Source organism: Aythya marila (assembly GCF_965140915.1).
Source record: "Aythya marila genome assembly, chromosome: 3".
Classification (NCBI taxonomy): domain Eukaryota; kingdom Metazoa; phylum Chordata; class Aves; order Anseriformes; family Anatidae; genus Aythya; species Aythya marila.
Window position 1 is genome coordinate 109,880,049 of NC_139044.1, and position 71,842 is coordinate 109,951,890.

At 45.8% G+C, this 71,842-nt stretch overlaps 2 protein-coding genes across 2 annotated transcripts; one reads left to right on the forward strand and one right to left on the reverse strand.

The window, feature by feature from the left end:
- Positions 1 to 1,773: 1,773 nt before the first annotated feature.
- On the reverse strand, positions 1,774 to 52,385 carry HS1BP3 (HCLS1 binding protein 3). The gene is made up of 7 exons (XM_082756710.1): positions 52,287 to 52,385; positions 47,827 to 47,992; positions 39,010 to 39,217; positions 36,527 to 36,749; positions 15,149 to 15,300; positions 14,538 to 14,673; positions 1,774 to 3,522 (listed from the first exon to the last, which is right to left on the reverse strand). Exons 1-7 carry the CDS (start codon positions 52,325 to 52,327, stop codon positions 3,288 to 3,290), a joined length of 1,161 nt encoding a protein of 386 aa, XP_082612836.1. The 5' UTR covers positions 52,328 to 52,385; the 3' UTR covers positions 1,774 to 3,287.
- A 15,157-nt stretch (positions 52,386 to 67,542) lies between these two features.
- Positions 67,543 to 71,051, forward strand: GDF7 (growth differentiation factor 7; the record flags this gene model as incomplete). Its single annotated transcript, XM_082757781.1, has 2 exons — positions 67,543 to 67,897; positions 70,126 to 71,051. The coding sequence occupies 2 exons, from the start codon at positions 67,543 to 67,545 to the stop codon at positions 71,049 to 71,051; spliced, it is 1,281 nt and encodes a 426-aa protein (XP_082613907.1).
- Positions 71,052 to 71,842: the final 791 nt, after the last annotated feature.

The following is a 71,842-nucleotide window of genomic DNA, read 5'->3' on the forward strand; positions in this document are numbered from 1 at the left end:
TTTATTCAAGGACTGTAACTCACCTCTAAGTGCCTATAAATATTACTGGAGCTAGACATTTGCATTGTAAAACAAATGTGTAACAGTGGGATTTATGAAGGATCCTTTTACGTTAGTGCCTTGACAGAAAAGATAGATTTTTCTGAAATAAAACAGACCTTTAAATAATCTTAAAAATCTACCACAGGAAACAATTAAGAGCTCTTCCTTCCCCGTGTTGTCTAGGTATTTTGAAAGTTTTGGGGGAAGGCTGAGGGCAAAGTATTCCTTGGCTGTTTTAAAGGGATTGAGCTACAGTGCTGTTACATCAGTATTACTGGGAATGTTCCCATGGTTTAATGGTAATATATAACATCCACTCTCCCACTGCCTGAGCAGTTTCTGAGCAGAGCTCTTAGAGGTGGTGGAAGGCAGACAGATGCCATTGCTGTGAGGAAAGGTTAAGGGGAAACATAGTCCCAGCTGGAACAAAGGCTACACGGTGTTGCCACACCAAGTGGTGTTAATAAAAGGTTGTGGGACGCTGACATCCTTTATTCATTCTGGTAAATTGGTATGTGAATATGTAGCAGTTCTAAAAAGGGGAGAAATCCAATGTGAGATAACAGCATTCAGCTGGGACACACGAAGTCGTGAGAAGCTGGTGTCGTAGTGATGTCCTGACCTGTCTTGCTGCCTCCCTCAGAGGGCAGAGTTCAGTCTAGAAATGAGGCTGAAAAGCGTATATTTTGTTCTCTTTCTGTGCTGAAGAGAGTTAGAAGTTACGAGATTAAGTAGGAGTTAGGAACAGTTGTCAGACAGTAAGAAAACCTTTCACTCCCATGGTGTGACATCTCTAGCACTGCTGTCCAGACAAACTCTTAAAGGCAGGTTAGAAAAATGCCTATGAGAGATAACATCTGAGCATAATTACTGCCACCAAGAGAATAATATGGTGCCCAATAATATGGTATCTCTCCATCCTGTGTTCAGCCACCACATCCTGCTCTGGCATCTGCCAGCTCTTGCACCAAGAACACCTTGTCTTGGACAGCAAGAAAAGCCAGCAGCAGGACACAGGCCAGATGCTCCTGCTTAGGGCAAGGAGGTGGACAAACTTGTCTTCACAGCCCCTGCCAGCTCTGTGCCTCTATTGTTTTGCTAATTTACTTCAAGAAATCTTAAGAGTTTTCCAGTGTTGTGTGCTAAGGGTAAAGATCTTCACTCAGTCTGCTGGTTGTTAAATCCATGACCCTTAATGTGGTAGTTTTAGTGGTGTCCAGGCCATGTGCCAGGCTGTAAGCCAAAACCACAGACATACAAGCAGCTGTCTGAGCAGTGCTGCATGCAGTAGAGATCAGCATTCCACAGCCCTCAGTTAAATATACAACATATAGTTCATGAATGTAAGTTCATGACATCAGGTAGTGCAGCAGGAAGGCTCAACAGTTCAGCCTCATCTGCTGTTCTCTGCAAGGCCTCTGGGAAGTCATTTATTTTTTCCTCAGTGCCTTCTGCAGGATGGGATAAACAAGCTTCCTAATTGCGCCAGGACACTGTGAGAACAGACAGAATCAGGTACTTCCTTTGCCCATATATAGTTTTACCTTTAGCTGCTCTCAAAGGAAATCTCTCAAAGGAGCAGCTAACATTCATGGTTTCTTACTCATTAACGTGGGGCTTTAGCTGAGCTTGCACTTTAACAACATGGACTCCATCCTTTAACTCCCATCTGCTGCTATTGTACAACCTAGAGAACAATAATAACAATAACACCTGCAGGTTAGCAAACATTTTTATTGTTCTGAAACATATTTTACATAGAGTGCCAATGATTTTATTTTATTCGTCCCACCAAACCAAAATACCATTATCATATTTTCCATTGGCTTAAAAAGAAATACTAATAGAGATAATTTCATTAATAAAATATATACATATAAGGCTTTCTATTCATATTGTTCTATATTAGAAAGGCAAATTTGAGGGTAGCGATATGGCTTAAATATATTAATATTTTCCCTCTAGGGAGCTTGTCTTCACATTTGGATATAACACACACGTATATATATGACCAGAGGAATCTCTTTCCACATGACAGCAGATATCAACCTGCATTAGATGTAAATTCAGCGTGTTTAACCACAGTGCCTGAGTCGGGAAGAAGGGAAGGTAGTCTGGGATTCCTGTTCATTGTTCTTATTTTTCTGTGTATTACATTTTCTCTAGTAAATTTTCTTCCTATGTTTTTCCTTTGGATAATCCCAAATTTGTCCTCCCTTGTTATATGGCTTACTATAGACCATTGTTTATGTAAAAGCTCATTTTAATGTAGTGGGATTAATCGCCATGGATCCTTCTTTAATTTATGGAAGAAGGGAAGGAAATGAGAGAGACTGACTCCAGAGAGCGATTAAGAGTTCATCCATTAGGACACCTGCACTGACTCAATTTCTGCAGAAATCTTTTTCTCTCCACTAACTGCAGCAGAAGTCTAGGAAGACTTGCCTGGAAAAAAATAGCCCTTTTGTATCTTGTGTATGTTCACAAGAGTCCTACAGCATCCAAACCTCCTACACACTGAAACTTCTGTGTGTGTCTGGAGCTGTGTATCCTGAGCCATCTTCAGTCATTTGCTATCTCCCCCAGGGGCCAGAGACACACAGCGTCTAGTGTTTGCAGGCCTACAAGTTCTCCTACAAGTCAGCATTTGTGCAACAAGGCCAGCAAAACAGTGAGGCTTAGCTGTGATTTCAGTATTTCTCTGAACTACAGAAGAACTGTTACCTATACTTAACAGTCACTGTTTATAAATTACTGCAATAACAGACAGGGAGGAAAAAGCTGCTATAAAAGTTCACAGAACAAAATGAAAATCACCCTTCCAGTAAGCTGAAATGCATTGTTTAAAATGACAGGAAAAGCATCTTGTCCTGCTTCAGACCATTTGTTGGACGCTATTCATACCTGCCATGTGTGCAACACGCTTGTCATTTACAGTCAGATCAAAACTGGCCAAAACTTTACTATTCTGATACTAAAATAGTAGTAGACATAATCTGTAGTGCTATGTCTTTGTCCATATTCCTGTAAGGCCCTGAAAAGATAAGGCAACTATATACCATAACTACACTGTTTTAAAAACATCATATTGCGCCTGCGCTAGTCAAACATGCTGCCCTCTGTATCATGGCATACAAACGAGCACCATGACAGTAAAGAGATCTGGCCAATTCTTGCTATCGTCACTTGAGCTCACAGGGAGTTTGGGCCAAGAAGGTGTGATCGCATTTTAAAAATGCCTATGTTCAGAAAAGACTTGTGTCTTGGTTGCTGAGAGATTCATTTTCCTGGATATACTGGAGAATGTCCACTTCATTCATTGTTTGAATTCTGTCTTCCTTTGGCTTTGCCAGCGGAGATGTGTTAGTGTTAGTGTTCCTGGGGAGAACTGCTGGTTTCTTAGGCAACGGTGGTTTTGATGGCACCTTAGGTTTCGGTTTGGAGGTTACTTTCAAGAGTTTTTCTAAATCATCTTCAACCCTGGAATGAAAAGAAAATATCATAAACTCCTCAGTGATACAGCTTGGGAATTTCTGAACTGCTTTTTGTTTTCTAAGAAAATGCAGTTTTGCAAAATAAAACTTTCTGGAAGGAAATTCTCTTTTAGGAAGAGTTTTTCAAAAAATTTAAGTGTTACCAAAAAACAAACTGTCTCTTTATGATTTTTCAATTCACCATATAAGCTATTTCATTTTACAGCTTTCAACTGCCTAAATTAAAAACAATTTTCAGTTTTGAAAAAAAAATCGTGATTTTAGTTTAGGGAAAAAAAAATTGCTTTTAATTTGCAACTGGATGGTTTCCTTCTCCAACAGCTCAGACATTTTCACGGGATGGTAAATCTTTTCTCATTCAGCTCTGTTTCTCCCTTAACTTCATTCCCCAAGGCAGACATGCTCTGTCATGACAAACTGGAAAATCTAATGACTTTAAAAACATTATATTCACATTTGCTTCCAAGAAACCGAGAGAGTTTTGCAATCTATGAATCTATAAAACAATTTTTTTTTTTTGGTGACCATTTTTCACAATTTCCTAGTGAAATAAGCAAAATGGTTGGAACAGTTAAGAATGTTTTCTACCTGGACTGTTTGACCTTACTAAAAGACACAACGTGCTGTGCATGCCCAGTTCTGCTCCTGTTGGAGCTAGAAAGATTTTGAGAGAACCTTTGTAACAGATAGTCTTATGACTCCAAGAGGTCGCTGCCTTTGGAAAGTGGATATGTAAAGGAAAAAGAAAGTTGTGACCTATCACATTGCTAAAAGACATAGTAGAAATGGCAGAGTAAAAATTAATGTAGCTGGAGAAGTCTTTATAGGCCATAGTATTTTTTCCTTTGAATTAAAACAGCTTCTTGTCTTCATTCTCTGAGCACGGTGGTCAAAAAATACCATAAGGAATAAACACAGTTGTTAATTTCCCAAGGCTTCATTGATCAACCATCATTAAGTATTCGAAACCCAACCAGCAATGCATGCAGCTCATCAGCTCTGTAATGACCAGCTACAAAAGTGTCCCCCTGATAAAATGCTAACTTCACATACGCTTACAAAATATAAGACTTGCAAAAGGCTCCACCCTTAATTGCAGCACACAAAAAATCATGGAAGGTTGATCGCAAGACGTGCAAGCAAAAGCTTTTACATGGAGGACCAGGAGCCAAAGATCAAGGTTCATAATTTGTGACTATCTCCTTGCCAGACCCCAGCTCTAGTGGGATACGCTTGCTCTGTGACCATGGTGTCTGAAGCAGTGAACAGATTTTACTGTTTAACTGGTTACAAGCTCTGATATAAGAACTGTTTTTAACAAACTTCAGTATCACAGAATCAGCCCATTAAAATGCTGTAACACTGCCAGCAATAAAACTCCCTCTGCCTCAGCTGAAGGGTAGCCTGCCAGGGAAGCTACACATGAACTATGAGATAAAATTAAGGTGCAGGAATTATTGCACAGGGACTGGAATTTTCTTCCGTGCTCAAGTCCCCTTCAAGCAGTTTTACTTAGAGGACTTGTGAGGATGAGAAAGTTTGGTCAAGCAAATCTGAAACAAGAAGGGAGATGGCTGCACATGTGCAGCAGGAATGGCCTCACGTTGCTTCAGAGAAGGTTTAAGTAGGAAATGAGGAGACATTTCTTCTCAGAAAGAGCAATCAGGCATTAGAACGGGTTGCCCAGGGAGGTGGTGGAGTCATCGTCCCTGGGGGTGTTCAAGGAAAGGCTGGGCATGGTGCTTGGGGACATGGTTTAGTGGGTGACATTGGTGGTAGGGGGATGGTTGGACCAGATGATCTTAGAGGTCTTTTCCAACCTTAAGGATTCCATGATTCTATGATTCTCCTCTCCCTGTGTCTCTGCTAGAGCACTGCCTCAGGAGGTGGCACAGCCCTTCCAGCTAGGCGAATGGGTTGGATGTTCGCGTTTAGTCACAGCACCCATAACCACCTGGTGGCAAACGGCAAGCAGTAAATGGAGAAGTGACCTTACAATGGAGAACGGCTCTTTGTCTCTGGGAGGATTCTCTGAAGGCCCTCTCATCTGAGACCCTGGTGACTGGAAGGGATTTGTTGGAGCAGTTCTCCTGCAGGTCCGCTCACTGGAACAGGATGCCATGCAGGGAGTATAAGGAAGGTGCCTTTAGAGTCTGTTTCTGGAGCATGAAGGAGCCTCATCTCATTTCAAGTCAGGCATTTTTTGGTCCTTCTACTCATTTATCTTTCGTAATTCACATCTTCCTCACTGTCAGAAAGTAAGGATGTCTTGGAGCCAGGACCATGGGGGACATGATCAACAGCAGAAGAATAAATATATCCAATCCACTTTATTACTCCAGCCCTAGAAAATACTATTTGAATGCTAAAAGCACAGATACTTAAAGAGCTCCAGAATTCTCAGCAAAAGGTTCTGCTGTTATTAAGAAAAACTGCAAGACCTCAAAGGTTTATTTTTTTATGTTTGACCTTATTAAAAGCCGTGAAGAACTTAATGACTGCCTGGGCTGAGACGCACTGCACTCACTGTGAATTGGCCATAATGTGAACAAGGAGAAGCCTGAATTTCTTGTCATATGGTCAGAATCCTTTAAGGCAATGCCAGCCAGATCTTTTTGTAACTCTCAGAGGAAACCAAAAGAGGGTCAGTTTAAATCAAGGCCAATCTTGTAAGATTAGCTGCTTGAACACTAATGAGTCCATCTATGATGGACAGAGCAGGTACACTGTCTCAGAGCTCTGCACCTTGAGCTCTACGTGATGGACTCTGTATTCCAGCACACAGCTCCTGCTGTTATCTCAAATTTCATCCCCCGGGTAATTCTGGAGATTATATTTTCTTTTAATTTGATAATAAGATTTATGATGTCTCTTGGTTTCCGTGATTCCCTGTGGGTGTCATATCCCACCTAACTTACAAAACACCTTGTCAGCGTATTGATTCCTTCTGAATTCCTCATCTACAGAGAAGAAATTAATTTCATTTAAGCCCAGGCATTTCTGTTTGCTGCAAACTGTGATATCCAAGAGATATCACACCTGTGATTACATTGCCAAGACATGTTCATGTTCTCTTTGCTGTGTAATAAACAAAGCATGTTAGGGCTGGTATTTCTGAAGCTGATCTGATGCCTTCCTACTTGGCATAAACAAACACTGAATGAATCAGTGTCCATGTCATAAAGATTTGGTCATAAATAACAGAAACCGTAATATCTAGACGAACAATGCGTATGTATACATACAGATCATACGGAGCGAGCATGATTTTGAACTAGTTGCAGTGCTTGAGAAGGGTCGCTGATCTGCCAAGCAGGGCCAGAAGTAAACACAGCTCATTAACCTCATCAGACGTCACAGCTTCCTGAATTATCTACTCCTTTGTGGCTCTACATTCATTTCTCTGCTAACCACAGCAACAAAACCACAGTCGTAAAATAACTCTAAAAGATGCAGTGCAGTAGTTGTTTTTATGTTGTTTTTGATGTTGTTGTTGGCAATGTGCTTTTAGACCAACAGTTCTGACCAGTAAAGCTCCCTTTTTGTCCTGGATTTTTCAAAGACCTTGGTCAGAGAGAAGTCTTTTACAGAAGACACAGCAGATAATGTGGTCTTTGTCTCAAAACCTGCTTTTCGTGCTGCAGTGTTTGATCCACTGCTGTTTGATCATGTGAGACACAATTGGCTTTGGAAAACTAAAGAGGTAAAATGCACAATGCCTCAGGCCGAGCTAGGAACAAGGACTTCTATTTCTTGAGAAGCAAATGAATTGTTACAGTGCGTAACTAGCAACCATATTTAACTCCAGGAGAGGAGGTGGAAGAAGAAAAAAAAATCAAGTAACTAGTCTGTTGTTCCTAACAAGGAGATTAAAGGAAGAACCTTCCCACCCCCATCGCCCTTCTTGTTAAAGACAATCAGGCACAGAATCCGTGTAATTAATCTTTCTCTAATTAGTCTTTTTTTTTTTTTTTTAATGGAAAAGCAGCACCACATTGTTTAAAATTCCTGCCATACTGTTGTGCTGATTCACGAACATTCAGTATCGGTGGAAAATCGCCTTGTTTTCAGAGAGAATGCAATCAGAGCCCTTATTACAGAAAGGCTGTCACAAAGCCCTGTGATATGACAGCTAACATGTAGACTTCCAAAGGGTGAAAGATTTCTGACAGAGGCAAAGACATGTCTGCCATCAGAACATCAGCATTTTAGATGTCACTTCTCTGACTTTCATCCCATCTATCTGGACAGAACTGGGGGGATGAGAATGAGAATGTGTATGTATAGCACCTAGCATGATGGGAACAGTAACCTCCTCTGCGTGGGAGTGCTCTAATGAGGAGAATCAGTAACGAAAGCAAGAGACAAAGGTTGCCCTAATTTGCTAAGTATCCAAAAGTATCATACTTGAAGCCAGGTTATGCAAGACACAGCAGTTCTTGCAGAACAGACTTTTGTCTTTCTGTACCTTGTTATCATTCTTTATTTTGGCTGGTATTAATTCGAAGTACAACAGATATCTCAGTGAAGTGTTGGGTAGAGGTGTAATACCACATATATGACTTGGGAAAAGCCTTTGCTTCCCAGCACTTGTGGTATGGTCAACAGAGAGAGTGTGACGTCTAACGGAGCTGATGGAAGTTACAGAGATGGTCTAGGAGGTATCTCCCCGTCTGCTCCTGCTTTTCCCCTGCAGTCCACTCCAGGTAAATTCATGCTGGTTTAAACAGTGCCAGGAAACATGCCAAGACACTGGAACATGAGATTCTGCACAGTTTTGGTCTGTGTTTGTGTTAGATTACCCCTCATCCAAAAAGCTCTGAGGCACAACTCAGGATCTGGCATAGGACAGGGACCATTCCCAGCAGCAGCCGCACACAGTTCCAGAGCCAGTGAGCCTAATAACATGATGTAGCCTGATGGTGCTGCTTGGCCTAAGACCAGAAAATTGGCTCATTAGTCCTTGTAAATCCTACACCTGTACGCCCACAAGAAGCCCTCTGAGGTAACAGCCTACTGGTTTGGTCACTCACCCAGGAAAGGAGACAAATCAGTTTTCACAATTTGAACCAGAGAGCTGGTTCCATTTTTTCCCATCCTAAAGAAGTTCGAACTTCTCTGTTGCTTCTCTAGAAAGCTCCCTTATCAATGGGAATTATGGCAATGACATAATTTAGGCAGGGGAGAACAGGCAGTTTTTGTCCCCCTGGCTGAAGATGGCTGTCGAAAAAACAAGTGCCCTGGGGCAAGATGTTTGAAATCTGGTGATTCTCAAGGCTAGCAAAAGGATTTAGAATAAGAGAGACTACAAAACTAGGTCATCCTTTATTCCATACAACCCATGCATGTAACCAAGAGTGGAGCAAGAATTAATGTTTCCCACCTGGTAAAAACTTTTTTGTTGTGTTGGCCACATTTATTTTGTAGCTCTTCCACTATTTGTAAGTAGCATCACAGGAAAAATGAAATAAACAGAATAAATGTTTGAAAACCATTGTGGAAAATGCTCTTGGGCAGCAAAGAAAACCCATCACAAATTAAAAAAGAAAAAAAAAAAGTTATTTATTTGTTTACTGAAAGCTACTGCAGCCATATCATGTTTCTTTCCCCACCGTCAGGTCACAACAAGCCATGGAAACTGCCCTGGAGTGGTCAGAAATTTCTGACTCACTTGTTGCAAAATCCTCTACCACCTGTCCACCACCTAAACAACCCGCTGTCCAAAAGATCTAGATGTAAACCCTCTAGAGCCTCTCAAAGCTCTTCTCATACCCTGCTCTCATATCCTTTGGACAGGGAAAAAGTATTTCTCATCATACGGTGCTGGAGGTGGTGTCCCATCTGACTTCTGGCTAGCCTTAAGGTCTAAGTGTTGCTCTTTGAATTCAGCTGCCACCAGTGGCCTGCTGAATGAAGAGCGCACACACTTTTTCCACTTCAAGGTTGGCAGCAGTTTCTTGGCAAACCTGAAGCTGAAAAACCTGCTCAGGAAGCTATGCAGACTGAGTGGTGGTTAGAAATGGCCATTGTTAGGATGCGGTTTCATAAACAGCTTCATTCTCTAACAACGTCGTGCTCCTGTAAGGGTCATCACTTGTATCCCTGACGGCACAGCTCGTAGCTGTAAATACAGAACAGCCTGTAAATACAGACAAAAATCATCTTTAATGGGCAAGGAAAGGATGAGGATGCTGTAGCACAAAAGTAAGAGCTGGACTGCTCCTTTCAACACCTGCAGCACAGGTCAGTGTAATCCTAAGTAAGAAAATGCCAGGTCTACCACCACACTGCAGCAGAACTGGGATCCTGCTGCTGACACTCTTCTCAGCACTGGAAAAAAAGACAAATCTTATGCTGACAGCTGCTTCCTTCTATCTTGACTCCCTATTCATTATCAAAGGTGAGGCTAATTAAATCTGTCCTAAAAGGCTGCTCAGACAACTGTGATAATTATTTCAGGCTGGGATGTGTGGTAATTTATGTAATTCTGGCCACAGAGCTGCTGCAACATTCACAGGATCAATTCTAGCATTGGTTTTCCACAAAAACCTGCCTGATCCATCACACCAGGCAGGCGTGATTTAGATTAATGAGGCAGAAGAGGTTGACTGCAGTGCTGCTGCATGAAAACTTAATTTGCACATCTGTGGCCACTGGGTAGACAGAGATGGGAAAATAAGATGGCATGAGAATCCATGATGTGAGAGTTTGCAGGATACTGATTTCGGCAGCAGTTGACTTCTGTCACTAGATTAAATGGAAATCAGACCTGAGGAAGAGCTTTGAGAATGTTGGTAAAAGGCTGAATGCATCCAGAAGGAATCATTATGGTGTGACACGGCCAAGGAAATTGAGAGGAGAAAACAGAAGCCTAGACCTAAATCCTTTTCCAAGGGCAATCTAAGAAAGGGTTGGTAAGTTATTGTTGGATTTCACTGTTGTGGGCCACCTTGTGGAAGAGCTGAAAGCAATCAGACCTGACTTCTTGGAGGTGCCTGGGTTTCTTTGTATCCCTGTATGGAAGAGATGAGCCAAAAAGACTTGGTTACCTCTTGTCTCTTTCACAAAGCACATTTTTTGAAGGAGGAGTGTGACATGCTCTTTTTTTTTTCCTGAAGGCAATACACTGAGACTTGACCTTGCTGTTCTCTACCACAGAAATTTATCTTTTTTCCACACGTTCTGGAGGGACATGTAAGTGCATGTACCTCACTAAAGTAGTATGGCAGACCCAGGGGTAGGAAAGAGAGACTGCTTCTACAGTGAGTGAGGTAGCTCACCTAATTTCTCTATCATCATCACTTGATATTTGTTGGTAGGTCAAGAAGGAACTGCTAGAGGCTGGTCAATGGACAGGAAGAGGGAAGATATTTGAATGGAAGTGGGCATTTTTGCCATAAAAAGAAACCTTTCATTACATGTATGATGCATTTGGTCTTTCTTAAGGTTCAACACTTGTTAAAATGCGTGTTTCTACTTAAAATACTAATTCCCATTTTACTTGAGCAGGTATCCAGAGAGACCATAGTCTTCCATTTGCAATGAGCACATTTGTCATACTTTTTTCTTCCTTATGTTATGACGTGCAGAACCCACGCACGTTTTGCAGACTCATTTTGTCTCCTCGGGAGTTACAAGTCACTGCTGGGATTCACTGCTGGGCTGACAGTGCTACCACACAGGTCACAAAGGACGTGATTGCTCCTGTGTTCTGATTAAAAAGGACTAGTTTGCTCCCATGTTCTGCTCTGAACATCATCGTTTTCTCATCTCTGCTTTGCAAGGAGAAGGTTCTGCCCTTTTCTGCTTCATGCAGTGCTCTCCTATCTCTACCTGTGGTTCACTGGAAAGTGCATTTTCCAGTATCATAGAATCCTTAAGGTTGGAAAACACCTCCAAGACCATTTGGTCCAACCATCCCCCCACCACCAATGTCACCCACTAAACCATGTCCCTAAGCACCACGTCCAACCTTTCCTTGAACACCCCCAGGGACGGTGGCTCCACCACCTCCCTGGGCAACCTGTCCCAGTGCCTGATAGCTCTTTCTGAGCAGAAATGTCTCCTCATTTCCAATCCGAACCTCCCCAGCACAACTTGAGGCCGCTCCCTCTAGTCCTATCACTAGTTACCAGTGAGAAGAAGCCAACCCCCAGCTCCCCACACCTTCCTTTCAGGTAGCTGCAGAGAGCAATAAGGTCTACCCTGAGCCTCCTCTTCCCCAGACTAAACAATCCCAGTTCCTTCAGCCGCTCCTCACAGTACTTGTGTTCCAGACCCTTCACCAGCTTTGTAGACCTTCTCTGGACACATTCCAGGGCTACGATGTCCTTCTTGTACTGAGGGGCCCAAAACTGAACACAGTACTCGAGGTGCAGCCTCACCAGAGCAGAGTACAGGGGGACAATCACCTCTCTGGTCCTGCTGGCTACACTATTCCTGTTATAAACCAGGATGGTGTTGGCCTTCTTGGCCACCTGGGCACACTGCCGGCTCATGTTCAGCTGAGTGTTGACCAGTAAGGCAAACACTTCTCAGATCTACCACATCCACATGATTAGACCATGTGGTACATACAGATGTACTCTACATAAATCAAGAGCTACCACATCTGCATTATTCAGCTAATTCATCTTTTCACAGCGAACATGTTTAATGTTTCTTGACCTACCACAGACTTGCCAGTGCATAATAGCTCAGGCTGGTCTTAAGTCTGGACAAAATGTCTCCAGACAAATTTTCTGTGTGGTATATATAACTGATTATGTTCAGGAAACCAAGACCTTTGCTAATTTTCCCTGAACAGCTTACCTGGCTGTAGCCCACTAAAGGAGTGGGTTGTCACAGCTCCCACTTTGATCTGAGAGTTGGGGAGATTTCTTTAGTCCCCTTTAAGATAGGAGAGGGATTGTGACATCTGCAGGGCACAGGCAAAATTTACTCTTAGGCCTAAAGATCTGCTGAAGCATCCATAGTAGTGAGAGTGCAGGGTTCTGCTCACTTTGAGCATATCATCTCACCACAGAGGGTCACTGCCTGCAAAAGACTGTGGCACTGCCCTGCGGGAACATTTAACACCAGTGTGGAGGGAAGGTAGTAGATGATTCAAACATTGCCTTTACATTTATGAGACCTGATAGTTCTGCTAAGGCTATCAGCTGAACAGAAGACAAACTGCATTGTGTATAACTACTTGGGAAAGTTCAGCTGCAGTTACTTGAGGTGGCTGTCACGAATACAGGTAACGTGAAGTGTTCTACTAGGTTAAAACATCACTCTCTCTCCTGTTCCTCCCCTTCAGCCTTTCCTTTACATCCAATCGTGTTGCTATTCAGTCCACCAGCTCTCTATGATGTGCAGATAACTCTGTGAGCTAGGCTTATCAGAGGGATTTCAGAGGGCGTTAGGCACCTAAAGAGACCAACAGATCCTGACCTATTTGACTGTGCCTCTGGCACAGCCAGGATTTGCCTCTGGATTTCTGTAGTAACTTTCCCATGAGATCGCTGGCACAATTTTCTGCTTCGGTACGTGCATTGATTTCCAACTGGATCTTGACTTGCCAACTACTGAAAGCATTGGGACAATTCAAGAATAAATTAAAACTAGTTGAATTTAAAAGAAATGGAATCTTTTCCCACTATGTCCATTATCATCTGGGTGTGCTGCTAACGATGATGACTCCAAACTGATCTAAAACTATAGTCTATTGGTCTCAGAGCAGACTTCAGAGACCTTTCTCCACCACAGATGAAGAGAAAACGTGTAATTCAAAGGACATTAACAAGACAGTTGGAGAAACACCCTCCACTAGTGAATAATAATACAAGGACTGCATTAAAACAGGCACTTCCAGCCATATGAATGATCTGAATCAAACAGTGCATTCTGAGATGGCTAGCAAAGGAGAAAGCAAACATGAAAATACTGCAAGCACATACATGTTTGCTCCCAGTGTACTGCAGCACTAAATCAGGTCATGTTCTGCCCCATCAGCTTTTATAAACATCAGGTGGGCTGTCAGGATGTAATGTGAGATGGCACCAGCCCAATTTAACCTCTGTTTAAATTAAGCCAGTTATTACTGCTGAGATAGGCAGCACTTTTACATGGGGAAAAAGTAATAGCTGCAAAACTATCTGCTTCAGGAGAGGATGCCACCCTCTGATTCTCTCCCTTGGGTTTAGTACCTGCTGTTGAAATCATACATTCTAACAGGAGTTAGCTGGCAAGCACTGGTGCTTGAAATAGGTTGGCTTCGTCATTCAGATGCCAGTATGAGATCCAGAAGGTGTAAATTTGACTCTTTATTGTAGTAAAGATTCCCTGGTGATGCTGGTCTTCCTGAGCATTAGTGCCCTGCTTGATGTCTTGAGGGTTTGCCTACACTAATGTGCAGGCAAACTAGCTTTGTGAGAGTAATGTCAGGAATAAAACATGAGGTAATATGTTTCACCACTACACTAGCAAGGGGTGTAAGAGCAAGTACATTATTCCTTCCTGTAACTATGAGCTACAGCCCCCTGGTCCACTAGATTAAAAATTAAATACTGTGTGACAGAGATTTTAAGAGTCCTTTGCAGCTGTTGTGTTGTGCACAGGATTCCTCCTAGAAGTGGGCATGGAGGTCTGTAAGCCACCAGCAGTAAATCATTCCTCTTGGGGCAAGAGAGGAGTCACTGATTTCAGATCACTAAAGCTGAGTTCCTCCTTGTTTCTGGGTGTCCCTGCCCTGGTTTCTCATTTTTCATACTGGAGGTCAGTTTTTACCCTCTATGAAAAGCAGAAATGTTAGAGAATGGAAACTAGATGGCATGCCTTGGGCCTTCAAGACCCTTCCTTTGGAGTCACATAATAATATCTTGCACCCTACTTTTTTAAAAGGGTCTTCCTGATTTCCTTTATAATGTCTTCAGTTTTCAAGATTTGACCTCTTCTGAGGTCTAATTAACTCCCCCCTCAGGTGGCTTTCATATTGCAGGACAGATTTGAGATGAGTACCTCAGCAGTTCCTCGGTGTCCTCCTCAGGACTTATGTTCAGCGCATGTTCCTTATTCTCACAGGCAGCTGGCAGCAGTAGTGAGTCGCCCAATCTTACCACTCCACCAAGGTCTGGATCTTCAAATAATTTCAGATCTAGAAAGGGAACACAGTAAAAGCTGTAGTTAAATCGTACGACACAAAACAATACCTAGGGAATCTGTATATGAGGCTCAAAAAAAGATCAGGTAGACAATTCCTTTTATACAAGGATTTCCAATTCACCAAGTACCAGGAAACACATCAGTAATATGCTGTGCTCTCAGGACTTGGAATATCTGCTTTTCTTCTTGCAACCCCAAAACAGGTCACATTACTTTTGCCAGTGCCATGAGTGTGTGTGGGATAGTCAGCTCCCAATGACCCACATACCCAAACCCAAAATGTCAATTGTCAACAGCTAGGGCAACTACAGGTCATATTTATTGTCTAAATGATTCTGCCGCAGCTGAAGATGTGCCTTAACATTCCCATCTAACCTGTACACTCCATATCACTATATTTTAAAAGCTCAATGTTTACATATGCTTTAGATAAAACAAACTGTGTATATACAAATATAGATAATTACTCTCTTTCATCTTCTTCCTGGGACCAATTGATGAGAAATCTTTTTCTGGTCCAAACAGTCCTTCATCTGGATCTACTTCTTCTTCAAAAATGGTTAATTTGTGCTTCTCTTCCTTGGCTGGAGGAGCAGATGCCTTCTTTGTTTTTTTAGTTCTAAAAACATAAGAGACAAGAAAATCAGCTGCAATTCTTCATTTAACAAGAAAGATTTATGTCTAAGAAAGTTCCATATGCTGAAAATAGATGGAGGCTGGGAAAGTATTAGAGAAAGGTACATACTCATCCGTTAGTCACTGGCAGAAACGGGATATTGACCTGGATGGATTACTGGCCTGACATACTCTAACTGAGTTTGTAAGTTCGTAAGTACTATCAAGAAAAACAACTGAAACACGAAGATCAGGGCTAACAATGATATACTGTGAAAACTGCCACCCAATCACATTTGTCTGAAGCAATTTTACCACACAAAAAGCATAAAACAAGCAAGACCAGCAGCTCCAGCAATGCTGTTAAAGTCAGACAGAATGGGGAGGGCTTGAGAAACAAAGTGCAGGTTGGACACTGCACTGATCCCTTTGGACAGGTTTTTAAAAGTCACTTTGGCTCCATTACTTAGCCAGTGATCACTGCTGTTTTCGATTGCTGCATGCTCCTTTCATAGCAGTGTTAGTTACTTTATCAGAACACCCTCATCCTCCTCAGAGAAGAGATGACAGAGACTGCACCTTACCTTTAAGCTGAAGCAAGCAGGGTTTGGAGGACACTTTTTTTGGACAGACTGCTATTTGCAGAATTTACAAACATCACTATCTTCTCAAAGCAAGGGTAGCATTAACTTCCTCTAAATTTAGTCTTCTGTAAGTTTGTCAGTGAGACAAAGTTAACTTTTAATCTTCTTCTCTACTCAATGGGAAGAGACATCTCCATAGGACAAGAGTGAAAAGCATGTGCCTTATGCTCTTATCAAGGAGTTATATTCCACTAGCTGAAGCTACAAGGCAGCTTTCACAGTAGGGCAGCATGAATTATAAGGCAACAAGACTACATAAAAAAGAAAATTTTGAGAACAGGACAAAGCCTTTAGATGAAAAGTCCAATTCAAACTATGCTGAAATATAATGCCTTAGGACAGCATGAATTCCCAAGAATTTGCCATATTTCAGGGATCTTTACTCCTAGCAGACATGGCCCTAACATTTCTAAGGTATCCCCTTTGAGTGCCTCTTACAATAAAAGATCCGATCTTCTCCTTTGCTGAGAACAGGTCAGGTTTCAGCCTAGAGCAAACCCAATTATCAGCACTTAACATGCCATAGTCATCAAACTACGAACTAGGGTCAAAAGATTACATGTACATTCCAGCTCTGTTAAAGAACCTTGCAAAATCCTCTTCTGAATACAGTTGCATGCAAAGAGTGGAGTCCAGTTACTTCCACAAGCTTATTATCAAGAAAAGAGAACCTACAGATGACATTTATTACCTTGCTACCACCACTTCGTCTCTTGGCAACGGGGAAGGCCGCACTTCAGAGGCCTAGGAGTGAGCCTCACGTAGAACTTAGGTACAGCCTTAACACAGCCTATTCAATATGCTAAAGATATCTGTAGTTGTCAGTGACAGCTTGCTGACTTATTTTTAACACAAAAAGCATTTTTTTTTTGCGTTTATATTCATTATGGATATGCCTTGAGTGACTTCGGAGCCTGAGCTACTTTTGAAAGGTTGGCTCCAAGGCCCCGTTTCCAACGAAAACAGTTGTAAAAGAGCTTTCTTCCAAAAAACTTACAAAATCTATAGTAATAACACCTACAAGCCAGATAGCTTTCACTGGGGATTTCTCCACAAACTTAAAATTATTGCTTTATTAACTGTGGTAAGAAATCTATCACTCAAACGAGCCTTGGCATCAAAAGAAAAGGTAAAAAATGAGAGTGATTTTATAGAACAATAGAAGCAGAAGAACAGTGAGACCGAGTTGTATAGAGTTGGCAAATTGATCAAAAATAGAATTAGTAGATTAAAAGAATCCAATCTACTAGGGGAGGAAGAACCTTTATTTGCAGAATCCATGCCTTGTAATGTAGTCTTTGAAATCAATGACAATATCGATAAGGATTTGCAGAGTGCCAAAATGATGATTTGCTAACCTGCAAAGTGCCAAAAAGTCTTTGATAAGGTCCCTTGTCCATACAGAGAGCTACAACAGCTCTCCTGATGCATGACAGCCTCTTATGCCAGAGGTACTTACTTACACATGAGCCAGTGCATTTCCAAACAGCTCTCTATCCCAGTGAAGTTACCAAGAAGTTTACTAATCGTGAGCTCAACTATTTGCAGGAAAGAGTATCAGAATGGTGGGAAACATCATGGGAAGGGTAGAGAACCATAAAACAGCATCATAAAGAATAACACATGACCCAAAATGCAGTGAACTGCAAGGCCTTAGTAACAACCCTCTGTTTAGTCTAGCCATCAAACCAGCCCATTTACACTGTCTTGCTTTCTGTTTTGCCAGGGGACTCCATTGGCACTTACAGGGCGCAGGGCCAAACCCACAGGGCTCTACTACCAGTAGGAACATGAAGAAGTTGTTTTTCTGCCTTCAAGTCACTTCCCCTCAGTGCCCTTCTAAGGAAGCTAGGGCTGGAGAGCCAAGCCATTCCGTACATATCCGTGCTGGGACTCTGCTGAGGTCAGTCTCCAGCCGGGGAACAGGATTCCCACGGTTCTGTATTTAGCTGTGCCAGCCCAGGCTGTGCGCTGCCGAGCAGAGGTTAACAGATGAGAAAGGGTGTGTGAGAAGTTTCGGTGTCTGTCTGAGGTTCTGGTTTCACAATCAGCTTCAGCTGGCCAGACCGTGTGTTGACAGAGGTAGCTCTGCCTGTCCGCTCAACCCCAATCTTTCTATTCCTGCCACATCCCCACAAGCAGGGGACCAGGGACCTGAGCAGACAGTGAAACTACCTGCTGGTAGGCATGCAAGGATAGTTAATTCGATGATCATGATGTGCTAGGGTGCAGGAGACCAGTGCAGAGATGCAGAGGTCTTTGGGAGGACAGAAATGCAGGAACATTTACTCTCCTGAAGTATTACTGTACTCAAGCCCTGCTCTTCATTAGCCCCTTCCTCATCCATCATACTCGCAACCTTGGCATCTGACATTTTGAAACTACCTGCATCCAGCTGGCATAAAATGACCCTTGCCACTGCTATTTCTCCGTTGCTGAAACAAGTGAACCTTGGAAACATTGCTCCAGTAAATTTTAAAAAAATCACTAATGAAAACTAAACCAGCCCTAAAGCTGATGTGTCCTTCGTTCAGCTGACGAGATTTCTGGAGCCATCCCTCCTTACTCAACTGAACTCCCTGCCTTCCTGCAAAGCACTGCAAGAGTGGTTCCAGAAACACCACAGTCTTCTGCTCTGAGACCAAAAGGAGCCAAGCTGTCTCATAAATAAATGTAAATAAAGACTAGCCTCTGAACTGACATGGACCAAAACTAGACGACCTAAAATTAGGGAGTATGAATCTGCTGGTTGCTAGTCAGGTTACTGGGGCACTTGAAGGCTGAGGTTCCTGGCTCCCAAATGGTTCTCAGGTCACTCATGAAAGTGCCAACAAAACCCTGCACGCGGGAGACACCCACGTCCAAACCTACCCCATTTTGTGAGCGTGGTTCTCCTGTTATTGTTTACAGACACAATGTAGGTCACTCGTTTGGCAGCCTCCCTGTCTCACTGGCACATCAATAATGCAGAAGAGCTTTCTGGTCAGCTGCAGAAACAGCAACTGGGATGACTAAGACGCTCCGTGTGTGATCGCTGAGCTTTGAAATGCTGGACCTTCACACCTACCACTTGGTGACACACAGCATAAATCAAAGAGCTCTGGAGCACTGCGTGTCTGCTGTACAGGCAGGAGTCCCCAACCCATACTCACTACGGGGTTAAAACAGTTGTAATAAATACTTACACTAACTACCCTGTATACTTCTTCTGTACAGAGTAATCTCAGTACGCAGACAAAAATTTGTTAAACTCTTTATTCTGAAAATCTGACCATTTATTTTTACAGGAATAAGATTATGCTCCAGGAGAGGAATGTTACAGTAACATAAAAAAAGACTTACGCAGAATATACGTGCTCACGTCTTAGGAATCCATGAAATTTTACAAGGAAAGAGCTCAGCAATAGGAACAGGCACCGCAGCTCCCACACATCTACGTTCAGGCTCGAACAAAAGAACGACTGCTAAAATAGCAGCAATATTAGCACATCTTCTTGCAAACCGTTTCTGAAAAACAAAGATCCTATACACTAGTTCCTGCAGAAAACAAAATGTCATCTGCCGCTTTCTTTTCATTCAACAGTGCTCATTCTCCAAAGCTGCCTGATAACACCAGACAGGACAAAAGGGGTCATTCTCATCTGCTCTGGGCAAGGGATGCAGAATAGAAACTCTCAGCAAGTCGGCTCAGCACAGCCTGGCTGCTGAGCATTAAGCAACCGTGACAAGTGCTGGCCGCAGGGATATTTTACCTCACACAGTCATCTCTTTTTCCAGAGGCATCACAGTAACTTACAGTGTTTTAACTGGCCCTGGCATATCCCAAAATAAGATAATGTATAATAGATGGAGTAAATGTCCTAGCAGAAATCATTTGCAAGAAGAGCATTAAATTGCAGACGAAGTTTCTTCTGCTCCATCCCCTGGATTAGGTTAGCCTTGGACTATTGTTCCAACAGAGCAACAGATGGAAAGAAAGCCTGAAGGACTACATTTTTAAGACTTCAGCTCCCATCTAGGGACCCACTTTTGTGGAGAGATCTTTCCAAGGGCACAGCACTCGGGAGTACCTATTCTTCAAAAAGGAAGCCAAGCATTTTTTAAAATCTGTCCTTAAACTTTCTGATGATATCCTTTTTCAATATAATTCAAAAACAGACAACAAGAGCACTGACTGACAACTTCTGTTCAGTGTATACCTTTTTAGTGTGTAGTTTTGTTATCATTTTAATTTGATCTTGTAGACTAAACCAGAATGTGCGACTTGTTGAAACAAGTTAAGGACAACTAAAAAACAAGTTTCAAAATATAACCATGCACAAATGAAACCACAGCAAGGACACTGGTTCAGAACAAGACAGCAATAATAAAGTGGCTGTCAACAGAGCCAATTATGCTGCAAAAAATCCAGAACTACTCACTAGTATTTGGGGCTTTATCTGCAAAGAAGCAGAATGGTACCTTCAGGGTTTCTGATGACAGGGAAGTATCTCTTTTTCTAATACCCATGTTAATGATGCATGTTTTCAAATATGCAACACCAGATAACATGCACTAACATGTTTTGGAAAAGTTAGCCAAACATCTTTCCGCACCCTCGATGTAACTACTCAACACGTTTTAGAACTTCAGGGAGGTTACAGAGGGCTAAAAATAAAGCCAGTGTTAGGAAACTGCACCACAAAGAAACACAGGGCTGATGAGCATCTCCCTGATGCTGGGTAAAGGCAAAGAAAGGCATATAATCAGATGTAGCCAGTGAGTAATTAAAAGAGCATTCAGCTGCTGGAGACTTGCCAGAATCATGCTGTTGTTTTTTTTTATGACACTACAGGACTGGTTATTAATGGTACCTTACCCAGGTATCGAGGTCCTGAGGCTTCCCACCTTTTTCTTCCAAAACAGGCCCAGGACAACGAAATCACTATCACCCATCTTCTGCGGACAGGGAGCTCACTGTAGCATTGCAGGTATCTGTTTCTCTGCAGAGAGTGAGCCTGAGATATCTCTATGTCTAACTGAGGCACTCAGATGCATCGAGCTAGGAGGGATGAAACCAGAAGGCTTTCTTTTTGGTTATCTCTTCACTGCTGTCGTGGGATGAGGGTGAGAGAATCTCATGTCTTGCTGTGCGGTCTATGGACTTTGCCTGGTCACTCTTGTGACCAGGCAAGAATCAGCATTGGGGCTTGGCATATACCACTTTTTTTTATGTCTCTAACTCTTTTTCTCTATTTGTGTTCATGGTAGGACTCGATTTCAAATTGATAAGAGAAGAAAAGCATTGATTATTGCTCTGCTTCCCTCTCCTGAAGCACCTTCTCTTTTCCCTGTGCCAAGTCCTTGTAATTTCTGCCCAGGATCACCCTGTCTCCTTTTCATCCGTCCTCAACCCATTTCTCCAAATTTTGGGCCAGTATCAGGAACTTTCTTGCTCCATCTCCAGGATCTGCAGCGTTGCACTATCCTCCAGGCCTCCTGGTCATCTTCAGCCCTCTTCTTCCCTCATCTGCATCATGTACCCTCCATTCCTCTACATGTATGCTGGTCTCTTCTTTTTCTGTTTTAATTCTAAAGTTTACTATTGTTGGTCAAATTATGCTTTTGAAAAAGACCACAGGCTGCAAGTGATGGGGAAAACAGGAAGCTGCAATGGAAAAGTAGGAAAACAGAAGGGAGGGGAAAGAGAAAAGAAGACGAAATTAAGCATAAAAAACAATAGGCAAGTTAGCAAAGGAAGAGAAAAGGAAGAGTTTGAAGCTGATCGAAAATGATAACCAGCTATAATTGCTGACCACCAAAAATAAACAAGCGTGTTTACAAGTTAGTTTTCTATAAAGACAAAATACATGTTAAATGTTAAATAAATATAAAATCTTTCTGGAGACAGGAAGCTTTATAAGGAAAAAATTAGGAAGAACAGTTTGGACTTAACCTAGTCTACCAAATGTTAATCCTTGGTCTATTTCCTTTAAGGTCACTGTCCAAGCGAATGGAGTTACTTCCAGGAACTGGCCCTAGATCTATATTTTGACCCTAAAAAACATACACCGCAACAACAAAAAAATTCATTCTGTTCCACTATTTAATAATTGCTACAGGTCTGTATGTCCTAAGGCAGGAACTCTGTGGGCAAGTTCTCTGCTGCACACCTCTGAAGGGGTCTATCTACCCACCATACAACTCAGCAACAACATGTGCCACATAACAGGAATGTAAATAGGACAACTGTAATGAAATCGACTGGTCAGCACTGTCCCTTTATGAGACATTTTTCACAAAATGTCCTGAGCAGCTTTACAATCAAAGTCAACCAAGCTGAAACGAAGAGGGTGTGAAAAAAAACTGGCTAGTGAGCATGTGTCTGTCACATGCTCAACAGATTCAGGAGCAAATACAAATAAAAGGGCACCAGAAATAGGGACTTTATGGTAATGAAAGCATACACAGTTTGGGTGATAACCAGTGGTCATACTGGAAACCTCTACACTCAGCCCCTTTCTTTTACATTTGAATTTCCACAGGATGTCACATCTCTGGAATAAGATTGCTGGGACACTTAATGGTCTCTGAATTTAGAACAACAATTACCTTAAACGTTGTGATGAGAATTCTTAACAGGAGCAAGTACAAGTGACAAATGCAAACAACAATTGCTTTGGAGAAGTGAGTGGTTTCTTCAACACTGAAATGCTGAAAAAAGCCAACTCACACACAAGTATACCCCTGGAGCTTCTTGTTGGACATATTTTAATCATTTCTGAAAAGCACTGAACAGGTGAGTAGTTGATGCTGCACTTCCAGAAGTGTTGGTCACTCACAACTCCAATCAGCAGGACCCGCAAGACCTTGGGGCCTCCTCCCAAGGACAAGCAGCCTGTGGCTATTCTCTTTGGCTATTCTCTGTGGCTATTCTCTTTTTATTCTGCTTTGCAAAGGTTTAGTTTCATGTTACCTGATCTTCATTTCCTGGCAAACAGAATGCTGGCATCTCCTGCCACCTCTGCCTGACAGCCTCTCAGCCTCGTATCGTGTTCCTCAGCAGGAGACAACCTCCCTTGTGCTGCTGCCTCAAGAGAATTCCCTCCTCACCACATCCAAAAGCAGAAGTGGTACAAGAACACAAGACTGCAGGCACAAATCTCATTTTAATCTGCCTGTGGACAGAGAAGCCCAAATAGATAACATGACAAAAGAGGATGTTTGTTCACTTCTAAAATCTCTGGCCTCTTTAGTCCCAGAGGTTCCATGGATAACTGTGTGAAGGGCATCCTCCTTTTTTTTTGCCTGGTACATGCAGACTCCAACCCTCAACCTACGAAACCCTCTAACGAACCTCAAATGATGTTCGAGACACAAAAAAAAAGTGTCAGGCCCAGAAAATTGTGACACACCTGTCACACTACATTTACAGGGCTCAGGAAAAGCCAGAGGACTGGTGACCCAGGCAGTGAGCAGGCTCCGGCAGCAGCCAAGCAGGATTTGTGCTCAAAGGCAGACCGCTGTGAAGGAGCAGCATCTCCACTGGCTGATGACAGAGCCCGAGGAAGGAAGATGGGGCTGAGCCTGCTTTTCCATTGTCTTCCCCCTCAGGCAGCCCCCCTGCCATCCTGCTGTTCACTGAGGTCACTTCTTTCTCCGTGCTGCTCTGCCTTCTGCACCACGGGAGAAACAAACCTGTCGCCACAATGTGGAGCTGGCACCACGGGGAGTGAAATAGAGAAGGGCACAGCGAGGCATTGTCAGAGCTAAATGACACTGCTGTTGGGGATGCAGCCCTGTGCTCCGGCTGCTGCCTCTCCAGCTCATCACGAGACCAAAATGCCTGCCATAAAAATGAAACGTGACTTTCTTGCCTAAAGGTGTTTTGTTTTGTTTTAAACAGAGGTAAGATAAAATTGCCCTGGGTGAAACGTTCCCCAGGCCACAGATACACCTACTGCACGAAGCAAATTTTACTTGTGCTGTTGCAGACGCTGCTGGAGGTCAGACTGCAGGAGCAGGCACACCGGGGAGCGGGCAGACACAAACCTCTCTCTCCTCAGCAAGGCACCTGAGGCTCTGCAGAGGCAGCTGCCAAGGGGCTTCTTTCTGCTGCAAGCAGAAAAATAGCTGACGTAGTCCTCTGTTATTTTTTTAATTAGATTCCTGTTTACGTTTTTATCGGTAACTGGCCTGACTTCTCAGCACACAGGCTTTTGCAGCATCAGTGATTTCAGGGGCTGAGCGCCCAGCTCGGTGCTCACGGCAGCTGCCTGCCAGGTGGGGTGGATGGGTTGGCCTGGGAAGCACAGCGAGGTCAGCCTGGATGGCAGAAACCTGACAGATGCAAGCAGCCCACGAACACCCAGCTGAAAGCAAAAGAAAGCAGGAGCCTTTCCGTGAGATGCAGGAGATCCAGCTCAGCGCTGCTGTTACTTAACAGCCACGGCAGCGCTCTAAAAGCGTAACCCAAATCATTCTGCTCCTACTGACAAAAATCCCTGGGCTCTGCTCACCCGGAGCGCTGCTTGCTACTCCCCCGGCACTTTTCAGAGACTGCAGCTGGATGATCTCAGCGCGGCCTCCAACTATCATCTCATCCCCATGGGAATTATTACTCTGCACCAGTGATGTGAGCCTGCGGCTCCACCCCACTGATTCATTACCGGCGCTGCTCCTCGCTCCCATTAGCTACCTGATGATGTGCTACCACCAGCTGCCTCCCTCGGGGCCGGTGGTGTTTGAAATGCTGAAGATCCAGGCACAGTGAGGGATGCCATAGAGAAAATGGAAGAGGGAACAGAGCTTTGGGTAGAAACGCTGGTAAATGTCTCGTGTTTTCAAATCCCAGGCTACACGAGACCTCATGGAGAGCTCTTCTCAAGATTAGCTACTGTTGGTTCACGGTGTGAGCCTGGGCAAGTAACTTCATCTTTTGGGCCAGTTTGCTGTCTCACAAATCCTGACTGGACTCAAATTATATTAGTATATATTTACATCTGGGGAGCACCTGGTACAATTAAACCATCCATTAAGTTGTCAAGATGTGGGAAATGAACTGGAGTTGGGCAAGGGGAATCTTTCATTGAATACACAGGGGAAGCAGAATTTATATCAGTGATCTGTGTCATGAGGAGGGAACTAGTGGGAAAGTGATAAAACAATGCTGGTGACAGCAGGGGAGCGGCAATTACAAATAACTGCACCATGTTTTACACTCCCACTCCCCGCTGTTACAATGGCTGTGGCAATGCTGGGGGAAAGAATGATGATTTCATACGGAAAACACATCCCCAGGCCATTTCAGGACCTGGGTTCATAAGCAGAAATGCTACAGCTGACCTTTCACATGCCACATGGCTAGGAGAGAGAACCAAGGCCATGAGACCAGTGTGGCCGCAGCCATATGATACAGCAAACGCTGCCACGATGCCTGGTGCTGACTGCTGGGGCTGCCTTGTGCCCCTCACTGAGCCACTCTGCACGGCCCACCCGTCTCCTTTCTGCCCCCAAGGACTGCTACCTGCCTGGGATCTCCCCGAGGAAGGGAAAGAGCTCATGGCTGGCAGAAACCCACAGCAGAGATGCCATGAACACAGGCGGCAGTACGTACACGTACAAGGCTGGAGCAGCACTGTATCCTCTTGGCATTGCATCTTCCCCTTCTCTCTGCAGCACCCCTGTAATTGTTATTCTGTGTCTGATTTTCAGATGGTTTCGAGGTGCCTGAAATAATAGGAGGGTTCTGCTAGAGCCCTGCGAAGCGATAGCCTGAGATGGAGGGTGCTTATCACATGCCTTGAGCATAGAAAGAAGGCACGTGGTGGTGTTCAAAGGTGCAAAGCATGGATCAGATATTGCCAGAGGACTGTGGACAGAGATAAACCTGATGCAGTCTTCTCCACGTTGCCTTTTGGAAATACCCTGGGAAGGGGTCCTGTGTGACAGCCCCTCCCAAAACTGGTAAGCAGAGAGCAGAGGGATCCTGTCCTTCATCGTGCTGTTTGTCCATGGGGTTCAAGAATCCCTTGGCATCTTACGTACCACCCATCAGTAACATCTCTTTACAGTGCACAGCAGCAGCACGGAGCCTCCCCTCCCTCGAGCAATGGCACTGTGCTGCCAACAGCTGGCAGGCGCCCTGCAAACACAGCCAGTTCCTTCACGAGGGAGGAAGAGTGAAGGATCCGACATCTCCTTACATCTCCCACCACCTCCCAGGGGCTCGTTGCCAGCAGGCTGCAATGTTTCAGGACAGCCCCCAAACGCCTTGCAGCCTTTCAGAGCTTACTCTCACTGCACCTCTCTGCAGCAGCGAACGCCGACGCTCTTTTGTTCACAGATTGGGAACAAAATGAGGTTCCAAAAAACAGAAGTGAGCAGCCTACAGCCTAAACAGGATGTCTTTGAAACAGAGAATTGAAACTAATTCCCCCGAGACCTTGGCCAGCAGCTCTGGACCGCATGCTTCTCCTTCCCGTCTGAGCATCCTGCCTTGTGTGGCACTGCCCTTGTCTCTTGGCAGCAGGGCTGAGCAAATAAAAACAACTCCGATTAGTTAGGGGGTTGCTGGAAGAGCCCCTGAGGGAGGAAGGGAGGGTTAGCCCTCAGGAGCCTTTTTTGCTTATGCTTGCTTTTTTTTTTTAAATGTATTACAGAAACACTGTTGCCATGCCTCTGTCACTCATAACCAAGCCGAGGAAGATGGATGACGGAGAAACAAGTTTCCAGGACAAGATTGTCATACACAGGAACAGCCAATGCTGGCATATCACCCATCATGCTGATGAAAAATGAGACATCTTTAGCAAATGGGTCTAGATAATGTTGTAAGGTGGTTTTGAGGGCAAGACATTGTGTTTTGTGCTTAATGATGCCTTCAAAAATGCCTCAGATGCGATTATAGACAAAAAGCAATAAAGCAAGGCAGAGAAGAGGCTTGGAAATCTTCCACTCGAGCCACTCTGACCAGCTTGTGTGCCATGCCAAGGCAGTAGCAGTTATTACAGAAAATCATGGTTCAGAGAGCAGACCTCGGGAAATTGCCTGTACTAGCAAAAACCCAAGCCAAGCCCTTTTCCAAGCCAGCTGAGACACCAGGGCCGGCCCCAGGGGCTGACCCCAGGAGCCAGGCTGCAAACTTGCTGCAAAAACGCCTTGGCACATGATGTCTGTCCTGCAAGTTTTGAGAATTATTGCTCTCACAGATAATGGCCGGACATAGTTTAAGGATCACTACAGGCTCAGGGCTCTTTCTGGTTTGGATGTAGCCAGCTTGCTCTGCGTGTGGACTGGAGGTGGCCAGCTTACTTTGGGGAGCAAGTAAGTAAAGGTTTTGGGTCTTACCCAAAAATTATTTAATGCAATAGAAATCCTTACTATCACATTGATGATAATTCCTATTAACAGCAATCTGAATGTCACGTTTCTGTGCAGAGGTGAACTTTTCCCCAGGCAGAGATATGAAATCAGTTCTGTTCCTTCTACCAAAGGGATAACGGAGAGAGTAAACTTTCAAGTAACGTAACCAAGATGTGACCTGAGAAACTCAAGAGCAGAATAAAGAGCTGCGGAGTCCCAGATGTGTGTCTGTCCTTAAGGACGTTCCTCCTTTTGCTGGCACTTCACATGACTCCAGATCTGGACAAATGCTGCAAGGGGTAGGAGCAAGAGGCTGTGATCCCCCAGGTGTGTTAATTAGTACCAGCCTGTAGCTACAATGGATAATTCATGCATTTTTGGCAAAGTTTTACAGACTGCTTCCAGAAATGGTTTTCCTAAAGCTAGTTCTTTGATCCTTTGAAACCAAGACAGAAATTTCTGCAGCAGGTCCGTGGGGAAAAGGGAACAATGGTTCTATTAAGTCTGCTGATTTAGGGATCTGACAGCATCAGATGAAAAGACAAGCAAGTCTCCCATCTCGATTTAAACTGAGCACACAGTCACCCCTCAGACAGCTTCTTCCAGAGCAAACCATTCTGTTATAGGAGGTGAACAAAAAAACAACAGAGCACCTCTGAATCCATCCCTCATTAGCAGTCTGTCTCATCTACATGCAGTTCCCCAGGCCTGCTGATTAAAGATTTCCCGTGCCTCGGTGAAAGGCGCAGGCTAATAGATGAGGTAATGCTTTTTTATTCTAATTAAGGACTTGAGTCATCCTATTATTGTAAAGTCCATGGAACAAAACATGTTTAAATCTGCCCAATTACATCATGCTCAATCCTCTTCCAAAGCCGAAATAATAAATAAATAAGAAAGCACACCACACTTTTGATTCTGTGTAGTGGTAAATTTATCCTGTACCCCTTCTGAAGGATCTCCTGCCTCCTATGAATCTGTCTCGGCTAACGAAGGAGTTGCTTAATGTGCCTGCAGAACAGCTCGTGGCAGCTTCCGCACGCCTGCATTGCTGTTCGGTTCCGCACTGCTACAGATGACCGCACACTGCTGTTAAAACAGGATGGGAAAACCAAAAGCTGAGAGTTCGCTTACAGGACTGTGGGCATTATCTGAAAGCTGGTGCCAGCTAGTGGCAATGTTATTTGGTGCCAGCTCCCCATCATTACTTGGCTCGAAAATTATTTCATATGCAGAAAAGTGCATGGCAGGTTCACATGCGCTGTGCTTTAACGCATCAAAAACAGTAAACCAGGTCCATTAAAAATCCCATGCCATCTTCCTTAAAAGCAGCAGGATCTAATCCAGTGAGCTGGTTGAATTCCAAGCTGGGTGTTTGCATTCATACCAGCACCATTCCCCGTGCATTACCTGCTCTCTGCTCAGTGCTGATGCTGCCGCGAGCTGCTGCACTGAGCCCTCGCTGCGTTTTACCCCAGGTGGAGCTCCACTCGCCTTCTGCACGAAAACGGATGGCACGTTCCGGATGGCACGCACAGATGCAAGGCTGTGCAGCCTATAGAGCTATTTGCAGTCCTCTGGGTTTAGGTTGATGGTATAAACACAAAATTACTATTTATAAAAGCCATTTAAATATATGCAGTGTTCTAATCAGAAAGAAAATGAAGCACATTAAAATAATTACTCCAGCTCCCTCCCAGAGGAGCCTCACATTCCAGCTGTGGATGTGCTGGAATCATTCGAGCCAGCCACGACAGAAACTCACCACTGAAGTTTAACTGAGGCAATTGCTTCAACATGTGAAGCAAAACCTGGGGAAACAATGACTGCATAATTTTATAGGGCCCTAAATCCAAGGCTCGACCAGGAAATACGAATGCAGATAAGGACAATGCTGGCATGGGGGAGGACTCTTAGAGGTTTTCCTTGGGTCAGGAAAGTGACTATTTGTAGAATAAAACACCGAGCAGCCAACTTCAGATCTCTGATCTGTGCATCCTCTCCTCTCCAGCAGTCCGAGTGCCTTAGCTCTGTTCCCAAGGTACGGTTTCTTCTGCTTACCAGAGGTGGATACACAGGAGGTTTTATACATTCACCCAGCAAATCTGTTCTCCTGAAGGATGTAACCCACAACTGCAAAACCAGTAGTTCCAGAAAATCTCAGTTCTCCTGAATGCACTTACATTAAGCTAGTGACTACCACAGAAGAGCCATGAGAAGAAGGCTGAGTCCCTCACTCATCAGCCTCAGTTCCCCCGGTTGGGAAGTACGGCTACAAAAACTTCTCAGTTCCACCCCACGGAGCCATGCAGACCCTGACAGAGCTCTCCCAAAGAAAACATCTTCCCACACCCCAGAGCAATCACTCAAGGGAGAAAACACTGAACTAATATGGATGTTTATGTGAGATTCAATAGCTAAACATATGTTCATTTTCCACTGTTTTCTTTCGATCACCCTCAACCTCCCATCTGGGGGGAGACAGCAAGTTTTGCAGAAGAGAAACACGTGGGAAGCTGAGCTGAGGAGACGGGATTAGAGACAGAAAGAAAAGGAAAGCTCATTCCATGATCTGTATATGGGAAAAGAACATTTATATTTATAGATGCCTTGCGAGTGAACTTCAGGACAGGCAAACGGGAGAGACAGAACTGCTGCAAGGAGAGAGCATCCCTGCCATCCTGCGTTACTCCGTCTCCACTCAATTAAGCCATCTCCAAGGAAAGGCTATGAGTTTGCCCCTAAGAAGTGTTGAGAACAGACAATTCTGTGAAAAGGACATAAGGCTCATCCTTTATTTGGATGGGCAGGTAATTCACACATTTTTGCTGTCTTTTCTTTTTTCCTTTCTTTGATGGGGAAGATTACTACATCAAACCATGTCCTTGGTTTTTCGGAAAAAAATCAACTGCCAGAAATGTTTCAGTGGCAGGCCGACGGGGTTGTTTACTAGGATTTTGCACGTTGCCAATCCGACAGCAGCTGGATTGGACTTCAGACAAATACTTGTGTCACTTGGCAAAGTGCTGGCTGGGCATGCCTCGCAACCTCAACTTGTGACTCAACGAGTCGCAGAATATAAAGATCTGCCTGTTCAAATATCTGAAGGCTTCACAGCTGCGAGCACGGATGCACACACTGCTAGGAAAACAAGGCTCTTTTTGTTTTTTGTTCATTGTTTTAACTATCTGAATTTCATTAAAGAAAACATAACCTGGATCTTCCCTCTTCTTTGATGTTCTGACACCTACACCTTCTCTCATGGTCGGGACAGACAGGTGAGTGTTTCTGCTGCTGTGCATGAATCCTGCTGGGTTCAGAGAGGAAGCCATGCACTCACCTGGCCAGACCAAAACACAGTTGTGAATTTACGAGTCGCTGAAGAGCAGGAGGATGCTGAGGAGTAGAAGTAGCAGCACAGGGTTACAATCCTGCCGACCAAGGAGCAGAAGACACAGCAGCTGAACACACATTTTGACAAGTTTGCTCTAGACCATCTGTCCGGCACCCAGCAGCTGAGCCACGGCACTGCTGCAGCCTGCAGATATTCTCGCCGTCCTTTGAGGCACAAACCCACCAGCAAGCACCCTGCCCTCACCGATTACAGCTCCGGGCATGCCATCAATAAAACCGCTTGGAAAGATGCAAAACGCAGGACTCCCCCGAAGCTGACTTCTGCCTCTGGGTGAGCCATTCGCAGCAGTCCAGCGTTTCTGGCAGAGGAAGCAAGATGAAATTTTGCCCCCAAAGACAAAAAGGCTGAGGCCAGCCTAAGGCACAACAGGGAAGAAAAGGAAGGGCAAGGCAACACTGGGATGATAGCTCAGGAGTCAAACCCTAGTGGGGCTGCCATTGGGATGCAACCCAGCAATAACTGCTGGCTCGTGCACCAGCAGCCCTCCTGGCTCTGCAGGGCTCTGGCACAGCCAGGGCTTGCTGCCCGGCTGCTTCCTCCCCACCAAGCTGTTGCTAAAAGCCATTGTCCACTCCGTCTGCAGCCAGAAAAGGTCCCGAGTCCTTTAATAATCCCCTTGCTAACCAAACCCAGCGATGACAAACCTCTGGCACCAGCGGTGGTTGAGCTTGACCGCAACAACAATGAGCTACAAGGCTTTTAAAAACTTTTGGCAGTAGGATCCTGAAGGGTCAGCCCTCTCCGGCCCCATCCCTTCTGACCTGGTGTCAGGAGTTAGCTCCATCTATGTTTATACCCAACAGATGCAAAGCTCCAATCCGCCCCTGTGCCTTTATTCCTCTGGGAAGAGACAAAATGGGATGAGGAGAAGCCACGAGGGGAAATCCGCTGAAACAATAGGAAAGGGAGAGAGTGGAGACAGAAGCTCTCACGGACCCACGAGGAGACAGAAGAGCCCTTGCCTGGGGAATACCCACCTCATGGCCCTGTGCAGTCTGCCAGGAAAAATTGTGGGCTGGAGGATGTGCTGTCACTGCAAGGTTTAGGGAGGCAAAGGAAAAAGGACGGAAGGGAGGGAACATGGAAGAGAGGCTCTGGTGAGGGGTGCTAAGAGCTGATGGAGGCAGGGAAGCACAGGAAAAGGTGGGTTCTCCAAGCTGGAGAACAAATATTACCTCACAATTTAATTGTGGCCAAAGAAATGCATGCACAGGGCTGCTGCATGCTTTAACCCATGAAGTCCTCCTGTTCTTTCTGCAAAATCATTGCTGCTTGCTGCTGTGTTCAGAAAAGCTGGTTCTGAGTCATTTTAATCAGCTGCTGTCTCAAGTTTATCGGGATAAACTGAATACAAGTAAAAGTCAGTTTTAAAGTGAGGGGAGAGATGTTAAAGCCCTTGACTTCAACCTACACGCAGTAAAACCGCACAGTTCATCCACAGAGGGAGAAGACAAAAAAACAGCTTGCTTACTGTGATGTGATTTTAAAGTTGTTTTGAGATACAGAGTTAGAAATACCTACATGGTCCTTCTTGGACCCAGTAGAAGAATCCACAACTGGTTTCCTGGATTCCCTACAGAAAGCGAAACCCTTGAGGCAAATGGAGAAATGGAGAGCAAACAGGGCAGCAGGCAGAAAGCTAACCTTTGTGGACAGAGCAGCTCAGGGCTACTTATTTTATTTATTTATTTATTTTGTAATTTCTTCACACCCTGGGCCCAAGCACAGGTCCCTGGTGCTCTCCTGTCATGGGACAACCTGTCTTCTAACCCATTCTAACCACAGTCCAGGAGACAGCACAGGCCAGCAGCTATTTCCAGGAGCATTCTGAGCACAGCGCACCTTACGTGGAGGGCAGGGGAACCTAACAGCATAGACGCAGCCAGATAATGCCCAGACAGCCTCAGCCAGCAGGGCCTGGCACTGCTGAGTTTACTAGCATTGATACCATCCAAGAACGTTGCTTCACATTTCTCTTTGCTCCATGCAAATCTTTTCTTATACCATTGCACATTACACCTTTTTCCACTGCAGAATTTTCAGCAGTATCATCAAAAACATCCTGCCTGTGGATTAATAGCTCTTGCTATTCTCGTGGCTGTCTTTCACGCCTTCTCCTTCAGAGGATTAGCCAATTTTGGGTCCAGTGTTCTTGCTCTTTTCTTTCTTGAAGGCATTCCAGATGGAAAAACCCTTGCAATTGTGACTAGCCACACAGTAATATTTTGTAATTTATCAAAAATCCCTTTAAGATTCAGCACTGCTGAAAGATACTGTACCTCTAAAAAACAACACATATTGTTGAAAATGTTTTTTAAAGTCTATTGAGTACTTAAAAATAGATATCTGCAAATATTAAGACAGGTGGATTTAGAAAAGAGTGATAAACAGTAGTATTACTTTCATTTTAAGGACAACAGAGAAAAAAAGATGAGTGATTAACCTAATATTTTCCCTATGATGTAGAGTAAAATACCTATCTGATTTCCCACTCAAAAGGAATTAAAACATTTTAATAAAGGATTATGGCTTACCAGAAAAAAATAATAGATGCTAGTTTTAAAAGAGACACTTTGGCCAAGAAAGCCCTATGACAAGTAACTGCACACTTAGACCACAAAATAAAAGGAAACAGCTAGAAATGTGCTGCTGCTACCAACGTGAGTACAATACATTCATTCCCCACTGCACAGCTGATGTTAAAGGAGTATCTTAGTCAGTATGAGGAGTGCTTGTTCTTACACAACCTGTATATTCTGCCCAAAGCTGAGAAGGTCTCTGCAAACGTCCACAAGAACTTGCAGAGTAACTGGTGACAACACACTGGAATAAAAATACTCCAATCTCTCAAGAAAGGGAGAAGAGGAAAAAGTACACCTGCTGAAATCACATTTCAGCTTAATTTCAGCACTACACCCCAGAAATGTAACCTCATTTTGAGTACCTCTCATTCTAGGAAGAAAAATTCCTGGAAAAAATAAGGGTGGAGGGGGAGAGTTAAAAGCTGCAAACTTAATCAGAAGCATTATGGTTTTCGAAATGTTCCTGATTTGGACAAGAAAGCAATGCTTTCTGTTGTTAGGGATCCCAGACATGGTGCAAGAACACTCTGCAAACACGGAAAGTAAGCTTTTGAGCATGAGAATCATATGGCAAAGAAGCACCAGGTAGGTTTGCAGGCCACACTTTACACCCACAGAAGCTGAAGAACATGGAATTGGCACGTGAGTCACCCACCAGACACGAAAGAGCAGCTCGGTCCCAGCCCTGAATATGAGGAAGAGACTAGCACAACTGGGACATCTCCTCCGGGGAAAAGGAGCCTGCCATTACCAGCTTATACCTGGATGATCATCAGCAATATAAAAACAGAAAAAAAAGGCCCTAGTTTAGCATATTACTCCTAAGGCCAGTACATTTAGCTGGATATCTGGTGGTTGAGCAGCACAGCAGCAGTGCTGGGCCCAATCCAAGTCGCAGCCTTCTGGCCCAGGAGGAGAAGTTGTTACCAAATGAAGCATGCTGACAACATATGGAGGCCTCTGCTACTGGAGCAGTTTCATCCTCATCCAGAAAGAAAGAAAAAAATGGTAAGATTATGCCAAACACACGATTCAGTTTAGGTCAGAGCTCTGCTACTCAAAAGAACCTTGGCTACCGCTACTGCTTGCAATGGACGCCAGTCCATTGTCTCAGTGCTGACTTTACATTTTTTCATTTTTTATTTTCTTTTAAAACGGAGGTAAGGATTGTGGATTTTTTTAACCTGAATTACGCATGTGTTAAGGAATTGTGTAGTACTAAACACATTTATCCAGTCTGTATCACCTAATTTTTTACTCATCCCCATCCCAACCTAACTTCAAGCATGCCTGAAGCTGTGAGTCCTCAAGTTCCCTCTTTAAAGCACGTAATCACCTATGATTTTGAGGGCATGGAAGATACACTACGTTGGTCATTCCAGAAGTGGCCATTCACTGCCAATTAAGCTCCTGTCCTTGTCTTATCTTGACACCTGCTATTACTAGATGGCATAAAGCTGGGATACAATGCTTACATTCAATCTGCTACCACTGATCTGAATGAAAAATATCTTCTGTGGAAGCTGGGTGAGTTAGAGGAGAATAGAAACAATATTAAATCAGATTCAGGATTCTTATTTCCATGTTTATATTTCTGCTGTGACACTGTACATGTGAGATTTAAAAGCATAATAATAAATACATTCTGAGAGGCTTTTTATAGATAGCTAACCACTGACTTAGAGTGAAAAACATCTGACTGCATGACATGTCATGCTGCAGCACTGTACCACTTAATACCATATTTCTTCTTCTACAAACAAAATTATTCTGATTCACTAATAATTCTGTTCTCAAAAGGAATGGAAGCAATAAACTAAATGAGGATTAAATACCAGATCTTTTCATCCTCCAATGCATTAAAAGAACAAAATAATCAGACTTTCAAATGCTATGTCAAACTGTGAGAGGCAGGAAAAAAAAAACTCTTGCTTGTTTTGGCACAGCACATTCTTTACAGCTTATACTTGTTGTAAGTCTGAAAATACAACATCGCATTTGCTAACCCAATAGATCATTTTCCTATCCAAAAAAGGACAGCTTCTTTTATAAACTCTACCAACTAAGGACCATTTTGCGGGAAGTACTGCTTTATCAAGCTTTTCATTGTAAATAGCTGCTTAACTTTTTAAAACTCCTCTTCAACAAAGGAATGATTTTGATGCTGAGTAATTAAGCACATGCTTCGTCAAAAGAATAATATTTAAAGTTTCCTGGTGACATTTAAAGGAAGAAAAATCTTAAGTAAAAAGGACACTGTCTGGATGCCAGCAATTAAATGTGGTTTTATTACCAGAAGCATAGTCCAAATGGTGCTCCCAGAATTAATCATTTGTGGTTGACCTGACTTCAGTGTGAGAGACCCAGGCTTAGAACCTGGACTGAATGGCCACTCCACAAATGATTCAAGGTAACTGGGAAACACCAACAGAGAGTTCTGGCTTGTTACTATCAGTGCTTTTGGGGCCACTCTACTTGGGCATCTAAAGCCTGAGAAGCACTAAAAAAAAGTAGTCAATACTCATGATCCCAGCCACAGGGAAACTAAATTTGCTTTCAGGCTTTAGTAGTAAATTTGCTTCTCATGATTTTGGGAATTAAGTGAGAAATTCCATCTTGGAGTGGTGATAGCCTTCTGAAAATTATTGAGCAGGTAAGCAAGCCCAGATACGAACTTCAGCAAGCTTTGATTCAATTATTCTGTTTCTCAGGCTGTTATTGCTTACGCCTTAGAGGCATTTAGCACATGACATCTTCAGAAAAGGGCAGGAGGAAAGAAAGCCTATATGCGAACATCCTGATTGATGCATTGGCTCTTTTGGTCTTCACACTGCTGTAACGTCACATTGTTCTGGATACCAGCCAACTCAGAAGCAGTTCCAGACACTGTTAACACCAGTGCACTCCAGAGAGGCACATCCAATGTAGCCCAGGGGCTTTATGTTTCGTGGTGGCACCCTGCAGTGTCCACTAAAGTGCCTACTGCAGCTGAGACTGTAATCAAGGCATTCTCAATATCTCTCTCTCACCTGGATTCCCTGAGGCATGCACTAAAAAGGCACTACAAAGTCTCTTCCCTCTACAGAGGCACTTCTTCCTGAACTGGATAGAAACATAATAGTCTCTTCTCCTCTGTGAAATATTTTACAGAAAGGTTGGGACTCATCCAGGACAGTGACATGGAACAGCCTCATTTGCTTAGAAAATTGAGCTAAAAATTAAATAACAAAGGTATTGAGTCCATACCTGATTATACCAAGAGGGTCTAAATCTTCTTCCTCTTCTTCCTCCTCTTCCTCTTCTTTCTTCTCACATTTTTTGGCACCCTTCACTGATACAAGCTCTGAAATTAAATCAGGTGTCTTTTCCTCTTTGAAAAAATCCAATGCCTCATTTTCTTCATCTTCTTTCTCTTTGTCATCAGGAATGTTTTTACCCTTGAAGTCAATGACACTAGTAGATTTTGTCCCTGCAAAATACAATTAAGGATGCAAAACTGAATACACGGGACTACAGTCATGTTTTATTTCATGCCTTGCACCTGTTTCTCATGATTTTGTTTGAGAAATGGTGTATATGATCAGCTTTTGTGAAACTCTTCCATTATTCCCAATTCTCCCTTCTATCCACTGATGTATTGTCATATTTCTGGTCTGTTTACTGATCTAAAGAAGTCAAGTAGAGAAAGACAAAGGAAATGAACTTTATCTAAAACACATGCTTTTTTTTTTTTTTTTTGAAGGAACATATTTATGTTCCTTCAATGAAAACAATAGAATTTTCAGCTAGTGACTCGTTGCATCCAAAGACAGTTGTCTGAGAACAAGTATCCCTCTGAAGTGCCTGTTTCTCTCCGATGGCTACAGAGGGGCTTAAATACTCTGCTCAGATGTAGATAGCTAAAGAACACTTTTTGTTACTAATTTAATTCATCTGGGCTAAAAGTACAGCACTAGATAGCATGAGAAATAGTTTCCAATGTAGCTCTTTGATTTACACTCAAAAAAGAAGCCTGAAGTTCTAACTTCCTTCAGTATGCAAGATGCAAACTGAAATATGCACTTTGACCAAGTCTTCTCACCATACTTGATATATGCAAAGCCCAGAAGAATGAGGAGAACATAACTGTTCCGTGCTGTGGAATCTCTGGATGTTCGGGAAACTAATCTAAAGTAATGAGACTAGCTAAAAATAGGCTAGCATAAAAACAAAACAAAACAAAAACACTATTGATAAATAAAATTCATGGCTTCATCCTTTTGACTGTTAAACTGACATGGCATGTGAGACACATCTAATCCAGCTTTTCATGCTTGCATGTACCTAATCACCTCGGGTAGAATTTATAACCAAATGTGTGTGCCTACACTGAACAATTGGTCTTTTCCTCCCTTTATAGGCAAAGGAGTGCTGGTCAGGGTAGGCAGTGGAGGTTAGGATGCTGCATGTAGACATCTATGTTTTACCATGTTAGTTCTACCTAAATACCTCAGAATATATTGACTGTATCTCCAATGTCTGTCAGGAAGGTACACTAGCTTGAGGATCTGCAGTGTATATACTGAATTCCACCTGGATTGGTAGGGTGAGACATATTATTCTAAGGCAGTCTTTGATGAGCAGGTCATATTACTTGCACACAATCTGTCCATAGAATATAAAGACAGTCCAGACTAATTCAGATGTAGACATCTGTACCACATACAGCGAAGACTCATGCAACATGAATTCTAAATTCTCTGTGCAAGGGGTCTGCTTTCAAGAGAGCACTGATAAGGATGGGGGAGAACTCTCAAACCTTATTTGGCACAATCCTTTTCCTAAAATGATGTAATTTTGTCCCCCTTTACTTTAGGAAGCTGATTTCAATTGTGAACTTCATGCTTGATAGAGATTTAGTTACAGTGATGTGCTCTTGTCAGAACTTCTAACCTGGCCATGCTTCACACCTTTCCAAAAGTGGCAGTTCACACACGATGACTTGTTAGTACCTTGCAACTTCATCTCCTTAAAACTAACACTACACTGAGAATTCTGCACAGCACCAGGAGTATTCCCTGCTCAGCAACTCTCAGCTGAATTAAGAGCAGAGAGCCCATCTGTTCCATTTATTCACTGACTCCCTTCTCTGCCCAAGGAACATAAGAAAGGACTTGTTTGGATTATTGGAATGGGCAACAAGAACTGGACAAGAGGCTAAGGAAAATTATATATAAAAAAAGGGCAGAGAATAGGTTTAACTAAAAAAGCATCACACTTTTACTCAAATATTTTCAAGGGTCAATAGTACACACTTCAGCAATTCCCAGTAGTTTTATTAGGAATGAAAAACAGGCAAAACATGGAGCAGTTGTTCACTAAAGGAGCCCTGCACTGTCTTTTCAAGGTCCATTCCTACACTGGCAGTAAATGATTATTTAGCCTTCTAAACTCACACGTTCTGTAGTACAGCTTTGGTATAGGCCTAAGGGAAATGAGAGAGGGTGCAATGGATATCTTAAAAGCAAGTACTGTGGCATCAGTGCTTCTGAGTAAGGTGTGTGTTGACTGGAAAGAAGGGAAAATAACAGCAAACATGACTATGCAGCACTATAGATGCACAGGAGAATATTTTCAGTCACAGCCTTTACTCTGGCATTCTCTAGTTCTTGACTACCTCAGTCAAGTACTTAATGCAGCTTCTATTAATCACATTCATGGGAAAAGGGACACTCACATCTTTTAGTTACCTAAAAATTCCAGTAACTCAGGACATATTGCTAGATCCTCGTCTTTTGAGATGAATTTCATGATGTCATTGAACATTGCTCTTCGTTCCCAAATGTCGGATTCCCCCACGAAGAGAACTTTTCTAGGCAAGGGTGGAAGAGAAACCTGTGGATACCGGGCTGCCAGTCTGTGGTAGAGCTCTTCTATCTCACTGTACTTCTTGGAGACCTGCAACAAAACATGTTGTCTGGGTAAGTTTCTTTACAGGCAAGAGGGAGACATGGGCAGCAAGCAACAGGTTAAGCACTGTGAAACATTAAACCTGGAAACTGAAGTAGAAAACATGTATTACCGAGGAGATTTACATAAAGCCTGGTAAGAGCCTGTTATCTCCACAGTGAATCCCCAAACACTGTTGCTGGTCTTCTAATTCTGTTATTAAAATCTGCTCCCTAATGAAATAGAAGCTCATTGCCAGGTACCCAGCATCCATTTGCCTGACTCATCAGTTAATTAAATACTGGGAAGATCACTGCTCCAAATACTTTTCTCTGACAGCAAAAATTCTTGTCCACTAAAAATGAGCTACTTGGTGACCAGCTCCAAAAGTCAGGAGGCAAAGCCAGGTACATGCCTGATGGAGAAAGCAGAGTGAATCTTTTCACCCCTATGCCAGAAGGCAGATTTCTCAGCCCTGGTGGGTTTTGGTGTGCTTCTGGCTGTTGAGGCCTAAGCAGCTGGCACATTTGCTGCCCTGCACAGCACCTAATACAGAAACCCAAGGGCACAGACCTCAGCTGATCCCTGACTCCTTAGTTTATCCATGAGAAAATGAAAACGACTTGGTCATGGCCTACAGATTCTTATACAAAGAGAAATTGCCCACAACAGTCATTCCTTCTACAAAAAACAGGAGAAATAAGGCTCATGATACAAGGAAAGCAATAACCATGGGAATGCTGGTTAGAAATAGGGTGGCTTCCACGCCGCAGTCGGTTTTGAATTCAGGACTGCAAAACAACATGCGAAAAAAAAATAATAATCTAATCATGCAAACAAAACACTCTCTAACTGACATTAGAGGCATAATGGAGAGTGACTGTCATGCTATGTGACTGTGGTATTATACAGCCTATATATTCATCTTGACGCTCCACAGCCCCCAAACCTATTAGTGTGTCTCAATGAACACAGAGCTATTTAAAGAACAAAACAAAACAACAGCTCCAAAACTAGTGCTAGCAGAGAGCGTATGGGACAGATCCTCTGCTAGGGTGCAACACTTACCCTCCTGGAACATGTTCTGGTGAACTCAAGTGGACTGAATCTCAATTAATACTGTGCTTGAAAAGATGGCGAGACTCAAGCACCACATCTTGGGATGGAAGAAAGCAGAATGCTTCCACCAACACGGTGATAACAGAAAGTCAACCCAATAAAAAGCACAGAAGCAACTGGGAAACAAGTTTAGATTAACCCAGAATCTATCCACCACACCTCTACCAGCAAACTGAACAGTATCGGGGCATATTCCCAGTAAGTGGAACTTGATAGTGGAACTTGTCTACTGGAACCTGATAGCGCCTGGCTCAGCTTTGACTCTGGGCAGGCAGCACGCCCTCAGCTAATTTTTTCCACCCAAGGCTTAGCCTGGTGCACAGAGCACTCAGTAGCCAGTTTGGGCACTGCCAGCCATTGCGGTTGTTAAGAAAGTCCGGTACTGTGGATGCAGGCAGACTGTGCTGCCCTCCAGGCCAGAGAGCAGGCCCTGACATTAGCAGACACACCTAGACTACCTCACTTAACTAGACATTGCCACAAAGAACAGTAACCAGCCTAGCTTTCATGCTTCCCTGCCTTTCGGAGTAATTATCAACCACGCTAGGTGATTTGAAAAATGTTTGCATTTTGGTTGTACAATGATCACTCCAGGTTCAGTGTCCACTAATAAAAGGCAAGCAGCCCTATCACAAAGATCTGAAACATGAAAACAAACCTGAGTTGACAGGGGAATAAGAAACAAAGATTTTAGACTTGGCTCCTGTATTCAGCACAGGCAAATGCAAGCGACATTGTCCTCTCCAAGCAGATCTGCAATGCAATTCAGCAGCCAAGAACTAAAGTGAAGGCAATAAAGAGGTGTTCCCAGGATAACACGATCCTCCCTTTGAAAGATACCCCAAAAACAGAGGGGAAAGCAAATCTGGAATTTGTGAATGGCTGTACATTTTCAGTCTGCTGGGTCCCAGTAGCACTCAGAACAGGGTATGGTACCAGAGTGCCTTCCGAACACACTGTGTAACCATGAGTGTAAGGGCAGTGAGGAAATCACCAGTACTTCTGAAAACTAAACAATATTATGCTTTGCCCAGAAAAAAAAAATCAAGCCTGATTTGTGAAAAATGCTTATCATCTAATTAATTGCAATAATAAATAACATTAATGCCTGAAAGCATGAGAAGACAGGAGACAATCACCAAGACCACGCCAAAACAGCTATAAAATACTCCAAAAGGAACAGTAAACTGAGACATAACAACTTGTTTCTCTCCCCTCTCAATTTTCGTTCCTCCTCTATCAAAATCCATAAGTTATTAATAAATCTCAACTTATGTCTACTTACACCACTGAACCGAAGGTAAACGCACACCCTCCCTCACATCCCATTGCTAACTGAGCCGCTGTGAGTCTGCGTGGGCGCTGAAGCCCACCACCAACCATAGCAGGAGACACAGCGTGCACAGTGTAATAACGCTATATGCAAAGCATGCTGACATACTGCCCAAAAGCCTGCAACACACCCTGCAGACCAACATCCAACAGTGTGGGGATGCCCTCTGCTGGGATAACCTACCATCCACACAGGCTGTGAAACCTCCATCCCCCGCCAGCTCTCTGCCTCCTGTGCCTCAAACCCTGTCTGCTGCTGGCTCTTCATCTTCCTTCAATTCTGTTGTCATCTCTGCTGCATTTCCAGCACCAAAACCAAGGTAGGAAGACTGGCAGACGGTACCAACCTCAGTCCTGGTGCATGTGGCTCTCCCTGTTCCAAAGCAGCAGCACAGCAGGGGCCTTGCACAGCACTGTCTAGGTCTCACAGGGTTCTCAAGTCGAGAACGCACAGCATTTGCACAACTTTCCAGTCAAGAAGATGGCCCTATCACGGCCATTATTGACCCTTGCACTTTGATGTCCTCTGACAATCTTCCAAGAGAAAGGCACATCAGCACATGGCAAAATTAAATCTTTCTTTTCCTGGTTACCATTCACAACCCTTTGAAATGAGGCGGTGGTTTCTATGGTCCAAAACATCAGGTTAAAAAACAAAATGTTGGTCTAAAGCCTATGTCATCAATCCTAATCAGGTAACCAAATCCCATTTGATTAATACTAAAATATTTGTCTTATGTTACCTATAATTCCTCTAGGTCTTGATCCTGCAATCATCTTCTCCCCTCCAAGCCCCTCTCTGAACTCACACGAATGCGGCTGAGCCAAAGCCCCACCTGCTGAAGTCAGCCCGAGTGCACTGGCTTCAAGGGGGTTCTCTCAAGTCACAATATCAAAGGCTCGATCTACTTAACTTCAAAAGAGTTAATCATGCAAATACAGCAAAGGATGTGCATATTTGCCGGGTCAGGACCCTATTTGCCTGTAACAATTAACTTTCAAGGCAGAACCGAAAGAGAGACAGGGATGGGCTGAGTGCTTTTTTGCACCAGAAACAGATAAGTAAGATGAGTATGATCAAATATAGCTAGAAGGTTAAGAAAACCACCGGGAAGTTCAAAGTGAAAGCCTGAAGTTTAGTGCTAATCCCTCAAATCTCATGCATGTGCCTTGCCCCCTTCTTCACAAGAACCTCGTGTGTGAGAGGAGCGCAGCAAAATGCCTGCAGGACACAAGCCTGGGACTCTCAGATGTGCAGGGGAGAATTCCATCCCACTCAGTGTTAATGGGATTTAATGCCTCCTTTTCCTAGGCTCCTTCTCCTTTTAATGCCCTGTTTCTGACCTCAAACCTGGCTTAATATGCTTTTTGTTTACAGAGTAGATTTCAAGGAAATGGAGGCCTCAGAGCTAACTTTGGCCAGCCAATGCACACTGAGTGAAGAACATGCCAGATTTTATAGTATTTCATGAAATATATAAGGCTAGCATGACTTTCTTTTTAAAAATCCCACTTCTTACCACTGTCAGAAGATGGAGGTACGGCAGCATTATGCTTTCAAACAGCCAGCAGCTTTGGGCACAGGAACAGAAAACATCCCAGCATCCCTTCTCACAGAAAACACAACCTAAGCTTCTACAGCACACTTCCAAGTTAAGCCATCCCAGAATCAGCGTTGCTTGGTGACCTCATGGGTATGCATTACAGCAGACTTTAATTACACGACCACATGCTGTTCTCCCCACCTGTTTTACCCAGCAGAAGAGCAAGCACTCTAGTATTTCTTTTTTAATGAACATGAATTCTTAATGGCTCCTGAGCCTATTGCCACACTGAGCAGTTTCTCTTTTCCCCTCACATCCCCGAGGTTGTAACGTGAAGGAATGCATCTCCACAACATACCTGTATGGTCAGGAAACGGCAGCCCCAGCGTGCAGATTTTGAGGCCCATAGAAAGAAGGCCAACATATGCAAAGAGCCAATACTGAAAGCATAGACAAATACACACCCACATAATTTTACTCCCTTGTTTTATGAGAGGAAGACAGTCCTGCAGTAAATTCCTCCAAAAAACATGTTGTGCCTGTCAAACACCAGCAGTTATTTGTTCATCTCTGAAAAAGAACGAACTTGACTAACAAATGGAACCTGTAAAAGAGAAGTAATTAAGCTAGGCACAAATAGAATGAGAAAGCACTATAGGTTGGGTGGGTTTTTAATTAGGCTGGGAAGAGAGAAGTTAATTGTGGAAAAAAAAAAGGTAAGGTGTGGCTAGAAGAAAAGCATTTAAGATAAATAAAGCCTTTTATTCTTCTCACAGAAAATGGCAGATCTGCAGGCAATAATTAAGTGTTACCTTTGCAGCAGTACCTCATGCAGTACAAAAGATAAAACCAACTTCATTGTTTCAATGGGACAAGAGGATTCTGACCTTTGAAAGAAATACAGCTGAGTTTTCCTTTAATTACCAAATATAACCTTAAGGTTAAGCAGTTCTACAACCCATCTGCTGCATATTACAAATGACATTTTTTTTTTAATTAAAAAATCCTTCCAGTTCCTAAGAACTTAGATCTGAAGGTCATGACGGATGTGAATTTCTTCTTCTCTTAACGCTTCACAAACATTTCAATTCGAAATGCCACAGTCCCATTATGGCTGGGGAACAAAGGACTCCAGATTGCTTGAATACACAGTGAAAGCTTGTAACTCCACATGCCAGATCTGAAATCTCTTTTTGCTGCTTGTCTCATTTTGGCCATAGGTCCAAATCGCATCTTGATCCAGTGTGATCTAAATTGCAGCCCTGAGGTCAGAGTTAGCTGAGGGGATGCTTCTGTCCTACTCACCATCTTTTTACAGGGGACACAGAGAAGTTTTTTGAGCAAGAAATACTGCACAATCACATCGCTGCCTGCAGCGGCTCACAGCCTAATGCACAGAAAGCCAGTTTCACTGCTGCCACCTAGAGCACGAGAGGGTAGAGAACAGGAACTTCAACTGGAAGCAGGCAGAGAAGCAGCTGGACAAGGAAAATCAATTTTTGAGGGTAAGAAAGAGAGGAAGGAGGAGGAAGAAAAAGAAAGACAAAGGGTCTCAAAACACAGATCTGGATCCTGGGGTAGCCAAAACTGGTTTATCATACCTGGAGCCAATGAAAATCCCACCACACCTACCAGTCTCCTGTAACTTGTCATCTCAGCGTTGCAACGCTGGCTCCTTCCTCCAACCTCTCAAATTTTATAGGTTCCACAATACCCCAAAAAGTTCCTTCTCCTATTCTGCTCACACAGGGAGGAAGGCAGAACAGATATACGGTTCTTTCTTTTTCCTCCTTCAGATGTCTCATCTCACCCTCCCTTGCTATGCAAATGTACTGTTAGACCTGCTGCCCAACGTAACTCCCTCAGTCAACTGGGTCTTTTGCACTTTGCCTGAAAATCGTCTGGGAAGGGCTCTTGGTTCTTGTTTGTGCTGGTACAACATGCAGCAGGACGGGGCATTCTGCAGACACAAAGTACAATGGGTGCAATTCACCTCACCCAGCAGCCACAGGGTTGGGATTTACCTCCAGGTTAAGACAACTGTTGGCGTGCCTGTGAGGCGTCTCAGCTCTCACGACAGTGACACATCCTTTTGGAAAGACATGTCTGAAACTCATACTCACACAGAATATCTCAGGTAGAGGATTCAGCTGCCTCAGCACAACCAGCTAGAGGTTGATGGTGTACAGTCTCTTACCTCATTTTGTTCCAGGACAGCACCACTGCCTTTACGTTCTGTGTCAAGTTGCAAGGCGCTGTGAAGATATCTCAGATAACTCAGGGCTTCTCAAATGGTACCAACCACGCTTGATAAGCAAATCAAGTTCCTCCATGCCACAGATGCTAAGCTACATGGTTCTTGACAGTACAATACTGACTGCAATGGAATCTTAGAAATCTGTGGCAAATGCTGACATCTTACCGCAGAGAACAGACTGTTCTGCCTAAAAACAGGCATCTCATGCCATCATGCTTTGGGGTATCCACGGTGGTGCATGGGGTACTCAAATATCAGACAGGACCTACGGGTGGGAGACCCACAACCTTCTGAAGGCTTTGTGAGAAAAAAAAAACAGAGCATCTCAGATGGTCTTGACAGTAAGTTGTGTGCAACTCAACTAAGCCTTAAGACTTTTTAGCCTGGAGTTGAAGCCCCCCAACCCAGATATCAAACATGCAGAATGCTTTCCCTTAACAGTCAAAGACTGGCATTTCCAGAGGATGACTCACCTCATCCCCTTCTCCCCTAAGAGACTAAGATTAAAATATCTGACTTACACAGAGGTAAGTTAGGGCAGGTGAATCCCTCTGTTCCTTCCAGTAGCATGTACAGAAAAGACTCGCTGAAATGAATCGATGCAAAGCATCCATCCTCCAATCTCCCATCTCAGGGCTTTAAATAACTCTCAGGCACCAAACTATGTAATATATCAGACTTAGTCAGCTGAAAAAAAAGTATCTGATGAGATAAATGTTATTCCCGTCAGGCTACACCGCAGTCTTCTTCTTCATAAAGAACGAAATGTCAAGGGGTCTGACCAGAGGAGAAATCAGAAAGGTTCATTTCACTTGAGAAGAGCAGCTAAGTGCAGAAAATCCCCCTACTCAGAGAGAACAGACGTGGAAACGAACAAGCTCAGCAAGCAGGGGCGCCACAGTAGGAAGGCTGTTTCTTGTCTGTAGAGAAGAGCTGATCTCAACTACTTTTTGTAAGAGAAGCAAAGAGTTAGATGGTAATTGGCCAGTGTTAACACCCGAGGTTTAGTCAGCTTCTTTCTTCCACAGAGCTGCATGGAAATATTGCATAATACAAGCAGGCACTGCTGCAGAAAAATAAAAGATCCACATCATCTTCTCTTCTGCCCATGTCTGACCCTTCCCCTGTCCTACAACAAGTACTAATGTGTGCTGTGCAACTCACAGGCTCAAGAAACAGGTGTAAGTTGGTACTAAAACAACTCCCAAATGCAGTTTTTAGCCAGGACCAGTTCCTCAGCTGGCATTACAGAACAGCCACATGACAACTGTCACGAAGTAGGAAGCACTGCAAGAAAGAGAACAGGCATTTCCCCTGGAACAGAAGGGGAAAACAGAGCAGCCTTTTATGCCAGCACTGCCTTCTACCATAAGGCTATTGCCTAAGGACTGCAACAAGTGTCAGAGATCTGCTCCTCACTGTGCACTGTTTCACAAAACTGATGTGTTTCTTTGCAAATCAGACTGTGTGCAAATCCATTTACCAGCTGTGTCCTAGTGAGCATGAGTTATACTAGAGCTAAAGGTCTACCAGGTAACCACACACTCATATCACTCCAACATTACAGGTATCACCAAAACATCTGCAAGGTGCAGATGCCCATAGCACACAAGAAGGTGCACGACTTCAGAGACCCTTTATAGTGAATGGGCAGAGAAACACACTTTTTGGGTGTGATTCCGCAGAAAGCTGAAGAGGATCCAATGAAACGTACCCTAAACGCAACTTTTTCCGTCTACTCGGCAGGCAGCCCAGGGTGAGACACCTCAAATGAACACACAAATGCTAGAGATGGAATTAATTTCACCTGTTTTAAGTAACATACTGTGTTTTCAAACCTTTACTCAGCAAGTATTAGGAAAAAGACAATCTGATTCACTTATGTTTTATAAGGACACTTCCTTGCAAAACTCTCTTATTACAGTTTAAAAACCATGTCAAGCCTAATAGATTATCTACTCCAAGGCTAATTCCTCCTATTGCTCCATGTGACTCTGTTTCATTCATTGTATATTTATTTCATGTTTATGCACCAAGTCCCACTATTCATACATGTATCTGAGAAACTAATTTTGTAGCAGAATTTATAAAAAGCTCGATTAGCTTCTACTTGTTGACCCATAATGCAAAATGCTTTATAGCGAACAAGAAACAGACAATATTGCTTTGAGCTCCTGGAATAAAAAATTCAATTAATAAATGTATAATATTGCTATTGCAGAACTACAGAGTGCATTTCCCTATCAAGGACCTTGACACAAGGAGGCTGCACTAACAAATTATCTGCTACATCGGAATCAAAATAATCAAAGAAGATTAAGAAAGCAAAAAGCTCACTGCTAACATGGCGCTGATCAAACATTTACCATAAACTGAACAACATCCTCAGGCTTGTGCTTTGCAGATTTGAAGGCAGCCAGGCGGGTAACAACGACGATGTGATACTCTACGTGGCCAGACATCATCTTCCCACGGATTTCCTGGTATTCTGGCACTGACAAATCCAGCCCCGTGTGTTTATTCTGAATTTGCCTAGGGAGAAAAATAAAATACATACAGAGTTCAGGCATCGGCACAGAGACTTAAATGATACTCCCTGAGGATCCCATTCAAACTTCCAGAAAGTCAGTGCAAAGACCCCCATTTCTACAGGACCCAGGACAGACCCTACACCCCAGGGTCTGTTTATACACTGCAGGAATACAAATTTGCACAGACTTCACCCATTTTAATATGAAACAATACATATTGGTTTTGCATATTATTACAGTCTCCACGAATGCTGCCCTAGCCCAGCAGGGCAGATGAGAAGATGCCAAGATCCCTGTCTCATTGTGACGTGCTCTGAGGCAAAGCTCTGTTCTCTACAATTGAAGCCAAGCCCTATTCACCTCTCCTTTGTCTTAGGACATCCTGAAAAGGGCCAAAAAAGGACTAAGAAACTTGCTTGGATGCTGGGACAACTTTATGTTTGTAAGAGCTATCCAAGGAACTAGATTAAAACTTGGAATACAGAGATGTTGGAGCTGACTGCTGGGCCAGCTATGCTGTTTCCATCTGAGTGCTCTCTGGATGCATCTCCGAAGTGCTTCCTTCCTACATGTGAGTGAACCCTTTAAATGAAATTAGAAAACACGTTTCTCTTCATTAAGCACTTTTACTGCTTTTTTTTTTTTTTAACCTTAGCTCTGTGGATTGCAGAGGTGTCTTGTGGAATTCTTGCCCCTTTCTTTAGGAAGTTGATTTGCTGACACAAAGGCCCTTTCACCTAAGGATACATTAGGCATGTGAATTTAAAATAGGCCTTAAAGTGGTTTAAATGATCTAGTTTCAAAGAAAGTTTTGAAAGGCTCCTCTCGTCATGTCAAAACCTGACAAGTGCTTTTGAAACTTGAGTTTTCCCAAGAAGGCAACTTCTGAATCTTCAATGCAAAACTAAAGCTTTTAAAACAGAATATCTCAAGAGTTCTCCGTAAATCAAATACCGACAAGCACAGGCACAGGCTCAGTTTTTGATCCAATTCTCTTTGCAAGCCATATTTAAAACATCAGGGCTTTAACCACAGCTCTACTGTCACCGAGGCTTTCTGCTAGGTACCTAAATGCCATTCTGGTTGCTCCAATGTTGTCCTCACCTGCTACCAGCCAAGGACTTTTCTTTACACTAGCAGACAAAATTTTGTTGTCAGTTACAGGATGCAAACACAGAAGCAACAGCGCTTATGTGTAAATACACAGGTGTCTTTAGAACCGCCTGGCTGGCACACAGTGGTCTGCTGAATCCTTAAACAAGTCATTATCTGGAGTGTTGTCTCCTGCAGCGGCAGCCAAAACACTACCTAAAAGGACACCTGTCAGTAAAATCAGCTGGATCTGGATTTTTTTTTTTCTAGTATTTTTGCAGCACAGCAAATGCTGTCCAGATGTGCAGCCACTCTAAAGTCGTGACTGTAGCTACAGCAGCAAACGGGGCTGTTTACTGGAACTCAAGAGTGACTTATTTCTGTTAACGCAGCCACAGAGAGAGCATACGTGATAAATTAACCTGCTTTTTGCTTCTGATAAAAATAAAAGAACAACCACTGTCAAGCCAACCCTCCTGTATAGCCTTATTTAGCTTGAAACATCAGCCAGGTAGCGATGTACTGAGATGAGACAACAACGTCATTGTAAGCCCTGCTGCATCAGAGAGTTCGAATAATGCCAGGGAGTTAGCAAGCACCTTACCTACACCCAGGCTTTTTTATTTGCAAGTTGTTAAAAGTCTCCACTAAAATGACTGTAATGGAAAGGGATTAGAGGGAAATAGATACATTTTTGTTTGTTTGCTTTACACCTTGTGATCACTTTCATTATCATCTTTCACACGAAACCTACCACTATTACCTCCTCCCATGGCAACAGGATAACGTGGTTTTTTAAATATAAAAATAATTCTAAACCAACAGAAGTCAGCAGGGAGGCTGCAACAGGTATGACATAATATCCAAAGCACACTCTAATTCTTCTAATGCCTTGGTTTCAAAATAAGCAGCCCCCAGTGTTTTAATTCATTATATACTGTTATTGTTGTTATTCAAATGGGAGCAGCACCTAAAAAACAAGACAGAAATAGCTTCACTGCATTTTTTCACATCAAATACAATCATTTTCACACTGGTGGCCTTAAAAAAAAGAAAGAAAAAACAGAAAGCTGGTTGTTAATATATTAATAATAATATATTAGACACACAGGCTTATTGCTCCTGCTCCTTAGTTAAATCTAGATGCATATATCTGTAAGTCACTTTTGTCTACAGTACAGATGGATCAGGGGACACTTGGGCACATGGTTAATTTTCCTAATACAGATGACCTCACCTGAATACAATGAGAGCATTCATAGCACTAATATTGTGCTTGCACAAGCAGATCAAGGAGGAGCAGCACAGGACAGAGGAAGGAGAGATTATATAAAGGTCAGCTGAGCAGGGCAGTTTCCGCAGTTCATGGAAGAATCACAGGTCTTCACCCTGTATTTTGAGTTGCATATAATGTAGAGGCTGCGCAGTTCAATTAATCTGCTTTCTGCGCTGAGAGGCCAAGATGCAGAAAAAGGAAAGGAGCCATTGCTAAGCAGGAAAGCAAATAAGGGATGTGAGTGCTGTGACCAGAGAAACTTCACTCCACTGTGTATGTGCCAAGAAGGCAGACTTTGTACTTTGTCTTGACACAGTCAGCCCCTGCAGCAGCTCCAACAACCTCTCCTCCTTCCATGGAAGACCCCAAAGGGGACCAAAGTCTGACTACCCAGGTCAGAGTACAAGATGAAAAGACTTGAACACTTAGTTTCTTTACAAAATGAAGGCAAAATATCTGACACAAATTAGCCAGCAGACATTTTTATTTGTCTGTGTAGTCTAACTACACAGGTACAGATTATTATTTATTTGTATTACCATTAACTAGAAAACCTACCCCCAAACCTGTGTATACAAAAACAGTTTTAAAAGTTCACAACTATACAGCTATCTAATCTCACAAGACAGAAAATATATTCAGTTGTTAAAGCCTTAAGCACACACATATACATCTAATTTTATTACTGAAGGTATTACAACATCAGCGGGACAATGTGCAAGTCCCTTCACTGTAAAATAAATCCAGGTGTTCAGATTTCCACCTCGCAGCCTAAAACCTAATATAAAGTCAGTCCTACAAAACGTGTATGTGAGTTCAGTCAGATCTGTTTGAAGGTTCAAGGCCACTACTCCAAAGGCAGTCAGGCCCTGACACAGCAAAGTATTTAAGGATGAAAATCATGGCTTTGAAGTTCGTGTGATTGAAATAGTTTTGCCTTGTGTCCTAGGAGGTAGGTGCGTGAGTCCAGACCGTGCTGAATCAGCACTTCTGCTCCTCGTATTACATCTGATAGCCAACTACTTTCATGTGGTCTCAAACACCTTTGGGGAAGGGGGAGGAGGGAACCTCTATCACTGCTCTATAAAGATTGCCACAAGCGTTTTCTTCATGAGGTGCTGGCTCGGCACTTCTAGGGAAATACAGGCTTGAAAAATGTAATACAGCTCAAAACAGTGCTTCTGCACCCACCTAGGGCACATTTGGTGCCTACGGCTAGAGATGTGAGAAGGTGTGAAAACAGAAGAAACTTATTTTACTTGTTCCTGGCCTGGTCTCAAAACCAGACTGACTGACTCCCTGTGGCCTTTGGGGCATGGGTCTGGTGGTGGGGACGTGATGGGATGGGACGGGATGGGATGGAACATGATGGGAAGGGAAGGGACATGATGGGAAGGAAAGGGATGTGATGGGATAGGACGTGGTGCAGCCTTGCTCAGCTAGAGAGGTGTTTATAAAGCCAAGCCTAAACCTATTATTCAGGCATCACATTCTGCCCCGAAAACACCCCAAAACACCCTCCCCCCACCAAGCTGGGGGACCGGGGGACCGCGCTAAGCCCCCTGCTGAGCCCCCACGGAAGGGCAGCGCCTCTCAGCTACCACAGAGGCCACCACGCATGGCGAACCAGATGCCAGCAGCACCTCTTCCGGCAGCAATTTGCCAAAAAACTCGCGGAACTGCCCCAAACCCCGAGTGTCCCCGCTGCAAGGGACGCCGGCAGCCGCCTCCCTGGGCGTCTCCTCAGCGCCCACCGCGGGCTCCCCGCGATGGGGGGGGTCCCTTCACTCCCCTCCTTTTCCTTTCTCTGCCCTTCCCGGCCCTTCCCTTCCCCTCCCGGCCTTTCTCCGATCCCTTTCCCGCCGAGGGCAGGCCGCAGCCGGCTGCTCGGTGGCGGCAGCTCCCGGCGAGTTGGTGCCACCGGTACCTGGTGGTGACGAGCGCGGCGGGCGCCGGGCCGTGCTGCATGGCGCTGGCAGCCGCCCTCCTCCCGGGCCAGCCCCGGAGCCCAGGAGGCTGTGACGGGAACCCGCGGCGGATGTTTGCCGGAGGGCGGTTCTGGTGCAAAAGGAGTGCTGGGGAGGAGAGCAGGGAGGGAGGGGAAAAGGGCGGCCCCCAGCCGTAGTCGGCAGGATTCGAACCTGCGCGGGGAGACCCCAATGGATTTCTAGTCCATCGCCTTAACCACTCGGCCACGACTACACCGGCGGGCGGCCTTCTTGGGAGTGAGCCCCAGTAATTTTGTCTTGGCTTTTGGGGCCTGATGGTGTGAGTGCACCAAAACATTTCCCCTACCCCCCAGTGACACCTCTGTGCTCTCTTCTGAAGTGGGAAGAAGTTGTGTGCCCTACCCTGCTGCATCTGCAGGTTGGAAGGGACCTCGCCTGCCCCAAGCCCTGCTGCTGCTCCACCAGCCTGCCCCACAGAGCCTGCTGCCCTCCACACCAAAATGCTGTCCTCATGAAGTCACTAAGTCCATGTGAAGATGGGTGCTTCAAAAACTGGGGCTGTGGTCTGCAAACAGAAGTGACCACCCAGCCCCAGCATGCTGCTGGGCTCTGTCTTTGACCCGGCAAGATGAGCACCACATCTGTACGTGCATGAGGAAGTCCTAACACAGCCCATTTTTGTGATTTCTTAGCAAGTGTCATCATCATGTGGTGTTTTTATAACAGCTCACCCTGTGACAAAAGAATCACAGATTTGGAGAATAAATGCCTCAGTGTTGCTAACCTCCGAGGCTCTGAAAGTAATCATTTGACTTATCCATGAGGTTAGGATAAGGGCTTTAATCACATGGTGACTGTGAAGGCTGTGTTTATGAAGGAATCTCAGTAAAGCAGCTGTACGAAAAAAAACAACCCTGACAGAAGCAAACTCTAAGATGCATATAGAGCAGACTGCTGGAGCTGTGCAACTGTATTGCCTTCTTCAAAAGCAACATCCCTGAATATTTGGAGCATAATTTCACAGAACCACAGAATGATTGAGGCTGGCAGGGGCCTCTGGGTTCATCTGGCCCAACCCCTGCTCCAGCAGGGACACCTCAAACAGGGTGCCCAGGACCACATCCAGGTGGCTTTTGAAGATCTTCAAAGAGGACACTCCACAGCCTCTCTGGGCAACCTGTGCCAGTGATCATATAAAGAAAATGTTTCCTCATGTTCAGAGGGAACCTCCTGTGTTCATGTTTGTTCCCTGCAGCAGAGGGTAGGCCTAGTAATGGTAGAAAATCATAATTTTGTTAGTGATGTTACACCGTTATTGGTGTTGGTTTTCAGATGTGCTGGATGTCCTCCTACCAGCTTTCCCCTGCATGTTTCCAACTGGTGATTAGGTGTGTGAAGAAGCCCCACTGCCACTGTGCCCAATGGGGTCTGACCAACACCCACCCATGGGCTCTTTTCTGACTGAGGAGGAAAAAAAAAAAAAAAGTGAGAGAGAGAGAAACAGGTAAAACAGTTTAAAAACAGTTAAATTGAATAAATTTTCTATGTAGCATTCAAAGCAACATGAAAGTGTTGCTTTTTTACAAGAAGCGATGGGAAAAAATATGCAGTCTCAGACGTCTTTCTTGCCTCAGTTCACTTGTGTATGTGCAAAGTAGAAGGGAAGAAACTCTCAACCTTCAGTGCTCCCTTCTTGGGGACTACTGGCCTTTTTCCAGCCTCTTAACTCTCCAATATTGACTGGTTTGGTTGTTTTATTTTTATCCATTCAGGTAAAAGCTTCAAGTTGAAGAAGGTGCTCAGAGAAAAGGAGGCCAGTATGATTTTAGTCAAAGACCTCTGGAAAGTAAAGAGGAATGAACAGGAGAAAAGTAATTAAGTTAATGGTTGAAGGAACTTCATTTGTGTTCAAGATGTACGAGGATTGTGAAGTGTCCATATGAGAGGAGCTCTTGCTGAAAGATGGTCCTATCCTGAAAACTTAAATTAATAGCACTCCACAACACAAGTGTAATGGAGAAGGCAGGTTTTAAACAAAGAATTTAAAGAGAAAGACAGATAACCTTGACAGCTGGTGTAGAAGTTTCATCACTCAAGTGGCTTTTTCAGTTTCATTATCATTATGATAAAAAATCTTTTGGCTGCCATTACTTCAAAAAAAAGAAAAAAAAAAGAAAGAAAATATAATGAGTTAGTTTCAGAGTTCAATAATCACACACCTAATATATGTAACATCAATTACGATACAGTATCCTTATAAATCTCATGATTTTGGGATACCTTTGGACATTTGGTTCAGTAGTATGGTTCTTGTCATCTGTGAGCACCCACTGTGTAACCACCTGAGCTGACTTTCTTGGGATAAAACCTTGCCTTCTTGTCATATTAAAGTAACTTGTTTCCACTGTATCTAGTGGTTTATCATGTTATGGTATGAAACAAGTGCTATCTTGCATCAGGGCTACTATGTCTGGCACTGGCAAGGTTCTCTCAGAGCAGAAGGCTGCTGGAGTCTCAGCAGTGGCTGATAAATGAATAAATATAATCATTTTTTTCTTAATTCTTCACTAAATTCCTCTTAGGGAGCAACGTTTTTTTTTTTTTTTTTCTACTCTGCCTCTATAGTGCCTATCTGCTTTTCTACTTGCTGATTATACACACACAGGAATGGGTCCTACATGTGTTTCCTTCAGCACAAGGAGAATGCCCCACGTAACAGGGATAGGGGTGGGATGTTACTATCCATGTTGTGCGTGAGCTTTTGGCAAAGGCATCTGACGATGTATGCATGCCACAGCTCATGGACCAAACCCTGCAGCATCAAACATCAAGCAGATCCTATCTAAACCACCCTCCAAAACCCTGCTCCCAGACATCCAGCACAGCCCCATGGATGCTGCAGACCCAACGCCACAGGCAGCCAGGTAAGAGCGACTTCGGCTCAAGGAGTGTGAGCATCAGCCATGTCTGCCTCTGGATTAATTTTTCTGTCCACTAGAGAGCACTCAAATACAGCCAATAAACCACTGAGAGGTTGCTGGTGCTGACTGCAGTCCCCTCCCTGGGTCTCACTCTTTGGGACCCAGCTGTCCAGCTCCTGTGTGGCAGCACCTACCTGTGCAGACAATCCCAGTGACACCAGTCTAACCTCATGACTCTGAGACCAGTTACCTCGAGATTTTCACTAGAGCTGAAGCCAGACAGGTGCTGGGACTGCATTCGCAGTTGGGGCTGACATTTTTATTTATTTTTCATACACAGTTCCCTAAGGAGATTTCAAAATGTAACCCAGAGGAGTTTTCACATGCCTCAACACCAAGAGGGCTGTGGGGTGAAAAGGGGGAGCAAGAAAGAAATGCAAATGTTAGAAGTCAGCAGCCCACAGCTGCTGTTCCCTGAGCCCTTTCCCTATAACAGCACAGAGCATTGTTTTTTGTTGTTTCTATTTTTGCCAGACTATAGATCATTCTCCATCCACTGGGCTGGGACAGGACAGGCAAGGAGCTACAGAGAGAACTGATGAAAAACAGCATCCACCCCTCTCCAGCACCCAGAAATGGGCACAGTCCCATCTGCTCTGTTTTGCAGGACCTGACTCAAAAGCTTTCCCCTCTGCCCTTGCTGTGGTGACCTGAAAAATACATGAAGGAAGTTTGCAAGGACTTGGGCAGACTTGGATGTCTTGGGGCTGGTAGGCAGCTGCCAAGTTCATGCTCTGACACCTGTGAGCTGGTTAACAAGCAACTTCTGGCCTCTTTGAGGACCTATTTGGTGAGGCAAAGGGAAACCCTGGACAGCCAGGAGCAGCCATAGCACAGAGCCCAGACCCAAGAGGTGCAGGGGACAATTCTCCCTGTCCCCTCAGCTCTGGCTGGGACAAAGCAGATTTGCATCAAGGAGCCTTTTGTGCCAGAGACTATCTTCCACAGGCTCCAGGCTCCCACAAAGGGTTAAGGTGAGGAAGGAAAACATCCCAAAGCCTGTTAAAATACTGAGTGATTTGTGGCTGGGGTCTGTTCATTCAGATCAATGCCGAGGGGCTGCAACCCTATGGCTTAATCCCTCCCTGCTCCCCCTGAGGGCAGAGGGGACAGGGGTCTCTATCAGGGCAGGGGGCAACCCCATGAACCCCTCCTAGGGTCATATCCATCTGCCAGCTGACCACAGCCCCATCTGGGCGTGACTCTTGGCAGCTTTTGGGTTCGTTCTGCATCTCCCCACAGCTAGCAGGCGAGCCACGGTGAGTGTATAAGCCGTGGGGGAACAGTCCACCAAATTTTGGATCCCTGGCAAAGCACTCTGCTTGTAATCATGGATGTGGGGAAATCAGAGCCCTGCTTAGGGTATAGTAAACAAAACTGGGGGGGAGGGAGGGGGGAGCATGGAGGGAGGAACATATTTAAAAACAAAATAAATTGGCTATGAAAACACAGTTTAAAAGCTGAAATGAAACCTTTCTCGGTCTAGATCAGGTTGGGAGAAATACAATACTAAAGTACTGAAATAGAATGCTGAAAAAAGGCTGCACTGAGGTAATAGTATTCCAGTGAGATGCCCAGTCACTTTATCATTTCTACCGCTATTTGTTTTCAGATGACAATTACAGAACCCAGATGTGAACCACTGGGAGATTTTATATTAAGACTGGGGTGCTCCGTGAGTTTCAAAGGGAGCTGAAATGCTAGCTTTAAAGTTCACTCTTGTTATATGATGTGGTAAGGCTGTTGATAGCCTTTCAAGGCAGTCTTTTAATCTATACACCTCCTAAACTTGGGATGGATTTATTCTGAGGAGAATGGAGGAGAGTTATATTGCTGTTCTTCATTATGCCTCATGCTTTTCCCCCTTCTAACAGTTAACCTGTAATATGATGAGCCATATGTCAGGAATAATCTAGTAGAAACCATAGGTAATTCCTGCTGAAAGATAACCTGGATCTTGCCCTGATGCAGTCCTGAAATTAAAATTCCCTGTATCTGAAATTTTGACATCTTCAGTAAACCATGGCTAAACTTCCTGATAGACAGTGAGGAAGAAAATATGTTACCCTGTTTTGCCTCAGTTTAAAACAAAACAAACCCCCCAAAAAGCCTTACAAAACATAAAATTGTCCATGTAATTCAAAAACACATCTACAGTAGACAGAAGCAATAGACTTCCTTTCTTCTTTTCTTCCTTCCTTCCTTTCTTCCTTTATTTTCAAAGACAGCTTCAGGTAGTTGACTCTTTATGTAGTTGCAATGAAAAGGTTATTTCCCCAGATCAAGGAAAGGTGAAGGTACAGTCAGTAGTTGCACACATTTCTATGTAGACTCCCAGATATATTGCTTTCATGTTTTCCATGTACATCTTTACCACACACTTGACCTGTGCTGTTGACCAAGGACTTTACCTTGTTTTCTGTCATTCCCATCATGTAAGCTCTGGAGGTGTTTATATCTATGCTAATTTATTTGGTTGGAGATGAGCTCAGCCTCTTGGCTTTGGTGCTCACTCTGGTTGCTCATCATCACCTGTGTGAAGTGTCGAGATGACTCTCTTTGTGAAGATTTTTTTGTGAAGATGTTTTCCCCCTGCAGGAGGGGGAAAAGGTTGAGGTTCATGAAGACCTCGACTCCTCTGCTGAACTACCCATCATTGCACAGTTTCAGCCACTTGGGTTAGAGCTGGCTACAAATTTCACTCCTGGATTTCTTTTTAAAATTATAAAATATTCCATGGGCACTGTGGGAACAATTCCTCCATTTTACGAGTGATTCTGGGCCTACCTGAAATTCTCCCAAATGGAAAAATTTCAGCTTTTTGAGCTAGCAAGAAAAAGAGAAAGGGGTGGTTAATGAGAAGGCATTAACATGTTATTCTTCAGCATCTCTTCCTAAAATGGGTGTATGCAATTGCTCTGTTGATCTGTTGCTTCATGTGTCTGTCAGCCTGTCTGTCTGCTTCCCACATAAACGTAATAATAACCTGATGGTCAATTTTAACCAAATAGATCAGAAGAGGAGATAGAATCATAGAATGGTTTGGGTTCAAAGGGACCTAAAAGATAATCCAGTTCCACCCCCACTGCCCTGGGCAGGGACACCTCCCACCAGACCATGCTGCCCAAAGCCCCATCCAGCTTGGCCTTGAATACTTCCAGGGATGGGGCATACACAGCTTCTCTGGGCAACCTGTTCTAGTGTCTCACCACCCTCAGTAAAGAATTTCTTCCTTATATCTAATCTAAATCTATCCTTTTTCAGTTTAAAGCCATTACCCCTTGTCCTATCACTCCACCCCCTGACAAAGAGTCCCTCCCCAGCTTTCCTTTAGGCACTGGGAGGCCGCTGTAAGGTGTCCCCAGAGCTTTCTCTTCTCCATGCTGAACAACCCCAACTCCCTCAGCCTGCCTTCATAGGAGAGGTGCTCCAGCCCCTTGATAGTTTTCATGGCCTTCCTCTGGACTCACTTATGCATCCTTCTTGTGCTGGGAGCCCCAGAGCTGAATGCAGGCTCCAGGTGGGGTCTCACAAGGGCAGAGCAGAGGGGGACAATCACCTCCCTTACCCTGCTGGCCATGCTGCTTTTGATGCAGGCAGAATATGGTTGGCTTTGTGGGATGCAAGTGCACATTGCTGGCTCATGTTGAGCTTCTCATCAACCACCACCTCCAGCTCCTCACCTCAGGGCTACCCTCAATCCATTCTCCACCCAGCCTGTGTTTGTACTGGGATTGCCCCAGCCCAGATGCAGGGCCGTGCACTTGGCCCTGTTGACCCTCATGAGGCTCACACAGCCCCACCTCTCAGGCCTGTCCAGGTCCCCCTGGATGGCCTCCCTTCCCTCCAGCATGTTGACCACACCACACCACACAGCTTGGTGTTGTCAGCATAGTTTCCAGGAGGATCTGCTCCATGAACTTGCCAGGCACAGAAGTGAGACTGACTGGCCTGTAGTTCCCTGGGCCCTTTTCCCTTTTTAAAAATGAGTGTTATCTTTCCCCTCTCCTAGTCAGCAGGAACTTCATCAGACTGCGACAACATCTCAGATATCATGGTTTAGTGGCTTAGCAACTACATCCACCGGTTCCTTCAGGACCCATGGGTGTATCTCATCAAGTCCTATGGACCTGTGCACCTTCAGGTTCCTTTGATGATCTCAAACCTGATCATCTCCCACATGGGGTGTTTCATCATTCTTCCAGTCCCCACCTTCACCTTGTGGGGCCCAGGCCATGTGGCTGGTGCTATTGTCAGTGAAGACTGAGGCAAAAAAGTCATTGAGTACCTCAGCCTTCTCCATATCTCAGGTGACCAGATCTCCCATTTCCTTCTGGAAAGGGCCCACAGTTCCCCGGCTCTTCTTTTTATCACTCATGTACCTGTGGAAGAGATGGCTGGACAGCTTTTAGCTCCTCCAACTATTGTAAAAATTTGGTGGATGGATGAAAGGTCGGCATTTGCACCCTGCCAAGGGAAAGACTGAAGAATAAACTCTGAAGGAAATTGTCAGGTTTGGCTCATCAGTAGGCCAGATGCTTTTTGTGTACCTCCAATGTGGAGGAAGTATAAAGGAAGCACAATACACATTGTTTATAAATGGAGTTACCTTAGTCCTGCTGCTCTAGTTTTAATTCAAGATAATTAATCTGGCAGATGCTAGGAGAGATTACAGTGACCAACCATTTTTGGTGACAGCATGTCAGGATGGAGCTGGCCAGCTGCTCAAGGAGATATAAGTATGTCTCTGTCTCGTAGTACAACCAGTGCAACCTACCAACGTCTTCCTCTGTGCTGATCTGGTAGAATTGCATAGTAGTTGATGGAGATAAGGGTGTTTCTGGGACAAATTTCTGGAAGAACTGTGACCTGCTTCAGGTGCTCACCTCAAGATGATGCCTATTTTTATCCAGTGGTTATAGAGGGCATGCGGATGATGTACATCTCTATTTACAGTGTCTATGTGTAGGCAACTGAATGAGGCTAAAAAGGTAGAAATTCATGACCTTAAAAGTAGGTGTTACAATGTTGGTGCCCTCATGAGCCCTCATTAAATATATATGTGTCTATCACAGCGATTGAAAATCAAGTCAGTACAGTCTCTGCAGCTAAAAGAGCAATAAAGCTGATGATTGTCTAGTAAATCTCACACTTGTTTTGTAGATCTGCAATTGAAATGAATCCACACTACCTGCTTCCTTAACCCACCCCTCCGAAACAGCAACTACTAAAATAATACAATATCAATGTTGGAGATTTTATAGAAATGAATGATTGTCCTTTAGAAATACAGAGGAAAATACACCTAGAGATGGATATAACCTTTCATGGTACAATGGCATAGCATACACTTCTGACATTTTTCTTTTGAGCTAAGTTTTCAGCAGCCCATAATGCAAGGAAAAGCAACCACCACTTGGTGAGAGAAACAATTAAACTGAGAAGAATGGAGGTGAAGTTTCCTTGATAGACCATGTTATTCTAGCTGACTGAGCTGGGAGGAGGAGTGAGACGGGTTTTCAACACAGAAGCTCATCAGCTACCCTGCCTTGGCCTCCAGCATCTCCAGGACACCATTTGCACAGGTAAATCAAACAATGCCAGGGAGCAAGGGCTGACGCTGCTGTCAGCACTGTGACATTGGTAAAAGGATCCCTGGCACGTTTTCAGCCTAGGACTCCGCTGAGCAGTTCCTGGGGCAATTCAGTTATTAATGCAGGCCAGGGCCCAATCCCATCCAACAGCTTGTGCGTGGTCATCGGGCTTGGAGGCTGAGAGAGTTTAGCCATATGGACATGGGCTAGTCCACAGCAATTGACCTTGGTGCTAAGGAATGGTAGTACAAACATTTAATTTGCTTGTACAGATGTAGCCAAAGCGGCTAGTTCTGCTTCCACAATCGTGTCCTCCAGGAGAACTAATGGGAAGACTTAAGAGTCTGTACATTTACAGCCTGTCCTACACACACTGTACAGCCCTCACTGTACAGAGCAAAGACTGTTGAGAAGATTCAGAGCTGGATTCACTTGCAGTTTCCAAATCAAAATCAGCAAGGCCCAGGAAGATCTTAAGTCTCTTTGTGTCTTTGGTTCTTATTAAAATCACCAGCCCAGACTTAATCTGTGCTGTAGGGTGAGGTGCTGCAGGAAGGATATGGGCAGAATGTAACACCTCCTTGTTCCAGGAGCAAAGCGCTTGTTAGCAAACTGGTAGCTGCCTGCCAGACAATCATTTAATTTAATTTAATTTAATTTCATTTCATTTCATTTCATTTCATTTCATTTCATTTCATACAACCACATCAAATCATTTCCAGCTGCACTTTCATTGTGGACACAGAGCAAGGCGCCCAGACTGGCATATTTTGATTTACTGACCTGGTGGGACCAATGTGTAAACGACAGAAATAGCCATAACTCCCAATACGCTACTGACATGACCCACAAGCAGTGGTGTGGTCTTCAAGGATTTCTTCTATACCAGGAAGATGCATCGCATGCATTTTTTCTGCTAAATTCTGATGATGGTCTCATATGAGAACGTGTTTTGTTCAGGTGCTTAAATAGGCACCTGGGGTTGTTCTGCAGGCTGCGAGGCACCTGAGACATCCACATGGTGCTGGCAGAGAAGGCGGAAGATGTAGGACAGACCCACTCTTTCCTGAGAGCAGCTGGAGGTCCGCCAGCACCCAGGGAGTCTCAGGTGCCAGCAGATGTTCACGAGTAAGCATCTGAGATGGTCTCAGATGCCTGGGCCTGCATGTGAGTGTTTGGGTGGGTAGGAAGAGGCAGGATGGCAAGGCAAATTGAGCGTTTTGCCTGAAACAAATAAATAGGGCAGAAGTGTATGTTACCTGTATGCTGAGGTCAGCACAGCCCACGCCAGCTTGCACATTCTGCAAGGAGCTGCAGGTGCACAGCCATGACCATGTGCAGGCATCCCCCCCTCTAACAGGATTTGGCATCCCACCCTGCAACAGGTCTGTGTGGCTTTGCACGGGCTGTACCTGCCCAGGAGCCTTCAGCTTCAGTAGGAGCATAAAATGGGCAGGGGCTGAAGGATTTAGTACACTGCACATACCTCCTCTTAATATATATATACTGGGCAAAGATATATGGATGAAAAACTTGTTTATAGTAAAGTTGTTTGAGGCTTATATAATAAGGCTGTGGAAAGGCCCCTTTGCTGTGATTTTAAATATATATATATTATAACCTTATATAATATATATAATGTTTTAATGTATTTATTACATACATGTATATATTACACATATATATATATTATATATAATATTATTCTGTATTTATTAACTTGAGGGCTCTTTGAGACAGCGATGGGACAATGCAGAGGGAGAGATGCTGACCCTGCAACTGACAGTGACATTGGTGGCAGGAGGATGCTCGGACCAGATGATCTTGGAGGTCTCTTCCAACCCTAATGATTCTCTGATTCTGTGATCTGGGCTCGTCTGGGCTCCAGCACGGCTCGCTGCTATAAATCCCTAGGCCGGGAGGTGGTGCTCCTGCCCCGGGAGATGTCCCTCGCTGCCAGCCCGGAGCTTTCCCCCTGCTCCGGTCCCTCCGCAGCAAGCCCCAGCTCCGTGGGATGCGTGGGGATGGTCCTCTGGGAGGGGTTCTCCTCCTCTGCTCTGCTCGGGAGTCCCAGGAGATGGTGTGGTGGTAGCAAGGAGCTTTCTGAGCTCCTCGGTTTGTCCCGTGGGGTCTTTCAGGGGGGAGGCATCTCTCCTCAGAGCGCTTAGGGCTGTGTATGGTGCTTTCTTACGCTCCCTTGGTGCCAAGTGGCATGCCCTCTTCCAGACCGGCCTCCCCTTTGGGACCAGCTGATACCCTCTAGCTGCAGGAGAGCATTTCTCCTGGTGGCACCTCACAGGGGGCAGGTGGGGATGGGGAGGCAGCAGGGATGGCTCTGTGCAAGAAGACCAAAACCTCTGTGGCAGCTCCCTTGGCTGGGCTCCTCTGCTAACACTGTAGGACCCACATCTGGAGGTCCTGATCTTCCACCAGCAGCTATAAATGGGAGGAAGATAAATAATTAGATAGAGAAAAAAGCCCAGATGAAGCGAGCTGAGTCCCAGCCACATGCCAGCCTGGGCTACCTCTGTACCCATGACCCAACAGCCTAATCCACAGAGGGTTTCTTTTCCTGCAGGGCTGAGCTCTCAGCCTGGCATTTCCACGTCTCCTGTCCCTTACCTACAGCACAGCATGCAAGTAGAAAGTGCTAGATGGCAAAAGCATGGCTTTACACATCCAGATCACAGTGATGTGAGGTCTGTGGGCCTGAAGGAAAGCAGTCCCATGGGGTTTTGAATCCATCTGATGTTACATGCATTGACTTCATACCTTGATTTTCTTATCTTCCCTGCCCATCACTGTGCAGACAATCAGAAACAATAAAATAAATAAATAAATAAATCAGCTTGGCTTCAGCTTCCATAAGTTTTGGAAAGACTTGCGAGGAGATTTGGAAAGCAAATGATGTTGACTCTTGGCTACCTGCTGAGCTGGCCCTGCTGGCGCTTGCAGCCTTCTCATTATAAGACATTTCTCAAGTGAAGCCACAAGAGGTTTCTTGCGCGGTCACTACATGAAGACATATTCTTCCAAATAACCACAAGCATCAGTACTGTGGCTGCTGGAAACTTGCTCAAGACTTGAAAATTTGGTGGAGCCCCGCTGGGCTTGGCTGGTAGAAACAGCCACGAACACCTCCGGCTGTGAGGCGCGGAGGAATTTTGTCACTGCAGTTTGTTTTTGTTCTGTCAGACAGTGCCAATGACAGGAAAGGTGACACAGGGCTCTGTGGCTGTGCCACCAGGTTCATGGTTAGTCCTCAAGGATGTCTTTTGTCTGTCTCCTCCTCTGAGAAGTCACCTTCCAGAGCTGGTGGGGTGTTTGCCCTCCTGGTTCAACCAACTATCTCCCTCTTCCCTCTGGTGAGGAGCACGTGCAGGGTAGCCCCCCTGTGCCAGTGCCAGTCCCCAAAAAGGGGTGCAGGAAGGGTTCACCACAGCAAGGACTCAGCCCCATGGCACAGAAGCAAACTGGGGATCTGCTTCATATGCAAAGGCTCCCTGTCCACCATGGGAGACTGAGGGAGGCAAGCAGGAGTGCCCCTTCCATCCAAAAACCCAGACAGTGTCTGGGTAAGGATGGGAGACACCATGGCGAGATGTAGGACCTCTTGCTGGCACACAAACCTTGGTTTTGTGTTATTAGGCATAGGTTCTTGTGGAAAAAAAAGCGAGGAAAATGTGTCTCTTTATCTTCACCTTGGGTTCTGGTTCATTTAATGTTGCAAATAGTGCTGTGGGACATATCAGGGCTCTGTTTTTCAGTCCATGCTGGAGTTACCGGGAGGATTCGTAAGAGCAAAGGAGGGGTGGAGCAAGGAAGCAGGGCTGGAGCCAGCCTCACCACCTTGGTAGAGGGCCACCGTAGGCCAGGGAACATTGCAGTGGCTGTGGCAACGGCAGCGCCCCCGGGAAGAGCGGGTCTCTGCCGGTGGAGTCAAGAGGACATCGGATCTCCCGTGGTTATATGGGTGTTTTTTCTGCATAAACTTGCTAATTGAGTTGTAAAATAAAACTCCAGCCTTTCCTCTCCAATTTCTGCTGCTGCAGCAGCGTGCTAATTTGGTTTTGGAAGGGGGCTGGTAGGAGGTGGCCCTTTGCCAGGGTGAAATCGTGCGCGGCAGAGAGAGTGGGGGGAGTGGGGAAGGGCTGGGGCAGGAGCTGGGGCTGCACCGTGTGGGACCAGGGCACTTTGGGGACCTCCTGCATCTGGGATGGGTTGGTGCAAATTCAAGACCAAAAGGGTTTAGAAGAAGCTGTGATGGAGATCAGATGGGAAGATCAATGCTCATGCACCTGGATGGCAGAGAGGATGGGCTGGGGGATGCACAGCGGGGCAGGATTTGCTCCTTGGGCTCTGTGTGCCCACGTGCGTGTCACTTGGCGCTGTGTGGGTGTCTGCTGCCTGTGTTTGTGCCTTCAGAAGGAATCTGGTGGTGGGAACCCAGCAGTAGGTGGTGGGGCTGGCGCTGAGCAGAGGTGCTGGTCTGGGGCTGAAAAAGCCTCAGGGGAAAGAAAAAAGTCAGAGAAAAGTCCATTGAGTTAAGAGAATTTTATTTTATTTTATTTTATTTTAAACAATAGATGGGGAAAATGTGGTGATGGTTCCAATCCCCTTGATTTTGGAGGGGCTGGAGGTTCCTCACAAATGACAGACATTATTTTTGCCCCTTTTACCATTGCCCATGAAATGGTCTGGATGAGAGGAATCCAGGCAGAAGGCTCCAGAAGCCATTGGAAGAAACCCTGACGGACTTGCCTGGTGTTTTCTAAAGCTTGGCAGTCTTTCCTCTCACATCTTTCCATCCTTCTCCTGACCATTTCACTCAACCCTGACGCTTTCCCTGAACACACCCGGGGAGTGGGAGTCCCCACCTGGGGCATGGTCCATGGCTATGGGGCCACTGGTGGAGGTGGGGAAGGGTTAGGGTTAGGAATGGGAGGTGTGGGACAGGACAGAGCTTTTCCACCTTCATGTTTTTGGGATGGGATTTAACAAGGGGAGAAAAGCAGGAGAAAAACAGGCAGTGAAGGCTTCAGCCTGCCCTTCCTCTGCCTTCTGCCCCAGCCAGGTGAGGGCTCCTGGCGGTCACAAATTGCCAGACGAGTGGTGACGATTGTGCAAATTGGATGCAGTGTGCAATAAAGTGTGCAAAAGCCGTGCAAAAGTCATGCAAACACCATTCAAGCCAGGCAAATGCCGTGCAAGCGTTGTGCAAGCCGTGTTGGGCGTGCAAATGGCGAGCAAAAACTGTGCAAGTGTGCAGGGCATGCAAACCAGGACGTTGTCCCGGGAGCTGCAGCAGCTGCTCCCCGCTACGTGCATGGACGGAGCAAATCCGCTGGTTGGCATTAGAAACCCGCTGGTGATCCTGCGACCAAAGCACCTGTAAAACCCCTGCCGAAAGAAATGCGAGAGGCCAGAGTGACAACGCTCGTGAGAAGCGATTGTTTGGGGGGGGGGGAGAGGAAAAACGCCGTGTTTGTGTTGGCGAAACACCTGCATTCCTTCCAATAAATCATCACAGCGCTTGTTTTTGTATTTGCGGAGAAATCGCAACAGACATAACCAGGGACTTAAGAGACTTGAAATAACATCCTAGTAAATACCCCACATTGTTATTTTAATCGAGACCCAAGGAAACATCTGAATTTTACCAAGGAAACCCTCCGTGTGAGGGAAAACATCAGCCCGCAGCCTGGCCCGGCTTTGTTTTGCTGCGGGCTCCGTGTCCTGGGGCGGGCAGAGGGTCCCCGGAGCCACCGGTGCCCGGGTCCCTGGCTGGGGTCTGAGTCCTCAGCGGTGTGGGGTGAAACCCCCAGCCCCGAAGTGCTGGGGGATTGGGGTTAGGGGTTGGGGTTTGGGGTTGGAGTTGGGGTTGGTAGGGGTAGGGGTTAGGGTTAGGGTTAGGGTCAGGGTTAGGTTTGGGGTTGGGGTTGGGATTGGAATTGGGATTGGGGTTGGGGTTAGGGTTGAGGGGTTCCCCTGCCCAAATGACGGAGGGGAAGGTGGGGGTGCCCCCTCCAGCCTGGCACCGAGTGCTGCCCTCCGAAGCAAGTGCTGCAGGTGTCCCCTCCCCACAACAAGGTGCCCCCACCCCAAAACCACTCTCACCCTGCACCATGTGGGTCCCACCTCCGTTCCATTCCCCCTTCCACCAACACGCTTAGGGTCTCCCCGCGACATACAAACCCCATTTTCTCACCCATCCCAAACCAGGCTTCACCTTTATCTCCCCATGACCCCACCGAGCACTTAGTGACTCCCCCTACCCCATTTAGTGACCGGGGGGGGGGGGGGGGGGGGGCTCACCTGCAGACAAAGACAGACCGGGGAGGGGGGGGGGGAAGAAAAGAGAGAAAAAAAAAGAAAAAAAGGGAAAAAAAAAAAAAGGAGGATTTGGAGAAGGGAGGGGGACAGGAGGATTTGGGGCGGGGGGGGGGGAATGGAGGATTTGGGGCGGGGGCGGCGCCCGGGCGGGGCCGCGCTGCCGGCAGGGGGCGCCGCGGGCGGGAGGCGACGGCGGCGGCGGCGACGGCGGCGGCGAAGGCGGCGGCGGCGGCGGCGGCGGCGGCGCCGGGGCGAAGGACGATGCTCAAAAGGCGGCGGGGAGCGGCGGCGGCAGCAGCACCGCGCCGAGCGCCCCGGCCGCCGCCATGCGCCTCCCCGCCGCCGCCCTCTGCCTCTGCCTCCTCGGAGCCTGCCGCCTCCGCCGGGGGCTGGAGGCAGCCGCCGTGCTCGGCCAGCCGGCGGCGTCCCCCCCGCGACCCTCGGCGGCCGCGCCTTCCTCCTCCTCCTCCTCCTCCTCCTCTTCCTCCTCCTCCGTCTCCTCCTCCTCCTCCTCCTCCTCCTCCTCCTCCTCTTCTTCTTCTTCTTCTTCTCCTCCGCCGCGCAACGGCACCGTGGTGCCCCACCACTACATGGTGGCTCTCTACCAGCGCCTGGCCGCCCGCCGGGGCGCCGGCCGCCCCCCCGCCACGGTGACCGGCTTCGCGGAGCGGGGGCGCAGCGGTGAGAGCCGGGGGGTGGTCGTGGGGAGCCGGGGGTGTGCGCGGCGGGATGGGGTTTGGAGGGGGGGAAAGGGGGGAAGGGGGATGTGCCGCGGGATGGGGAGCGGTGGGGAGCGGGGTGGGGGCTGCGCAATGGGATGGGGGTCGCTGGGGTCCGGGCTGGGATCTCCGCAGTGGGATGAGGCTCGCTGGGGACAGGGATGGGGTCTGCGCAACGGGATAGGGCTCGTTGGGGACCGGGATGGGATCTCCTCAGTGGGATGAGGCTCGCTGGGAACCGGGATGAGGTCTCCGCAATGGAATAGGGCTCCTTGAGGACCAGGATGGGGTCTGCACAATGGGATGAAGCTCGTTGGGGACCGGGATGGGAGCTGCTCGATGGGATAGGGCTCTTTTGGGACCGGGCTGGGATCTCCGCAGTGGGATGAGGGTCGTTGGGGAGCGGGATGGGAGCTGCGCAATGGAATAGGGCTCGTTGGGGAACGGGATGGGGTCTTCGCAGCAGGATGAGGCTCCTTGGGGAGTGGGATGCGGTCACCGCAGTGGGATGGAGATCTTTTGGGAGCGGGATCCCCCGTTTCGGGTACGGGGCCGTGCGGTGGGATGGGGTTTGTCGGGGAGCGGGGTCCCCCCCGTCGGGGCGCGCACGGGGCTGTGCGCGGTGCGGGATGCCCCTTCCGCCGTGTTTTAATGGGGAACGGGGCCGTGCGCGGGGATCGGGCTCCGAAAAAGGCTGGGGGGGATGCAGGGGGTGGCGAACGGGGTCGTGGACGGGGTTGGGGCTGGGGGAGAGCGGGGACCGGCCCGGAGCGAGTAGGGATGCTCAGGCAGCGAGGGTGGCGCCGGGGATGCCGCTGGGGCTGCGGTGCGGGGATTTTGGGGACGGGGACGGAGTGCGGCCGCTCGGGGGGCTCTGCCTCGCGGTGCCTTTCCCCTTCTACCCCCTTTTCTCCCCCTTCACACCCCCGGATCTAACGCTAAGCATCGAAGAGACGCTTAACGACGTATTTTTTTATGTGCCCGCGTACCCATCGCATCCTCCCGACGAAGTTTTCGTGGGAGAAAAACCCCAAACATTAAATCAGAGCCCCCAGATCGAAATGCAATGAAAATCCAAAGGGGAAAGCAGCCCCCCTTCACCCCCCTACTCCCCCCCCCAAATCCAGTGAGCAGCCAGGGACCGAGGGGACACTGGGGGAAGATGCTTCGGGGGGAGGGAGGGCAGTGCCCTGCGAGCTGCAGCACAAAACGAAACCAGATGCAGTCTTGAAAGGGATCTCCTTATCTGGCCTCGCAGGAATTTTAGATGTGCTTTAAAAGAAAATAATAATAATAAATGACGGGGAGAAAACTATTTCCCACACGGTGCAGGCTGTGGAGTGGAGGCATCAGGCTTTGAGGGTAGAGGTTGGGGTAACCATGGGGCTGGGGCTCAGCAGCAGCGTTCGCTGCACGCCCTGGTCAGGTTAGAGAGGAGAAAACAAAACACCAAGCCTCCCAGAACTCATTCATCTTCCCCTCTGCCACCGTTTCTTCTTCTTCTTCTTCTTCTTTTTTTTTTTTTTTTTTTTTTTTTAATTCACACCTAGTGTATTTAATCGGTACCAGATACTGCACGAGGCTGTGTTTGGGCTTTGGACCCACCAAAATTAGTGACAAATGCAGGCGGGGCTCACTTTCAGCTCCTGTGTCAGACACTCCGAAGCAGCATCCCCAACGGGTGCACCCTACCTTGCCTGCGAGGGAAAAGGAGATTTTTTTGCAGCATTTTCCTTGGCATGGCTGGAGGGGGGACAAAGGGCAGGAGCACTCAGTGACAACCTGGACACTGGGGACTGTGCTGTGCATGGAGGGGGCTTTCCATGCCAAAACGGGTGCAGGGCGGTGATGCACCTCGCAGCTGGGGGCACTGAAACACTCAGGAGGAGGCAGAGGACACCTCGGGACACAGGGAGCCGCTTCCATTTCTCCCTCCCTCCTTCCCTCCCTCCCTCCCCACCTTCTCCTCCCCGTTTTGTTGCCACCACCTCCAGCCCGGGTGGCCCTGCTAGGACACACTGCCGTGTCCCTCCCCGCTGGGATGCTCAGCGTGCCTTCTCCCCTGTTTGCTCCTTGTGCCTCTGCAGCAAGAGCTTGGCTTCAGCTGGCTGGGTTTTTATATTTCTTCTTCTTTTCTTTTTTTTTTTTTTTTTTTTTTTTTTTTTGGTTTGTTTGTTTTATCTCTTCCAGATGCCTCCCTGTCGACCCCTGAGCAGCGGTACCTCTTTGACATCTCCAGCCTGCCTGAGGCAGAAGAGGTGACGGGCGCAGAGCTGCGGGTCCTGCGTGCCCTCCCCGAAAACCGCAGCTTGGCCCTGTCCCCCGAAGGCACCTTCCACCACCTCCTCCTCTCCACCTGCCCCAGCCGCGACGGTGAGGAGCCCCGGCTGCTGGACTCCAGGGCTGCAGACGTTTTGGACGCGGGCTCCTCCAGATGGGAGGTGTTTGACGTCTGGGAAGCGCTGCGGGGCCGCAGGGAGAGGTCTCCGTCGGGCAAGCTGCTGTGCTTCCTGCTGAGGATCGTGTCGGATCAGTCAGGGAGGCTCCTGCCCCCCCGGCAGCTGGGCTTCAGCAAGCCCCGGCCGCAGCCCCACGAGCGAGCCCTGCTCGTGGCCTTCTCCCGCACCCAGAGGAAGGAGAACCTCTTCAAGGAGATCCGGGATAAGATCAAGGCTCTGGGCAGCCCCCCGTTCCTGGAGCCTCCTGATCCGGGCCGGGAGGCGTACCCCAAGCGGAGGAAGAGGAGGACCACCGCCGTCGCCGGCCGCGCCGGGGGCAGAGGCCACGGGAAGAAGGCCAAGACCCGCTGCAGCAGGAAGCCCCTGCACGTGAACTTCAAGGAGCTGGGCTGGGACGACTGGATCATCGCCCCCCTGGATTACGAGGCGTACCACTGCGAGGGGGTGTGCGACTTCCCCCTGCGCTCCCACCTGGAGCCCACCAACCACGCCATCATCCAGACCCTGATGAACTCCATGGACCCGGAGTCCACCCCCCCGAGCTGCTGCGTGCCCTCCAAGCTCAGCCCCATCAGCATCCTCTACATAGACTCCGGGAACAACGTGGTTTACAAGCAGTACGAGGACATGGTCGTGGAGACGTGCGGCTGCAGGTAGCAATTTCTGCAGCTCTCCCCCTCCCCGCCCCGCCTGGCAGCCCCATTTTAAATATATAAATAGAAATATATATATATATATATAAAATATATATATATATACATACACGTCCTGGTGTGTGCCTTCCCAAAAGCCAAGCTAAGAGCCCCCTGCCCTCCCTGGGGCTGCCCTGGCCATGAGCCTGGGAGGAATGGGGAGACCCTCCCTGCAGACAGCTTCTTTCTCAAAGTTTTGGGGTTTTCTGCCAAATTGCCTCGGTGGAGGAAGGTGGGAGGGATGGAGCATCGGGTCAGCATCGCCCTCCGGCTGTGGCAGTGGGGTGCAGGGGCGGTGGGAGCTCTCTTTTTGGAGTGTAAAAGGGCACATCTTCGGTGTATCTGGGGAGAAGCAAAGCCCCAGGTTCCCCAGGGAAGAGTCATTTAGCTTGGGTTCTTATTTTTCCAAATAATCTGGCTATAAAAAGGCCAGGCTCCACCCCACCTTCTGCTGGCACCAGTTTTACAGCGAGCTCCATCCCTCCCTGCCTCTCCCCACTCCCCTAAGGGAGCCTGGATCCGCCAAAAAAGAGACTTTTAACTCGCAAACAGCTGAGCTGGGTAGAGCAGGGTGCTCTGGGCTGTGCTAAGAGGGCTGCAACATTTTAGGAGCTCTGGAGCTGAGCGTAAATCATGCCTTCAAACCAGAGAACCTGTCATCGGCAAGGAGCTGTGGGAAGCCGTGAGGGCTCTGCTCTGCCTTGGTGGCGTTTGGTACCGAGCTTCAGCATCGTGGCTGGGTTGGCGTAGGTCAGG

What these genes read in the sequence shown, in the direction of transcription:
- HS1BP3 (XM_082756710.1), bottom strand. Translation starts at nt 52,327, where the DNA reads ATGCAGCACGGCCCGGCGCCCGCCGCGCTCGTCACCACCAG. An exon ending in GCCGCGCTCGTCACCACCAG is followed by an intron (nt 47,993 to 52,286) that starts GTACCGGTGGCA and finishes TTTTCTCCCTAG; the next exon opens with GCAAATTCAGAATAAACACA. An exon ending in TGAGTTACTGGAATTTTTAG is followed by an intron (nt 36,750 to 39,009) that starts GTAACTAAAAGA and finishes TGTATTTTGCAG; the next exon opens with GGACAAAATCTACTAGTGTC.